The 60,948-nt window shown below is 53.5% G+C and overlaps 1 protein-coding gene and 1 pseudogene across 1 annotated transcript; both read right to left on the bottom strand.

Moving 5' to 3' along the window:
* Positions 1-324: 324 nt before the first annotated feature.
* SETD7 (SET domain containing 7, histone lysine methyltransferase) lies at positions 325-39,519 on the bottom strand. Its single transcript, XM_055144317.1, has 8 exons — positions 39,243-39,519; positions 29,958-30,087; positions 20,804-21,005; positions 17,345-17,534; positions 14,399-14,480; positions 11,869-11,986; positions 9,322-9,479; positions 325-5,326 (listed from the first exon to the last, which is right to left on the bottom strand). Exons 1-8 carry the CDS (start codon positions 39,280-39,282, stop codon positions 5,146-5,148), a joined length of 1,101 nt encoding a protein of 366 aa, XP_055000292.1. The 5' UTR covers positions 39,283-39,519; the 3' UTR covers positions 325-5,145.
* Positions 39,520-42,421: 2,902 nt separating this feature from the next.
* Positions 42,422-42,671, bottom strand: LOC129406602 (cytochrome c oxidase subunit NDUFA4-like; annotated as a pseudogene).
* Between the last annotated feature and the right edge of the window lie 18,277 nt (positions 42,672-60,948).

The following is a 60,948-nucleotide window of genomic DNA, read 5'->3' as shown; positions in this document are numbered from 1 at the left end:
GGCAAACGCCCTACCCGCCGTGGTTTTGCTCCAGCTCCAAGTTTTTCTCTTTTTTGACTTAGGGGGCACACCCAGTGGTGATCAGGACTTACTTCAGGTCTTGTACTCAGAGATCACTCCTGGTTTGGGGGACCATATTGGGTGCTAGGGATCAAACCTGGGTCAGCCAAGGGCAAGGCAAATGTTTAGCCCACTATACTGTTGCTTTGGCCACCCTGTTAATGATATTTTAAAAAAACCTCTTTAAGTTACTTAGTGGGTAGAGGACAAAAGGAAATCCTACCCTCCCGTCCACCCTGAGGCCCAAAAGAAGACAAGGACAAGGTGGTCTATTTTGTTTAATAGTTGCGTTGTTTCTATAGCGCAATTAGAGCAGTCTTTAAATTTACTTTTCATTACAAATATTTGTCAAGTTTTGTTTCAGAAACAGTTTTCCCTACTCTCTTGCACATGCACCCAGACACACTACAAAAAAACTCATTCGTAACACAGTAAGGGCAAACATCATCCATGTAAACATCTTTCATTAATTCCCATAATTTAAAAAACCATAGACTTAGAGATATTGAATAAGGCTCATAGATTTAGTTCAAATTGCACAAAAGACCAATCGGAGATGCTCATTAACTGAGATGGGGTTAACTTTGGGTTGCCAGAAATGCTGAAAGCGTACCCCAGGCTTCCCATCCTTAAAACAGGCTTCACCACCTCATAAATGCATTTCAGGATAGAAATAGGACATAGAAAACCCAGGAGGAAAAACTTTTGAAGTAGGGAGCATAGAACCCTGAACCTAGCTTCTAGGACAAGTGGGCCTCTCCCTGCAAAAGAGGAGATCCGGAGTGATCCCAAAGCAAGTCGACAGCTCCCCATACATTGGCCTGTGCACGTATTGCTAGTATCCACAGTGAACATTTGTCTTAATGTGTATCATGTCATTATAACCAGGATCAAAGCAGAAAAAGAAGCCGTGTTGAGGTGCAGTATAAGGGGGTGGACTGGGAAAGGAAGGGTAGGAAGAGAAGGGAGGCTGATTCTAGGGATCATGAGCTTGGTCTAGCTGAGAAAGCAACTTGGAAGCAGGGGTGTGACATCACACAGGCGGTGTGACATCACAGACAGCGAGCAGCTCTCTCCATGGAAGTCTGTCTCGGGCTGGAAGTTTGGGGGTTTGGGTGTGTAGTGTCCCAGAGTTGAGACGGGAAATGACTGTGCTGAAAATTGGGCCCCTGGCCAGATGCTCTCTGCTCCGTCCTCTCTGCACAGGCGAGGCGGGGAGGGCAGGAGGCAGGGGCTGCTGGCAGAAAGGGGAAATCCTGTGGGGGGCAGGTAGGGGAGTGAACCCCAATTCCACTGAGGCTGGCCTCCCTGACAAGTGTGGCTAGGCAGTCAGGGTGGCAGGGGATGGTGGCCAGCAAGCCCCATGCCAGGGGTCCCGTGGCCACCTCTGGCTTCTGATTCTGCTGCCCTGCAAAGAAAGTGACACTCGCTCCGGGGAACTGCACCCGCATCTCGAATGCACTCACCGGCCTGAGGACCCGGAGCGATGTCCCAGGATGCACCTCCTTGAGCACCTAACTTATACCAGGAGGCACTGGGGGGCCTACGGAACTCTCCACGGGGAGGCAGCAACATGGCGAGGTTGCCGGGAGGGTTACTGGTAGGCTTGGTTTGGATTTGTACAAATCAAAACTTGATCTGCATCATATCTCCATAGACTCTGAGAATTCTCACCCGAAAATGTGTAATTGGTTTAAATAGCACTGGAGTGATTCAACTTCATTTAAATATCTTCCTAACCAGGAAAAGATTTCATACAAACATCTATTTACATACAAACGCATTAAAATTGGTGAAAAGGGTTACAGCCCCCTGTGGTCATATGGCTTAAAATCGGTTCGTTGCTTTGACTATGTACGCGCACACAGCTGGCAAAGCAAAAGTATTAAAATCTTTTTTTAAAAAAAATGACATTGAGGCTCCAAAATCCAGAAGGAAAGATCAAAATCAAAACAGTCTCTTGAGGTACCTCAAGACAATGTCGATTTAATGTTTGGAAAACCTTTGATCTGTGGCTTAAAACTTCACAACTACCAGTCTTGCAACATAGTTTTACTTATATTTTGGAAGCAAAAAAAAAAAAAAAAAACCAAAAACCCAAACAAACCAATAACCCAGGTTGGATTCTAACTCATTACTTACTCCTAAGACAGAAGCTGGAGGCAACTGTTTTCAAACAAAGCCAAACACAGGAAAAAGAGATACCTTCTTGGAAAATCATGTGTGTATTCTGTGGGTGAGTGATTTGCAATTTTATACACGAAAGGGAAATTCCCAACTTGTCACTTCTATCTCATTGAGGAGGTGACCCTGGGTTCTTGGTTAGGGGATCAGTTCCTGCCATTTGGAGAGTAATTCAAAGGAACCAGTGACACTTTCCTCCCCCTGGGTCTTTTCAGGGTGATAAGGAAATAGCTTCTCAAGTGTGAAGAACCCTGGAAGGAGCTCAACTACAGGCAGGCTCAGAGAGGCCCGAAAAGGAATGTTTTTTCCCAGGCCTGTGGTTTTTCCCAGGTCCACTGGGCTGCCTGGCCTGTTCTCTAGTCCCTCCTCCCTTGGCCTCTTAGTCCTTGCAGCTGTTTCTCTGAGTGCATTCAAAGGCATCCAAGGTCCTTTCAAGGATACATTTCTGCAGATGATCCTATTCCTAACTCTAACACAAGGTAGTATTTACTGTAGAAAAGCTGCTAGGGAAGGTTTAGTCATGCAGGGTGGGGCAGAGACAGCTCTGAGTGAATATTCCTGTAACCAAGGCCTTCACCACCACCTGGAAATTTTCATCATCTCCCTTGATCAGGCTGAGGCCTGCTCATATGGTGCTACCTTCCCAGACAAGGAACCTCCCTAATTCACTATAATGAAAATGACCACAGAGGGAGTCCCTGGGAGGGGGCTCCAATGAAGGCCAGGAAGCCATCAAAACAAAGAAATGTTTGGGAATTATCCAGCCCTGTCCAAGGCTCAAGACTGAGGAAGCCTGGTAAAAGTGAAAGGTGGGATCCTTTCAGGGACAGCACAGCAAGATCAAAGGCCCTGAGGGGACTGAATGAAGAGGACCACTAGGGCCAAGTCCCTTTCCTTGACAACATCCTACTAACGACTGTTACCTGCACAGAGAACTCCTAGCCAGTGTAGCTTGGACAGGCCTAGAGAGTCTCCTGGGCAAGTGGCAGCACTCCATTTGCCCGCATCATCTCAAGGTAGGGTGTGTTCTCTGTTTTGTTTTTTGGAGGGCCACACCTCGTGGTGCTCAGGGCTTACTCCTATCTCTGCTCAGGGATCACTCTTGGTGGGCCTTGGAGGACCATATAGGATGCTGGGGTCTGACATGTGCAAGGCAAGCACCCTTGCCTGTTCTATTTATTCTGGCTGCAAGGGAGTGTCCTTTATGCTAGCCCACTCTCTCCCAGCTTGCTCTCTCTGAGAAGCTCATATTCTTTCTTGGATACATTTCATTGACCTCATTCATTTTAAAAATAAACTACTTCACTGTCATCTGAATTCATTTCTTCAAGACATACATAAACTTCTAAGATCCATGGAGAGGCCAGGACTGATTCTTCCTTTTCCTGTGAGAATTACCTGAGCCTGAGAAGATGGCTCCCAAGAACTCGGGTGTAGGGGCCAGCTCCCACACCCCACATCAATCAGTTGGGTCTCATGGACAGCCTCATGTTTCCTCAGTGAGGCTGGCAGGGCTTCAGGAATGCTGCCATATTCAAGCTGGTGCCAATTCCCTTGACCTGACCTCTCAGTACCACAGGTGGTGGGGACACTTACCTGAAGCCTGCACACTCAGAATTCACTCAGAGCTATCTGGTGAGATTTCTATTTCTAGTGAGCTAAACTAAAAACCAGGGGTTTTCTCTTTATTTCTGCAGCGGTGATTACGTGTGGCTAGCAAAATGGCAGGGGAGGCTATTGATTTTGTTGCCTTTCAAATACAGGTGTTAACTTTGAACTGAATGCTTTGAAGCAGGTAAGTGCTTTGAAATTATAATGACCAGGAGTCAGCATTATGGTTCGGTTTGTTCCTAGTGATCAGTATGTCTTTCTCAATAGTAGCAGTGAAAACAAAACAGGACAACTTGTGAATTCTGGGTTAGAATTCAAGTTTGCTCTTTAGCTTTGAATTCAGTGCGTAGTACTGGCAGGCCAGGTGGCTCTATGTTATGTACATTTAATGTGTGCCAAGGAGAAAAAACTCCTACCAAGGGAAATAGAGCGCAAAGTTGCCACAGTTGCTGCTTAGAAAGACTAATTTCCCTCTCTTCTTCCTTAAAGTATATATTACAACGCTTCCATAACTTAATGCAAACAAATTAAATGTATGTCTTCTCACATCTTAAAGCAAAGGTATCTTTGTTTCCATGCGAGAATAAAAATGCTATAATAATGCCCCGGCCCTAGGAGCCAGTTCCCTATATTAGACATGATAATGAAACGATCATCTAGAAAGCCAGCGAGACCCACCCACTAGCACGGAGCCCCAATTCCTTTGGAGGTGCTTGCTTGTAAAAGAGAATCTAAGATACACAACAGGAATGGCGGCAGGAAAGGACCCCAAAAAGTGGGGATTTGTTCACAAGAAAAAAAAAACCCAAAACAAAGCCATTCTATTGCAAGATACAGACCAAAGGTTAAAAGGCAAATGACACTACCTCTAGAGAATGAAAACAGAATTCTCTGTCCTTGACAGGGTGCGTGCGCAAATGTGATCACCCAATCTGCACTGGAGGTGAGAAGAAAATATCGGGAGAAAAATGCTAAAAATGATTCCCCCACCCCACCCCACCCCACCTTGCCTGGGATCATTTGGCATCTCTATGTGTGGTGCTGATTCAGACTTGGCTGGCTGTGGTGGGTGAGGGGTGCGGGGGGCGGTGGGGACCTGGTCGCCAGGCTGGCTAATTTTGAATCTGGTCTGAGTAATGCGATCAAACCTAGTTAGGAGGCGAGAACATCGTGGATAATGCAAAGGGAAAGGTTCAGGGCACGGTCTTGGTGGGGCGGTCCCTGGTTGTCCAGCGCTCATCGGATGAACACGGTGCATAGATCCAAGTTTCGGGCCGGGCATCAGGCCCCTCACTTCTGCTGCGCAGCCTGGAAGGCCTTCAGCTCCACCTGGTACCACTCGGGGGCCTCGGGCCCACTCTTACCGGGGGGACTGTGATCGTAGCCATAGGCCACCGTCAGCTCCTCGTCAGCCTCCACAGCCCGAAGTGTGCGGATGCACTTGATGGGCCCAAAACGGGGGTGCACAAACCTGCATCAGGATGCACAGAGTTTGGTGGGGACAAGTCAAAGACAAAGCAGGAATTGATTCAGGAACCCACCCTACAGCCCTCTCCATACCTGCAGGATAGACTACTTTCCTATGGAAGAGACCCCAAGATCCCTGGGATTCTCCTCACATTCAAGTCTGAAAAGCTTAGAGGCTGGAGAGAGTACAGTGGTAAGGTGGTTTCCTTACACTCACCTGACCTGGGTTTGATCTCTGTAATCTCATATGTTCCTCAGGAGTGGTTCCTGAGTGCAGAACTAGGAGTTACCCCTGAGCTTCGCTGGGTGCAACCCCCAAAACAAAAAAGCCCTAGTCTGGTCTGGCTGTAGAACTGCCGTCATGGGCAGTACCAAGTGACATACAGCCCCAAACAACTGGCCAGCATGTGGACACATCAGTCCATCACCTCAGATCTGTACCCCATTGGGAAGCACCTTCAGAACACTGGGAATTATAGGAAAGAGCCCCAGGCACTCCATACCACAGCATTGCCCGAAGCAAAGTGTCTAGCACCCGCATTGAGGAGGCACTATTCTCACCTCAGGTGATGGGATCCTCTCCAGAATGCAGCCTGTTCTGTTTTACAATCCTTGTAACTATCTCCCCAGTCCCAGGAAAGTAGCCTTGTCTTTGCTTTTGGCATCTAAAACTGCTGACAACTTTATGATCCAACAATTCCACTTCTGGTTATCTACCCCCAGGACATAAAAAATATTCATTCAGAAAGACATAATACACACTGTTATTCACACATTTTAGAAACGAAATCAACCTAGATGTCTGATGATAGATAAGTGGATCATAAAGATGTGGCATATATACGCAATGGAATACTACCCTGCTGTAAGGAACAATGAAATGCAACATGACTAGAATGGGAAGATGCCATCTTCAATGAAGTAAGATAGAAGAAGGACAAGTGGTGATCTTACTGATAAGTGCTGTGTAGTATAACTGGCTGAGGGAATGCAATGTTTGAAAGGGGATACCTAGATCACCCTTAGCCCCAAAGCATAGGGAGGAGTAGGACAGAGAAGGAAAGAAACTGAGGGGGAAGAAGATCTGAAAAGAAATGGGGAGCAGAGGTCAAGGGAATCCAAGTATATCAGTGATACAAAGGAGTGGTAGCACTGTAGCACTGTCATCCCATTGTTCATCTATTTGCTCGAGTGGGCACTAATAACGTCTCCATTGTGAAGTACTGTTTTTGTCATATCAAATACGCCACAGGTAGCTTGCCAGGCTCTGCCATGTGGGTGGGATACTCTCAGTAGCTTGCCAGACTCCGAAAGGGACAGGAATTGAACCTGGGTCGGCCACGTGCAGGGCAAATGCACTACCCTCTGTGCTATTGCTCCAGTACAAAGGAGTGGTATAGCTGAATACCCAAATCACATTGTCAGCAACACTGAAAACGAGATCCAAACCTCAGGAACCAAACTCAAACTGCCTCTCAAGGTGGCAGGCTGGGGCTGGGGTTAGGTGGAAGAGAACATGGGAACCCTGGAGGAGGGAAGAAGACACTAGTGGTGGGACTGGTGCTGAGACACAGTATGTCTAAATCCAACTTGGACTTTGTAAATCATGATGCTTTAAGTAACTTTTTAAAATAACTGCTTTCAGAGAATGTTACAGCATGTACAACTCTGCCAATCATTTCAGAAACAAATGAAGGCCGTGAATTGGGACCTGGATTTTGCATGTAGTTCTAATCTGTATCCTTCCATTTATCCCGGGTGACTAATCAGTCACAGTGGGCTGGAAACCAACCCGAAAGAGGACAGAGACTTGATTTTTCGTGGATGGACCCTTATTTGCCTTCTGCTCTCTTTGGGATTGAGAAAAATCGGATCCTCACAAGGAAAGCACAGAACCAACTTGTTGGGAGAGAACAGCCGTAGCAGCAATTATTCCAGTTGGTTGGTTCTGCATGAAAGGGCCGTGGTTAAGCCAGGTGCAGCTGGGAACGTTGCTCTGGCCGCCTTCACATTGGCTCTGGAAGTCTTGGCGTGCTCTCACCAGTGTCATTTTCATTTCACATGACACATGTCCTTTGCCATTTCCACCCACCCTTTAAACAGAAGCTGGAGCCCCAGTACATGCTCCTGGCTGCCAAGAAGAGCACGTCCCTGCCAGAACAATTTTAAAGCCATCTCAGAGATGCAGAAAGGGACATGCAAATCCTGGCAGTGTTCCTACAGATCAACACTTGAGCTGATCTAGCTTTTGTGAACAAGTGGGAACTGCGGGGAAGAGGCCACTCACAGCACCTGCAGCATTCACAGGATGTGCTGAGGAGGGCAGGGCCGGTGGCATCAGGAACAGTCAGACATGCTAGCCTTTGGAAAGAGCACATTCAGAGGCTCAGGAAACAAGTTTTGGTGGAAGTGCTATGTAGAAAAATGATTGAAACTTGAAGAAAGAAAAGGAGATCACGGGGGCTGGAGACGGGTTAAGGTGCTTGCCTCGTACATGGCTGGCCAGTGTTCCCTCCCTGGCACCACCCCAAGCACTGCCAGGAGTGATCTTTGAGCACACAGCCAGGAATAAGCCATGAGCACAGGCAGGTGTAGCCCAAATCCCTGCCTCCATAATTCCCCCAAGATAAAAAAGAAAGATGATAAAGACCTAGAACTGGATGTAACAAAGAAAGCCATCTGGGCCAGGATGGAAAGAATTTCCTAAACATCAGAGTCCAACTGCCAAATTCACAGCAACTTAAGTCTGTTCAGTCAGCTATCCTTTGTAGACAAGCTCTATCCATAGATGGCTTGGAGGTTCCATGAGCCAGATGGGGAGTTTGAACCCCTGGGTTGGTAGGATTATCTAATCTGGTAAGAATTTTGATGGGATCTGGTTAGTCCATGTACAGTCCATTCATTTGAAGTGATAATCCAGTTATGGAGCTATTTAATTATCTAATTTTAAGCATTTCACCCTAAAATCACCCCAGACTTAAGCAGTCAAAAGCCCCATTTCCCTGTACTCCCACCCCCATTTGAACACCTCTATGGATTCAGCCACACATAGAGGAATTCTCAGACATGGGGTGTAGCCTTGGGTCCCCAGTTCAGTGTCAGCCAGGCGCCTCCATGTTGGAAAAGTCTCGGAGTGCCTGCCACTTTCTCATCACATAATAGGGCCTTGGGTTAATTTGTTTGACTGACTGGTGGTGCAAACCTGGTGACACTCAGGGGCTATTTCTGACCTTGTTCCACTCTTGACGGTGCTCAGGGGGACTATAAGTGATACTGGGGATTCTTTTTTTCCTTTGGGCCGCACCCAGCAGTGCTCAGGGGTTACTCAGGAATAACTCCTATGGGGGACCATATGGAATGCTGGATCGAACTCAGGTCAGCCACATGCAAGGCAAATGCCCTCTCCACTGTACTATTGCTCTAGCCGCTGTGGTGCTGGGGATTGTAACTGGGGTAAACCGTGTTCAACGCAAATGCTACTGTTTCTCCAGACCAGGGCCTCCGATTTCAGAAGCTATTTTCAGCACGGATACTGCATGCCCTGTGCTTAGGTACTACTGCAACCCTTTCATTCATCGTATAGCTTTCCCTGCTGTCCACCGTGCAGAACAGTATCAGTTTTTACTATGATTTCAAAGAATACAAATATTCCCACTGAGACTCTGTCCAGAGTGAAACCATGGAAGAGCCGAAGTCCAACATGAAGGGTGGAAATGCAGCTCAGTGGCAAAGCTCAGGTTGCATACACAAGGCCCTGGGCTTGATCCGGCATCCAAAGAACTCTTAGTGAGATAGGCTGCAGGGAGACACAAGCAGCAGACCTGGCCAGTTTCCCTAGCAGTTGGCCTCATGGAATCACTGTTCTCATCTCACCTGCCTCGATTGGGTGCTGGGGCTGTTTCCGACAGTCTCTGCGAGGCCCCTGGGATCCCAAATGTGGGCAGGACGCCATCCCCTCTCCCTCTCCTCAGTCTCTGGGAGATGGCATGTCCTACTTACATGTCGTAGATGCAGTTGGGCGTGAAGGAGTGATTTGCCTTGTGTCCCAGGGAGGCGCAGTACTCGGTCACATGGTTGAAGGGCTCCGGCACATCAATGACTGTTTCCTCATCCAGTGACAGCGTGTTTCCATTTAGGGCCCAGTCCCTGCTGTCAACCTGCAGAGACAGCAGAGGACCTCAGGGACAGGAGCTCAGCACCATCCAGCCAGAGAGCCTGCAGCAGGTGCCTAGGATGGCAGGGGGTTCTCTGCAGCCCTCTGGGCTACAGTCTGACCCCTCCCTACTCCAGGGGTCAGTGTGGTAGAACCAGGCAGAACAGAATCCACAGATTTTTCCTGCCATTTATTTATTTATTTATTTAATATTTATTTATTGCTTTTTGGGTCACACCCAGCAATGCTCAGGTGTTACTCCTGGCAGTGCTTGGGAGACCATACGGGATGCCGGGGATCGAATTCAGGTTGGCCGCATGCAAGGCAAACGCCCTACCCACCGTACTATCACTCCGGATCCCCTTTATTTTTTGAAGTACGACAGATTTTATTTGGAACTTTTGAAGAAGGGGAGAGACAAAATGTTGAGAATGCACTCAAGAGAACGTAGGCTTCCCAGAGTGAAGAGAACCCCGGTACACATCCTGGCATCGGATATGAAAGTCTTCCCAAGAAGGGAGATGCAGGGGCTGGAGCGACAGCACAGTGGGTAGGGCGTTTCCTTGCACATAGCTGACCTGGGTTCGATTCCCAGCATCCCATATGGTCCCCAAGCACCTCCAGGAGTAATTCCTGAGTGCATGAGCCATGAATAACACCTGTGCATTGCCGGGTGTGACCCAAAAAGAAAAAAAAGGAAAAAAAAGGGAGATACAGCCAACACGTGTTCACCACCACATGGGCACTGGCAGCGCATGCGCTCAGGCCCAACCCAGTGGGCTGTGCTACTCTGCCTCTGTGTTGGAGGGTGCTGGACCATGGAGTGAGGAGGGGGGAGGGGGCGTGCCAGTGGCCAGTGGTTTAACCTAGGCCTCTCACATGCAAAGCCTGTCTTCAGCCGTCTTCTCTCTGGCTCTGATTTTATTTTATTTTAGTTGGGGGGAGAATGTTTGAATCCTATCCGGCTGCACCCAGGGATCACTCCTGACAGCGCTGGGGACCATATGCAACACCAGGGATTGAACTGAGGTCAGCATGCAAAGCAAGAGCTTTGGCCTCCTGGGCATTCTCTCTCTCTCCCTCACTCTCTCTCTCCCCCTCCCTCTCTCTCTCTCCCTCCCTCTCTCCTTCCCTCTCTCTCCTTCCCTCTCTCTCTCCCTTCCTCTCTCTCTCTCCCCCTCCCTCTCTCTCTCTCCCCCTCCCTCTCTCTCTCCCTCCCTCTCTCTCCTTCCCTCTCTCTCTCCCTTCCTCCCTCTCTCTCTCTCTCTCTCTCCCTCTCCCTCCCTCCTGCTCCCTCCCCCACCATTACTCAGATTCTTTTAAAAATACTGATCCCAAGAATTGAATTTCTGTGCCTAAGACCTGAGTCCAGAACCTTGCATGCACAGAGCCTGTCCTCTGCCTCTGGGCTAAATCTCACCCTGATTCTTCCTGACCCGATATGAAGAAAGGGAAAAGGATCTCAAGTCCTTTTCAAAGACACTGACCCAGCAAGGCAGCTGCCATGAATGAAAGTGAGGGTGGGCTCACGTCAGCAAATAGTCCACAGAAGTGCTGACAACCCCCATCAGCTTGGCCCCTCTCTGGCCGGGAGACCCTTCGCTCTTGTCACTAGGACAGGTGAGCCTCTTTGTGATCCCTCGCCTTGACCCTGTTCCACCTGAGCCCACATCCTGCGGGCTCCTCTTCCTCCTACATCAGCAGAGGAAGGCAAAGTGCCAGGAAATGCACACAGCCAGTAGTACCAGGGCCCCCTGCTCCTTCCCTACCCATCCCTTCCCTTGCTGTTAGAAGATCCAGGGGTTACACACTTGGTGTGATGCTGAGGGACCCCAGAAAGCAGCCCTCAGGATCACAGCCACCCTGCAAATGGGTGTGGCAATCAAGACAGGGTCAACCACATACAAGGCCAGTGCTGCGGCTCCAGCTCCCATACTAGCGTTCTAGCTCCATCAAGTAATTATTAACAAAGCTCTGAAGCAAAGCTTGGCACCATCCCTGACCCCCTCCAAGGTGAGGGCGTCTGTAGGTGGCGACTTTGGGGACGTGAGATTGGAGCACTGATGGGCGGGATTGTTGCCCTGAAAGCTCTCTATTCCCTCCTGCCCGGTGCGAGAAGTGAGGGCAGTGCAGGAATCAGCGGCTCTCAGGACCCCTGAGTCGGTCACCCCTGGCATCTTCAACTCGGGGCCTTCAGAACGGGGAGAAATCACTTTCTGTGGTGTGCAAGCCGCCCGGGCGCTCATATTTCTGCTGCCACAGACAGGAGCTTTTGCAAAGACCAGATAGCACTCATTTGATCATTTCTACAGTAAATGGGATAAGGAGACCAGGAAGAGGGTTTGAAATAAAGCTCTTGACCCAGTAAAATTGTCCTCAGGTCCCTCACTCACCTCTTGGTGTGTAATCCGAACTCCATTATAAAAAGACATAACGGTGCTGGGTCCCACTGCCACCTTTGCAAACAGTCCTTCACCAGCGCTGGAAATGAGCGAGTCAGCCACATAGACCCTAGACAGAACAGAGGCAAGTAGTGATTCCTGCAGCCTGATAGGGTGGTTCTCACGCCAGCTGCCAAAAATAGCATCAGGGCTACTCGATCTGAAATATCTGAAATATCACTTCGTAGTCATCCAACCAGGAAGGAGAGATAGAAGGGGAAGAAAGCTAAACCACAGGTGGTGATGATGGAAGTGAACACCAAGGTACTTCTGTCTTTCAAAGATGCTTGGGGCTAGGGATGTGACAGTCATTCCAGCAAAATGATTGTCATCTCTAGTCACTTAAAATTCGCTTTCTAATGAGGAAGAAAATGGTGTTTTTGTATGGCAACAAAGTACTCGGATTATGTTTAGAAAATTTTTAAAGGGTTAGGGTTGGAACAGTAGTACAGCGGGTAGGTCACTTGCCTTAAATGTGGCCTACCCAGGTTCGATTCTTGGTGCCCCATATGTTCCCTGAACCCACCAGGAATGATCCTTGAGTGCAGAGACAGGAGTAAGCCCTGAGTACCAGGAGTCTAACCCCAAAACAAAACCAAAAAATATTTAAAGGGAGATGGAGAGATAGTCCAGGGATTAAGGGACTTGCTTTGCATGTGGTAGACCCCAGTTCAACCTCCTGAATACCACTAGAGGGTCACTCCTGTGTACGGAGTAGGAGTAGCCCCTGAGCCTGCTGGGTGTGGCCCCACATCCCAAAAATACAAAATAAAAGATTTTAGTTAAGGGCCAGAGAGATAGTACAGTGGGTAAGGCATGCAATGGACTTGCTTCCCCAGCACCACCCCATATAATCCTCTGAGCCCACCAGAAGTGATCCCTGAGCACAGAGCCAGGAGTAAACTCTGAGTATAATTGAGTACCCCTCCAAAAAAAAGAAACCCAAAATGAAGTTTTTAGTTAATACCAATTTTTCACTGTCTTCCTGGACAAGAAAACATTTTGCAAAGCGCATTAAGGTTATTCTCAAGTTTATAGAGGCCAGTAAGAGAGAAATACTTTATTTGGAGAGGGGGCTTGGGTTTGGAGGTCGATGCTCAGGACTTCTGGCTCTGTGCTTACAGACCATTCCTGGAGGGCTCCGGAAAACATACACAGTTCTGGGGACCACACCTGGGTTAGCTGCAGGCAAGGCAAGCACCCTACTGCAATATTGCTCCAGCCCAGAAGCTCTTTTAATTAGGGCTGGAGAGATAGCACAGTGGGTAAGAGGCTTGCCTTACACGCAGCAGACCCAGGTTCGATCCCCAACATGCTATATGGTCCCCCACCCCCAGCACTGCCAGTAGTGATTCCTGAACGCAGAGCCAGGAGTTAGCCTTGAACACTACTGAGTGTAGCCCCCAAACAAAAAAAAATCTTTCAATTAAGCTCCAGATAAATCTTTGACTTGAGAATGACAAGTCGTTAATACCATATATTCAGTAAGTGCTTCCTAACAACGATTCCTAGCAGGTCGGCAGACCCTGCCTGTGAGGCAACTCTTCGCGCTGCCCACTTTTGTAAATAAAGTTTTTATTGGAGCATAGCACATCTGTTTCCCCAGAACTGCTTTGGTACTGCAAAGGAAGCCTGAAAAGTTGAAGCAGAAACCTATAAAGCCTAAAATAGTTAGTGTCTCTTTATAAAAGAAATTTGCCAGCCTCTTCTTTGGTTTTTTTTTTTGTATTTTGGGTCATACCAGAAAGATCTGAGAACTTACACCTGGCTCTGTGCTCAGGGATCACTCCTGATGGGGCTCGGGGTCATATGGGCTGCCAACGACCAAACATGTGTCGGGCGTGTGCATGGCAAGCACCTTACCCCGTATTCTCTCTCCCCATGCTTCCGACTCTTGACCTGAGTTCAGTTCCCAGCTTCACATCGTCTCCCAGCACTTCGGTGGTGGCCCTGGAGACCCTTAGCAATGCCAGGGTGAGCTGGTCGATCCTTCGCATCTCAGGGCCTGAGCAGCACCACATACTCGGGCCCTTGGCTGAGAACTGCCCGGGGCTCTTTACTAGCTACCTGTCTATATTCGTTTACATTTAATCTTCTATGTCTACTTAGGTGATATTTTGCACTTAATAGAGATTTTTATTACAATCTTTTATTTATTAGTGCAGATACTCAAGCATTATCTATAATATTTTGTAAAATAAAGTCTATGTTGTCTTTTTAGAATTAAACACACACACATATATATTTGCTTTTTGGGTCACACCCAGCGATGCTCAGGGGTTACTCCTGGCTTTGCACTCAGGAATTACTCCTGGCAGTGCTTGGGGGACCATATGGGATGTTGGGGATCGAACCCGGGTTGGCCACGTGCAAGGCAAACGCCCTACCCGCTGTACTATCGCTCCGGTCCCCTAAATACACTTATATTTTTATAGGTCTATTCAGATTTTCCCTTGGCCCCCCGCCCACCCCACAGAATTACCTCTCCGATTCATAAGGGTCTGGAAGAAGAGCATTGGCAGAGATGCAGGATGAAGTTGACTTGTCAAAGTGGTACACCGCGCCTGAAAAAAAGCCAGCCGGTGTCAGCCAGGTGCAGAGCAAAGGAAGGACTTTCATTTTATTTTTTGTTTTGGTGCTAAGGACCCACCCGGGGCCCTGGCACTGAAGCACCATCCCTGTCCCAGGGAACAGCATCTCAGCCATTCCTCTTTCCAGTGGGACAAAAGCTAATGGTAAGCATTCTGGAATGAAGAAAATCATTCGGGTGATACCTACCAGAATGAAATTCAGTACAAATTAGCCTGAGTCTTATTTGCAGGCCTTAATGAATGGCCATCAGATGTGCTCACATCCCTTCCTGCTTCTGGATTCGCTTTTCTTCCGGGGTCTCTAAGAAGCTTAGATAATTATGACATTTTGAACAAGAAAATGCTTTGTCATGGGATTGTGCACTCGCTTGGGTTGGATCCGATTGCATCATGGTTTCTACACTTTGCCCTTGCTAAAAATGAAACCTTCAGTCTCTCCAGAACGAAGAACAGAAGCACTTTTGAGAAAACACAAACAAAGTCATCTTTCTAGAATGGCGATTCAGAAGCCTCTTAGTCATTTGTTCCAGAAGCAGAGGTGCTCAGTGTCCTAGAACTGAAGCTGCTTTTCTCACAGGATTAGCCTCGCCCTCGGGCACTTGGCTCTGGCTCGCCCACTGTCCCTATACCCGAGCCTGCCGGCTTTCTCCCCTTGGCCCCTGCCCCCAGCACACACACCATTTTTGTCCCAGATGAGTGTTCAGAAGGTGTTTGTTCTGTGCCCAGGAACTCTGCAGCAAAGCACTCATTCCCGCCAGGATGGTCACTTGTGACTCGGGCCAGGAGGTAGGAGGTACCCAACCCTCCTGCCTCGGTTCACAAAGAGGCAGCTTCGGGAAGGACCATTAACATGCCTGGGCTCAGGGACCGTGCCAGTGCCGCCACTGAGGATTTCCATCACCCTCCAGGCCCTCGGGCTGTGGCTCCCTGTTGCAACACGAGGGAGTACATAGAACGGAGTGTGACGTCCAAGTAGGTGGTTCCCTCAGAAAAGCCAAACCCTTCAGACCGGAGTAATAGTACAGCGGGGAGGGCACCCCCCTTGCGTGTGGCCAAGCCGGTTTCCATCCCCGGCACCCTAGACGATGCCCTGAGCCCCCAAAGGAGTGATCTCTGAGCAGAGAGCCAGAAGTAAGTCCTCAGCACTGCCGGGTGTGGACCAAAAACCAGCCCCCTCAAAAGATCTTCACAAACAGGGAGACGGTGAGTTGAGGGCACATGCTAGCACGTCCCTGAGCGTGGTCTGCTGACGGGGCTACTCCAATCACTAGCTTCCAGACTGCACTCAGAGTTACGGGTCTCCCTCGTACTGTCCCTTTCCTGTTCCTGGATCCCATCTGGATTCCCATAATACATTTAGATGGGTTCATTTTTAACTTTGAAAAAACAAACTTCAAAATGGGACATTTAATCTCGGAAGACAGCAGCTCACCACAGAGATGTCTCCACACCCCAATTATTTAAAGTTTTAGACATCCTATATTATTCATAGCAAGCAATACAAAAGAAATTATTTAGCATCTGCCTGTGGGGTGGTTTAGTGGTGGTGGGAAAATATGAAAGAATGGCAGAGGGAAGGGGTAGTGGTGGTGGGATTGGTGTTGAAATATTGAATGTAATCAATACTGTGAACAGTTTTATGAAAATAAAATTGAAAGAGAAATTAAAAATGGGACATTTAAAACAACCCATGTTGAACCCAAATGTAAAAGCATGATTTCCTGGTTTTGGTCACCTGCCCTTTGGTAATTCTCCCTCAGAGCCTGAATAGCTAACTGGTGCTGAGGCTTATTAACACTTAGATCTATTAGCTTTTCTATTTTCCTCTCTGCAGTTTAACATGGATGGAAAATAGATAAATCTTCTGTTTTCAACGGACGATACCAATTCAGGCTGCTTTCTGATGCAGTGCCATTCAAAAGACAAAATTTTGGTCACTGCCCACCCCCCCTCAATATGTTATATTCTTCAGGTTTTCCTTAAGAAATTTACAATTGAAAAAAAAAATGTTAAAGGGAATTCCAGTGAGATTTATGGAGGTGTGAACTGTACTTCCAAAATTTTATAGATTATAAAACTAATGGTAAATCTGAAAAATTTGTTTAAAAAATTCAGGGGAGGGAAAGCACTTCAAAATGTTTAGTGTTCTGAGCTATATTTCTAAGAGGGAATAGGACTCTTTTTTTCCCTTGTTTTTGGGCTACACCCAGTTATGTTCAGGGGTTGCTCCTGGCCCTGCACTCACTCCTGGCGTTTCTCAAGGGCACCATATATGATGCTGGGGATCGATCAAGCCCGGGTCGACCGCGTGCAAGGCAAACATCCTTCCCACTGTTCCACTGTTCTGTGGTTTGGGCGCCAAAGACTGTTTTTTTTTTTTTTTCATACATCTTCACCTGGGTTCATGGACCTTTGGGAAGGGACTTCATTAGGATTCTGGCTGGGGTGGGGAGTGTAGAAGGGGCATGGGGGGGCTGCCACACTATTAACTGTCTTCTCAGAGCTCACACTGGATCAGTTGGACAATCTGAGCCTGCTGGTGAGCTCTCAACTCGGTTATTGTGTTTTGGTGGTGCTGGATGCAGCCCAGGGCCCCCCTAGGTAAGGGGGACACTGCACCTCGGGCCACAGCCCCTGACCCGGCTCTTGAAGAGCTCCAAACTCCAGATCAGATTCTTCCCTCTGCTGCTTTCTCCTCTCCCTCTGCCCCTGGGTCAGAACTGAGTCCCGCTGTGCCCACAGAGGGGCCCCGGAACCAAGACTGGGGAGCTGGGGCCAGCGGGAACCCAGCCTGGCCACAGAGCAGCAGCTGCGGTGGCAAGCCTGCGGCTACTTACTTCCAGGCACCAGTTCAAAGAGGGGCCGTCCTTCCTCCGTGGCCAGGACCGTGGCCAGCTGCCCTTCCATCATCTCACCGTCGATGAACTTGCCATACAGCGCCGTCCTGCCGTCAGGGTAGATGTAGGCGATCTTCTCCCCCGTCATCTCCCCATCTTCGTTCACTTCCCCGACAAGGCTGCCTCCGTCCTGATGGGAGAGACCGGCCCGGAAAATGTTACACACACACACACACACACACACACACACACACACACACACATCTCCATGGCTGCAGGATGGAGAGAAAGACATGAGCCACAGTCCCCTTCCGGACTCGTCGGAGGCAGAGGCATAGGGCAACTCGCCTGATGTAGGAGTCGGGGCGGGCGGCGGGGGTTGGGGGGAACTGTGCATTGTCACCGTGATGAGCCTTTTGGCTCTGACCCAAGACACAGGTACGTGGTGTTCGGAGTATTAGCCACCTCTGTGCGAAGCCTGTGTCCCCGCCTCAGCTGCTTCTCCTGGGCAGGTCCGCAGTCCTGGGCTCCTGAGGAGACCCTGGGCTCAGTTACTGCGTGGTACTAAGGGAGTGGACTGAGCAGAGATGCCTGTAGTTTATTTTTTGTTATTATTTATTTATTTGTTTTGGGTGGGGGGCACACCTGGCAATGCTCAAGGCTTACTCCTGGCTCTGCACTCAGGGATCATTCCCAGGGATTGGGGGTCGATATCACGTGTTGGGGATTGAACTCTAGTCGGCTACATGTAAGGCAAGCACCCTACTGTACTATCACTCCAGTCTGTTTTTTGTTTTGTTTTGGGGCCACACCTGGCTGTGATCAGGGCTTACTCCTGGCTCTGCACTCAGGGATCACTCCTGGTGGCCCTTGAGGATGCGAGAGAATGAACCAGGTTGACTGCATGCAAGGCAGATACCCTTCCTGCCGGACTATCACTCTAGCCCCTGTACTTTTTTTTTTCTTTTTGGGTCACACCCGGCGATGCACAGGGGCTAGTCCTGGCTCATACACTCAGGAATTAACTCCTGGTGGTGCTCACGGACCATGTGGGATGCTGGGAATCGAACCTGGGTCGGCCGCGTGCAAGGCAAACGCCCTACGCACTATGCTATTGCTCCAGCCCCAAAGTCCCTGTATTTTAAGCTTCACTTTCACCACTTCTTCACATAACAATATGATGGTTGGGAGTGGAAAACAGTAATGAAATCATACCTTGGTGGGGAGACTGGGCCAGACCTGGCAGGGCTCCTGGCTTGCTCCTTGTTCTGTGCTCAGTAGATGAGGGCTTGGGAGACCACATGTGGTACCAGGGATTGAATCAGGGCCAGCTACATGCAAGGCAAGCACCTTAACTTCTGTACTATTTGGGGGACTTCAGCTTGCATTTTTTAAATGACAATAGGACTTATGGACACCCCCTTCATCGAACCTGCCATCATCGTCTTTCAGCTCAGAAGGGGAAGGGAAAGGAATCCACCCAAGGGGCTGGAGAGAAAGGACAGTGGGCGGAGGATGTGCCTCGCATGCAGCGGCTCCAGGAGCAGCATTGCTGAGGGACCCCAATGCTGCCGACTCGTGGAAGCATAACAGCAGGTGTGTGAGGTCTACAGCTTGCTGCAGGCTAATTGCTCTTTGGAGAACAAGGAATATAAATTAAAAACAGATCTCAGCATGCCCAGAGAGAGGGGAGGACCAGGAAGGCTTTTCCAGGGACAGAGCACATCAGGGATTGCTTTCTCTCCTCTCGGAGCTCCTAATAGCGCAGGCGGGAGGAATATTCCTGCAGGACTCGCCACAGGCTGTTGGGGAAGAGCTGGAGGGTGGCAGAGCGTTTCCCAAGCCCCGTCCCGAGCACCAGCGCCATTGCTTTCTTGTGAAGGGAATTCTGTCTTTCTCCGTCTCCCATGTTTTCTTTCATATGTTTCTAACTTCTGGCTGGGAGGAGGGGAGTGGACTTATTTGACTCTAATACGCTCTGAATTTGGGGAGTTGTGGACCTTTAATTAAAAACTTGGTAACCCCAGGCTGGAGCAGTAGTACAGCAGATAGGACACCTTGTCTTGCATGCGGGCAACCTGGGTTCGATCCTTGGCATCCCATATCATCCCCAACCACTGCTGGGAGTGATTCCTGAGTGCGGCGTCAGGAGCAGCCCGAGTGTCACCGGGTGTGCCCCACCTCCCCGCCCCACTCCTTGATAGTCCAGGGGCTAGAGAAATAACTGAGTCGGTCCCTTGCTTTGCATCCTGCCGATCCTGCTATGGTCCCACGAGCATCCCCGGGAGTCACCCCTGAGCACAGAAACAGGAGTAAGCCACTGAGTACTACCACAGGACGTGACCGAAGCCTCCCAAATCTTCCTCAGCCCCAAACAAAACCAAAAACCTTTGATATTCCAATGCCAAGGAACAACTCTGAACGGAGCAAACTGTCCCTAGGGCGGGCGTCTCTGTCCTAAACAGGGAACCACTGGTCTTCCGGCCCTGTTCCAGCTCGTACTGGCTGCCACACACACTTCTCTCTGCGGGGGAAGCCTGGTCTCGTCTGCCGAGAATCAGCTGTGGTGGTCTCAGCTCCACTGTGTGGCGGTCCCCGCGGCAGAAGGAGTCATTTACTGGCCAGGGGGAGGCAGGGCTGCCACCCCCAGAAGCCCATCTCTCCCCAGCTGCCAGTTTCCACAAGATTGTTGCTTCTCGCTCCTGGGTGCCAGGATGCCTGAGGTGCCCACGTGCGTCCCAGCCCCCACTGCCGGCCTCCAGGCAGGTCCAGCTTCCCCAGGCTGCGTCTCTCTCCTCGGACAGAGCAAGGAGCAGTAGAAGGTCACCTGGGTTGGGTCTACACCACAGCTCCTGGACCCACCACCACATTAATCTGAGAACTCCCAAGCCTCCCGTCCCCACATGCTCCCCAGCGTCTCTCTCGGCGTTTGGAAAGAACTGTAGTTCTATTTTTAGATTTCAAACTGCAACAGCATCGAGAATTCGGATTCATCCGTTTTAGCCTGTTCCTGAGCTCACTGAGGGATTTTCATTCATCGTAGCCACAAGAAAAGTGGATAATGGGAATCATGGCATCCACATTTTTGTTTGAGGTAAAACACATCGGGGCTCGGGCTACGGAGGAATCGAACTTGGGATCCTGTGCAGAGCCAGGAATCACCCGGGGTTGGCTGTGTGCAAGGCAAGGGTCCGACCCCTCTGCTATCTCTTGGGCCTCCCCAAAGGGGCTATTCTGAAAACGTAATCTATGAACTCTGTCCATGAGAAGCACAGTACACAGCCTTGTCCCACTTAGTTTCAGCCACAGGGAACACTCCTTTCCCAGATCACATGGGGCAGCGTCCCCGAGGCTGTGAGCACACACAGCGGGACTGCTGGCGGCGCCACGCCTTCACTGGAACCAGAGGACGGTGGTCGTTCCCTGGCAGGAGTCGGGCACGGTGGGCGCTCCCCTTACCGGGTAGTAGACCCAGCAGACCCCGTGCCGGATGTTGTCCTTGTACTGGCCCTTGAAGATCCGCCTCCCGTCTGTGTCGTACTCCTGCGCCGGCCCGTTCAGCTCGCCGTCCACATAGGTGCCCTGCAGAACGCCGCCGTCTTCGTATGTGTACACGCCCTGGCCCTGCAGCGCGTCGTCCACGTAATACCCCTCCAGGGTGCTGCAGAGGAGGGGGGGACAGGAGCGGGTCAGACAGGGCCCTGCCTCTGCCCTCTTCAAAGCAAGGACCCTGCCCCACCCGGGTACCAACTCCTGGCGGGGCTCAGGGCATCATCTGTGGTGCCAGGGTTCTAGCTGGGGTGGGCGGTGTGTGAGGGGAATACCCCGCCGCTGTCCTCTGACTCTGGCCCAGCACTGGTGCTCCTGGAAGGTCCCTCTGCTGTGTCTAGAGGGTCTGCTCTAGACTCACTGTCATCATTTACGGGCTCGCCACTAAACACATCTATAACTGCCACCCAGTCCGAAGAGGCCCTTTCCATCTCTAGGTGTGTGCATGTGTATGTGTACGCATACACGAGTACGGGCGTGCACATATGTATAGGTGTACATGTGCATATGCATGTGTATAAGCGCATGTGTGGATATGTGAAGGTGTGTGTGGGGGGGTAATCATGGAGAATGAGGCAGGTAAGGAAGACGGTAGTCCAAAACCCACTCGTCTCAGCAACAACCTGATAAGTCAGGAGCTCAAGTCCCAGAACACCAGGAGGCTCAGGTGGATCTTCTCACACCCCAGAAAACTCCCTAGGAGCTCCCGAACAGGCTGCGAGTGTTTGCCTCTCAGGACAGACGTTGGCCCCAGTTCCCTGTGCGTCGGGAGAGCTGGCAGAAGGGGAGTACGAGTTCAAATTATTTCCACGTTTCAAGCTGCAGGGGGGCTGGAGTAACCGCAGTGGATCGGGTACCTGCCTTGTTCGAAGCCACGCCTGAGTCTGATCCCTGGCACCACTCGGAGCCCCACTAGGAGCGATCCCTGAGCCAGAGCCATGAGTAAGCCCTGAGCACAGCAGGGGTGGCCACAAGAAAACAAAATCAGAGGTGAACTGTTTAGTCAAGGCAGATGGATAATCTGCACATGCGCAGATCTCAGTCGTTCATACATTCATTCATTCATCCAACTCCCAAACAGTTACGAGTGTCTTTTGAGGAACGAGTGCTACGTGAGGTTCACAACGATCAGGAGGACTCGGAGGGCAGATACCATGAACAGAAACTGCTGGGTGGGTAGGGGGCACTTCTGTCCCTCGGGACTGGAGAGGCGGCCTCCAACTCTGCCAGATAAAGTCCTGCCTTGCGCTCGCAGATGGCAGAATAGTCTGTCGTTAGGAAGTGAGATGAGAGTCTAACGCTCGCTCTGATTACCTTGCTATTATTCTTCGTAGTTTCCCGGGGAGAGGGACGGTTGTCTTTCAGTCTTGTTTGTACTATCAATGACAAACAGACTGAGTAAATTTATGAAGAGCACTTTAGCAGAGCCCAGGCTTCATTAATCAGAATTTGAATTCAGGGAGGTCAGAATTAATGAGTCTCTGCTGTTGGTGGTCTCCCACAATGGGGAAAGAGAGAGAGAGAAGGAGAGAGGAGGGAGGGGAGTACGTCGATGAAGAATAACTAATCAACCCACAGAATGATGTAACAGTGCAAGAAACCATCTCACCCTCCGATTTCCGGCTGGCCAGATCAAAGGCAGCATCCGGTTAGGTTTCCCTTTCAGAATCAGAGCAAAGAAACCTCGTCGGGGTAGCGCCCGAGAGCTGTTGATCTGAAATGCCACGTTACCTGGCTGCCCTGCATTTTCATTTGCTCAACCTCAACCCTATTGACTTTGGATTCACAACACCACTCAAAATGTCACAGTGCATGTTTAGATAGGATTATCCCTGCCGGGCTGGCCTGCTAAATCCCTCCCGATTTATGATGGAATCCATAAGGCAGGGGTCCTTTGAACCAGGACGCACTTCTCACTAACCCTCACTAATCCCGCTCCACGGAACATGAAATTAACATGCCGCGACACTCTCCCTGGGAACTGGAGGGATTCGGGCGCACACACGCACTTTTGTAAGACATGGAAGCCAGGCACGGGAGACTTCTGGCATTATTTGAAATTATTTTCTAGCATCTGCGGGAGGAAACAATTTCACTTCCTTGGCAGCTGGTTATAATAACTTGCATGGAATCTGGTGAAGAAAGAAACATCTTCTCAGAAGCGCTGGATTCTCCAGGCAAGAGAAATGATCCACCTAGAGACTGTCACGGAGAAAATCCACCGCAAGTGTCAAGGTCTGGGGCTAAGGGATTCCCTTTCCTTCTCACCTTTTCCTTCTATGGTCCGTCCTGGTCAATCCAGTGTACAGCTACGTCCCTCCTTCCTTTCGGTGGCTTCTAACTGCTGCTTTCAAGCTAAAGCAGCCGAATAGCTGCTACAGAGACCAGATGTGCCCTGAAAATCCTGAAATATTTACTCTCTCCCCCCCTCCAAGTAAGGCTTTTCTGTCTGCTCTCCAACCCTCTGCTCCCGAGCTCTCCCCAGGGACCCCGCCACCTCCCTGGGTCCTACCGCCATGACGCTTTCCTGGCTTCTCTCCCTGACATTACAGGTCCTGGATGACACAGGCAGGGGACAAAATATTATGGTCACGTGTCCTTCCCCTCTCCCTCATTCCAAGCAAAAATCATGGAATCTTAGTATCCTAAAATGACGTGTTTCCATTAAAAAAAAATGAGAATGGCACAACCCAAGTTGCCAGTGAATGGTTCCTATGGAAGACGAGCTAAGAGAAGCAGCTCTCCAGCCCCTGGATCCGCGGGACCAGACTTGGCATTTCTCCCGGGGCAGGCAAACACTGCTAGAAAGGATCTCAGCACCCCCGCGTCCAAACAGCATAGTCACAGTAGCCAAAGCAGGACATCGACCTAAACACCCAGCGACAGATGACTGGAGAAAGAAGAGTGCATGCGACTGTCACTGAGAAGAGAAATCAGGCCTTGGGAACAAAATGAACCCGGGAGTTCTCAGAATAAGGTGATTAGCGCTCAGGGAGACCAGCAGAACCTGAAACAAAATCACCAGATGCTTTTACTCTTGGTGGAATCTGAATCACTAAAGCAAACAAGCCAAACCAACAAATCCCCCAAACAAACAAAACTCTCTTTTGCATTTGGACCATAGCTGGTGATGCTCAGGGGTTACTCCTGACTCTGCACTCAGACGTCACTCCTGGCGGTGCTCAGGGGACCATAGGGGGTGCCAGGTAAATGCCCTACCCTCTGGACTCTTGTTCTGGCGCCTCCTCCTCAGCTTGGAAAGGTGCAGGGTGGGGAGGGATCTTTTTGATGCTGGGAGGGGTGACAATTATGCACACAGGTGATTACAAAGGGAAAGAAAAGAAAGTACCGTAGGGAAAAGAAAGCTCTCTTGCCGAAGCTGGATGGAAAGAGTCTGAATGTGTTTGCAGGAGCCATTGTGGCCTGGCAGAGTGCCTCCCCTCTACACACACACACTACACACACACACACACACACACACACACACAATGCATCCTGACCTCTGACCTCTGTAGCCACGCTCCCTCCAGGTGGTCCCTTCGCCTGTGACTTGTGTTTGACCTTCCTGACTAGCCTGTTCCGGTCACATCTGCCTCCTCCAACCCGTCAACTTGGCCTCCCTTCCAGGGCTGTTTTGTCAAAGGATGAGTGGGATGGGAGCAGGAAGGCTCTGAATGAGGAAGGGAGATGCCACCCGGGCCCCTGGGTGCTCTGGTCTCTGGGAGCGCCGCCTGCAATGCCAAGTGTCATACACTCGCTACGCGGGACTTTGCCACTGTAAACTGCAGCGGGAGTCGGCTGTTACAGGGATTTCGTGGGCTTCGGGGAGGTCACGTGCTGAGGCAGTCTGGTCAAGAGCGGGCCCACTCCTGTCATTAAACACGCATGCTCCTGAAGAACCCATCGCTCTTATGATCATCATTAAATGCGCACGCTCGGGAATATGCCGCCATGCTTCCCCTGCATCTTCGAAGCCAGGAGGAGCAGCTGGAGTGGAGAGTCGGGGAGATGTTCAAAACTGCTTTGAATGAATGAAAAGGAGAGAGCACAAGAAGGAAAGTGCCTCCCATACAAGGAGGCTGGGGGAAGGGGGGATGGGCGTTAGGGGATGGTGGGAGGGAAACGGGACATTGGTGGGAAATGTACACGGGTGGAGGGATCAGTGCTGGATCACTGTATGACTGAAACCTAATTATGAACAGCTTTGTAATGGTCTATCTCACGGATATTCAATTTAAAAAAAAAAGTAATGTGGAGTTCATGCCCAATTCAATCAGCTCAATCAGTGGTTGAATAAATAGCAGTACTCCTACATCAAAAAAACAAAACTGCTTTTAATGGACCTCTGAAAAACAAGGAAGATTCTTCTCTGTCTGGAATAATTTGCCAGTGATCTACTGGGTGGGGAAAGGTTGGGATAGAGGAGGTATTAAATGAGGAAAGTAAAATGTATTCTTGGAGAAACAAAAGAGCAAAAACAAACCCAGCACCACCCAGGTACGGAAATTCCCAGGCTCTGACCTGATTTGGCATTTCCCATTGAAGATGTTTTTCCCTGTTTCTGTCCTTAGGCTTCTCCTACCTCTTACTGTTGTTTTAACAAAAGAGGAATCACACAAGACACACACCCTTGTCTTGTATTTTCTTCAAGTCCCTGCGAACATCTCGGCAGCTTCCTGGGCGCATTAGGGATCTACAAAAACGGTCTTCCACATTATGATTTGCCTAGTACCAGACACTGAATCCAATAATGGGAAGAGGCAGAGGAAATTGACATCAATTTTAATTAAGTCTCTTTCTCTGCACATACACCTGGGCCATATTTATCTGTTTTATCAAAGCTTTTGTTCCGAGTTAAATTTCCAGTAATGAAATAAATGAGGAAATCTACTGTACAAAGAAATGAAGAATTTCTTATAATTGCTTACACAGACAAACACGTCTGCATTATATCCCATTACTGTAATTTAGATTATCTGCAGCAACTGAAAACACAAAAGGAAATGGTCTTGTCTTCCCTTATGGCCTCACATTTACAGTGCTTTGGATTTTATACCCTACGAGGTCAAGAGGCTAATTCACAATGAATCCGTCCTACCTAACGTCCCAAGTCTATGCCAGTTAAATTGTGATTCCACATTAAAGCATGGTTTTAGGAATTATTTTATGTGGCTATACAGTCTCTCTTAAAATACTTTAAACCGGGGCCAGAGAGATAGTACATAAGTTAAGGCATTTGCCTTGCATGTGACCGAGTCTGATTCAATCTCTTACGTCACATATGTAACGTATGTGAGCACCACCAGGAATAACACCTGAACACACGTGTAGCCCCAAGCCCCAAGATGACAGTACAACATTGGAAGAGCAATCAGTGGCACTGAGATGCTGAAAATAAACCCTAAGACACTATTATTAGCCAAATAATAATCGCGACTACACTAATAATAAAGGACAACAGTAATCAGAAACCACACCTGACCCTCAGAGCCTCCGCTACAGGTCAGGCAAAGCAAGATAAACCCGGTACGTCCTAACTACTATGATGAATAACTCACTGGAAATAGTGGAATGGGGATGGCCAGGTACTGGGGACTGAGGACAATGGGGAGCTGTTGGTGAAACAGAATAAACGTCAGTAATGAGATGACTAAGACTGGGGGTTCTAATGAAGAAGGATCTGTCGTGAGGGACTTTTAAGGAGCAGCTATGCATCATGGACTTGAAAGCCATTGAGCAGATATAAAATGCGCACACACACACACACACACACACACACACACACGGAAACTTTGGGAAGCAATGGCGGCATTAACTGACCCTACGTGGGAATCCTTTCACAATACTCTTATTCCTTACACTTACCTATGTTGTGTATTAATGATACTACTAATGCCAAGGATAAAAGGCAGAACCAGAACTCCAGAAGCCCGCCCACCCCATCCTTTCTCGTCACCCCCTATAGCGTGTCTCCACACCACAAATTCTACATGGGTCTTCTCACTTGCTCCTTCCAGCTACTTGGAGAAGCAGGTATAATTGTTCTAGAAGCAAGGGAATACACACTCCAGGAGGCCAACTCGCTGGAACAGGACTTTTGTGAGCGGATTCCTGAACAAAACCTTCCGTCCTACAACGCTGTTAAAGCTTCTACAAGGAGGTGATGGACCCAGGACATCTCTGACCTTTTCACAGCGATGGTTAGGGAGGACTTCAGCAACACAGCGCCTGAAAACAAGGCAGTCAGCGCAGGCCTTTTTCCTTGCTTCCTGTCAGAGGATGGCAGGAGATACCCGGGAGAGGGAGGGACTGACCCTGCTTGACTGTCAGCTCTGGCTCTGGCTCACTGGGTCACCCGGGGGCTCTATTCCCTTATTTAACCTCTCTGTGCCTGACTGCTCCCAGGGAGAATAGAAACCTAAGCCCTGCTTCGCAGATGGTTCCAAAGGCCATGGCCAGCACTGAACGCAGGAAGATCATCTGGGGACTCGTATCTTTTCTGCCACTTTCTTCTTCTTTTTTTTTTTTTTGTGAAGTAAATAGATTTTATTTAGAGGTTTCTGAGGGAAGGAGGAAGGGATAAGTGGGAGAGAGAATAGTGAAAATAACGGGCTCAAGAGAGAACGCGGGCTTCTCCAAGGGTGGAGGAAGCCCCTACACATAACCGAGCTTTAGACACAAAAGTATGAAAGCATAAAAGTACACATCTCAAGGGGGGAGATGCGGGCGACACATGTGCTTGGCCACGTGGGCGCAAGCAGCACATGGGCTCAGGCAGCATATGCGCCTCTGCCCCTTTCTTCTTGAAGGTCTCATTTGACTCAGATAGATCTTGGGGGGCTCAGTCTGGAAAGCAGGAGGCTCTCAGGGAGTGGGCCTGGCTGGGAGGTCGAAGCATAGGGCTGTGGAGATCCAGACCAAGTGGTGACCAAGGAGCTTTAATAGGAGCCAGAAACAAGAAATGCTTCCCATTGCCCGGGAAGACACAGCTTCTCTCAGGGCCTTCATGGACAGCCGAACTTAGGCCATCTGGTCGACCATCAATTATTGACAAAGTCGAGTCACAAGTCAACCTCAGAAAATGACTGGAGCCCAGGAGAAGAGAGGCCTGGAGTGCTGTGGAATTGAATCGACACGTGAGGGAGAAGCACCGACTGTGTAGAAATATAAAACAAGGGGGGCTGGAGCATAGCACAGCGGGTAGGGCGTTTGCCTTGCATGCGGCTGACCCGGGTTCGATCCCTGGCATCCCATATGGTCCCCCAAGCAGCGCCAGGAGTGATTCCTGAGTGCAAAGCCAGGAGTAACCCCTGAGCATAGCTGGGTGTGACCCAAAAAGCAAAAAAAAAAAGAAAAGAAATATAAAACAAGGGAGCAAGGGCGAGGACAATGGTTAGGGCCAGGCAGGAACCCAACTACCAACTAGCACCACACAGTCCCCCAAGCATTACTAGGTGCAGCCCTGGAGGCCCTCAGCACCATGGGGTGATTCAGCCACAGCTCTACAGCGACCCAGCCCCAAGCGCCACAGGGTGATCCAGTCCCAGCACTGCGGAGCAACCAGCCCCGGCACCACAGAGTGACCCAGCCCCAGCACCGCAGAGTGACCCAGCCCCAATACTGCAGGGTGACCCAGCCACAACACTGTAGAGTGGCCCAGCCCTAGCACTGCAGGGTGACCCAGCCACAGCACTGTAGAGTGACTCAATCACAGTACCGCAGGGTGACCCAGCCACAGCACTGCAAGGTCTAAAGCAGCCGCATATTCTTGGGGTGTTGCAGGAACCAATAGTCCAGCTGGTCAAGAATCACTGGGGAGAGTGGGTTTGCTCTCCTGAGCATGCTAAAGAACCACTGCTCCCCCCAAAAAAAGAACTGCCCCCCCCGCAAGACCCAATAAAACAGAAAGAGAATGGACAAACTCTTCTCTAACTGCTAAGCAGGCTAAAAGCACACCCCAGAACCAACCGCTGAAGTACCCATCCTGTCCCAGGGAGGGGCTCAGGAAGTCCCACTGAACTGCCTTTGCAAACCTAGATCTGGGTTGAAAGAACAATCCCTGGAAAATATTTCCTAAGTACAAACACCCAGGCCAGGAGATTGATGTAAAAGTCTCAGCAGGAGCATCGAGTCTCTTCTACACTGCATTCCCAGCTCAGCGCCCTCCTCGGCAGACCCGGTCTCTGTTTCAGGCCTGGGTCGAGGTTTACATCTGCAATCTAGTCTCAGGACTCAGTCCTTTCCTCGAAGCAAAGGGAAACCTGGAAGAATTGCTAAGAGACCGTCTCTCCTCGACAGGACACTCACCGACGGCGTAAGCAGTTCACCGCCAAGCACCTATTCCCAGAAATGTGGTCATCCGGGTCTTGTCTCTGGGAAGGTGTCCGGATGCAGGACAAATGCTCGGACATGTTTCATGACACGATGGATAACTACCCGGACCCTGAACCCCAAGGACCGAGATCCCAGCTGGGAAAAGTACCAGTGATGACTCCCACCAGTCACCTCGACCATCAGTGACTCGCACCATCCTCTGAAGTGGCCCCCCGAAATTGTCTGCATGTGTGATTTCATGAAGACTTGGATGAGTACGTGCAATCTGTAGGACAGGGTGACAACCACCGGTCCATGCAAGACGGAGTCCCCCCCACCAAACTCAGGTTGGGCTTTAGGCACCTTCCCATCTCCAAGGGGGTGACCCCAAAGTATAGTATAGGTATATGGGGGTAACTCATCTTTTCCGTAAGTTACACAAGCTCTGATTTGAAGTATCTTTTTTGTTGCTGTTTTTGGACCACACCCAGCAGTGCTCAGGGCTTACTCCTGCCTCTGTGCTCAGGAATCACTTCTGGCAGGACTTAGGGGACCATACAGAGTGCTGGGGATCAAACCTGGGTCAGCTGCGTGTAAGGCAAAAGCCTTAACCCCGTGTGCTGTTTCCCAGCCCATATCCTGAAATCACTCATTCCAGTCACTCATCAGGCCTCTGGCAGGCAGAGGCGACCATTCCTTCAGTCACTTCTTCCCTCTCCAGAGCCAGCCCAGACGTGCGCGCCGCGGCTACCTGCCGTCAAAGAAGAAGAACTTCCCCCGGCCATTCTTCTCTCCGTGGACAAAGTTGCCCTCGAACCTGTCGGTGGAGGAGTAGGTGACGGTGCAGAACCCGTGCGGGAGGCCGTCGTCGTCCAGCTGCCCTGGAGGAAGGCAGCCACAGTCAGCGCCTCTTCCACCGTGCCGCCCCTCGCGCCGCAGCCCTGCCGCGCTGGGGGCCACTCGCGAGCACTCCCTGCACCCGCAGAGCCCGTGACCCGCCGCGCAGGGCTTGGGAGGCCCCCAGGCTGTGCCTTTTCCTGGGGACAGAGCACGTGCGTCGGACCCCGCAGGCACACGCAGGCGCGCCTCCAGCCAGGGGGCCCCTCACTCGTGCACCTCGGGGCATCTTTGCGCCCGGACTCTAGGGCTCAGCAGACACCGGGACTGCCCTGCCGGCTGCAAGGCCCCTGCCCAGGCGCAAGCTTGGAGAGGAGGGCGGCGCCTCTGCGCTCACACAGGAATCGCTCCAAAGAGGAGGCGGTTGGCACGTCCTGCTTTACCCACAGCTCTGGGCTCGCAATGCCACCTGAGAACAGAGCGCCTCTCTCACTGCTGTGCACGACGCCGAGGTTTGACCTGCAGCCAGGCGTGGCCACGTGGCCACGTTTACACTGGGATCTTTTTCTTTCCTTTTCTTTTTTTGCTCTTTGGGTCACACCTGGAGATGCTCAGGGGTTACTCCTGGCTCTGCATCAGGAATTACCCCGAGCAGTACTCAGGGGACCATATGGGATGCTGGGAATCGAACCCGGGTCAGCCGCGGACAAGGCAAACACTCTACCCGCTGTGCTATCGCTCCAGCCCCCACCGTGATCTTTAAATCGCGGCATTGGTCAGGCTCTCAGGCTGGGGCTTCCTGGGGTTTGTGCTTAAGACTCAGCTTTTCACTGTTTCACAAAACCCTGGAGGCGCCTCGGGGCGTCTCCCCGGTGCTCTGATGACTTGATTCTGCAGAGGTGGCAGGAATGAAGGCAGCAGTGAATGACTGGCCTACCTGGCTAGCAGGGCGGGCCACAAGTGCAAACGGGGCAGAAATATTAAACAGTGCAGTGCAGGCCCCGTCTGCCCTGCCCGTAGGCGGCGTGTCTGGGAAGTGATCGTGGACCAGCCCTCCAGGAAGGGTTTAAACTCCCAAACTGATTTCCCCTAATGTGATCAAAGAATTTCATTACTTGGAAGAGTTGGCAAGTAAGCACTGTTCTAAAGAACAAAATCTCTGGACTTGTGTTATTGATTGTATCAACACAAAACACCAGGGACCAACCCCACTATTTTTCCCTTGCAGCTGATCCTGGAGAGAACACGCATGAAGCCCGATGGCTTAAATAAATCACAATCCACGTGTGGACTTTGTAACACAATTTTTCCCCCACAAGGGCAGGAAATGAATCGTTAGGAGGGGGCTGTATTCCTTTCTGCTGACACAGTACAAAGATCCTTGTCTGTGGGCGTGAGAGGGATAAGCAGTGGAGCCCGTGGGGTTTGTTGTTGTTTTGTTTTTTTGTGTCACACCTAGTGGTGCGTGTGGGCTCCTCCTGCCTCTGTGCTGAGGGGTGGCCCGAGTTATGGCCAGGGGTATGCAGTGGTGGGGGTGGGGCCAGGCCTCGAGTGCAAAGCTGCCCCCCGTCCATGAGCCCTCTCTCCAGCCACAGCCCAGTCGAGTCTGACGGCAGAGGCTGTTCCCTCTTACTGGGAAGAAGAGAGGTGTCTCTGGTTACCACCAAAGGCCAGAGACCTGCCGCCCTGGGGTCATGACCCTGCATAGGGTTGCAGAACTGAGGTCCTGGGCGTCCTGGACTTTCTTCTTACTCAGAAACCAACTGCGCATGACACCCCATCCCATGACACCTGAGTCACTGGAATAATCTGGCTCATTATTTACTTATTTGTTTGCATTTTGGGTCACACCCGGCAATGCTCAGGGGTTACTCCTGGCAGTGCTCGGGGGATCATAGAGGATGCTGGAGATTGACCGGGTGTGTTGTGTACAAGGCAAACACCCTACCCACTGTACCATGGCTCCAGCGTCAACCTGACCCCTTATTTTCTACATATCTGCTGATATCTGCCTCACTGAAATCAAATCTACTTTTCTTTCCATAAAAAAAAATAAAACCACTAACATATATCTAAGAGCTTTCAATTATGGAATGTTATTGGGATGGAATTAAATTTAGTTCTTAGCATTCTTAGGAACTTCCCATTCTACTTTAGACTTTGGAATAAATCCCAGAATACTCCTTTTGGATTTCAGTTGGATTATTTACCCATTTGTTGAGAAAGTTTTCCCTATAGCAAACAGTTCACCTATTTTCTTTCTTAAAAAAAACTTAGCTACCATAACTTATAATACTGTGATAGGGTTTCATGATACAATGTTCCAGTACCACATCCCACCGGAGTGTCCATTTCCCACCACCCTTGTCTCTGGGGCCCCCATCCCTCCACCCTGGTGAGCTCAGTTCTACTGTTCGGAGTCACTTGCTATTCCCGTACTCTGTGTCTTTCTGTCCCATCTGAGAGAAACCCTGGTCTGTCCCTCCCCGCTGCCCACTTCAACAGGATACCCTTCACTTCCATCCACAGCAGCAGACGGCATCATTCTTTGTTGTCTTATAGCCAAGTAGTCGTCCACTGTCATAGTTTCTTTATCCAGTCATCTTTCTAGATTTGGGCTCTTGTCAACTTGGTGTGATGAACACAGGAGCACACACATCTTTTCTGAATAGTTTTTGATGTTCACCTAGTTTAGCCTTTGAATGGCTCATGTCCACTAAAATCAGGATTCTGGCTTGAGATGAAATATTCTGGCAGAGGAGGCCTGCGGGAAAGTTCAGGTGACTTTGTCTCTGAGCACAGAGCCCGGCCTGTCTCTGAGGAAGAGCAGTCACACCTCCCGGGCCCATGGCTCTCAGAGAACACTGAGGGAACATTCTTGTCCTAACAGAGGTGAAAGCAAAAATTTCAGCCCTTCCAAGAAGGGTACTGAGGTGCCTGCCATTCTCAAGGTGCTCTGCTTGCTTGTTTCTAGAAAGTTCTGGAAGGTTCCACCATCAGACCCACAGAACCCCCTATTGGTTTGTTGTGCTTTTTTCTCTCCCTGCAAGAGAGGCATGATGGGATTGAGCAGCAGAAGCCACTGTTCAGAGATGGAAAAGAAATGGGGGGAGGGGGTTCGAGCCCCGAGACTCCCCCAGTCTTGAGTAAGCGGGGAGTCGCTTCCTAGCAGGAGGGCGTGCTGATGCACGCGGATACCAGGAGACCTTCAGTGAAGGCCGCTCTGTCCTTATGTCTCCTCTCCAACATCAGCGTCGGACAGCGGGACTGGGCTTGTTTTTGTTTTTGTTTTTTTTGCTTTTTGGGTCACACCCGGTGATGCACAGGGATTACTCCTGGTTCTACACTCAGGAATTACTCCTGGCGGTGCTCAGGGGAACATATGGGATGCTGGGATTCGAACCCGGGTCGGCTGCGTGCAAGGCAAACGCCCTCCCCACTGTGCTATCTCTCCAGCCCCGGGACTGGGCTTGTTTAAACGCCAGCAGGAGAGCGGAAGCATGTCCCGCTAGCGACCCTCAGCAACAGAGGTGGACGCGGATAGAGGAGAGAGCGCTGCAGAGCAGCCCTTGCCCGACTCCGGGAGCGGCATTTTCTGTCCTTAACAGCGAGGTGCCAGGGCTGCAGTGTGTATTAAGTCACAGCTGAGTGTGCGCCACTAATGGGACATGCTGGGGTCGTGTTCGTCTAAAACTCAAACCTGTCCTCCAAATCCCTGTGGATGAGTCAGTCGACCTCTCTGAGTGACCTTCTTCCCCTCTCTCCATCCTTCGCGCCTCTGGCCAAGGGCCCCCAGCTGACCAGCCTTTCTTCCCTGCTGACGCGGGAAGGCGGTACCTGTACGGGTGCGCCCAGTCTCAGGCAGACAAGTGCGGGTGGGGGGTACCCTGGTCAGCGCATGGCCGCCAATTCCTCTCTCCTCCCAGCGTTACCTAACGCCAAGCCGGACACAAGTCCTCTGATTGAGGTCAGTTTGGAAAATGTGCCAAGTCAGCCACCAGCCAGCCTCCCGGGCCCATTCCGGGGGGACAGAGGCTGCACGCAGGGCCCGGCCGGCGTGTGGCGGGGCTGGGTGCAGCACAGCCTTAAACACTGATGCCGGCGAGAGGAGGGGGAGGCCCCTCAGGCCTGCTCTCCCCTTTGTCTAAGAAGCACGTTCTGCCACCCAGGTAGAAAGTCATACTTCCGCCCTGCGTCTGGTGAGCGCTGAGCTTGTGTTCTGCTTAGTGATGGCACATCCTGGCAAGGGAAATTCCCTCCGGATCACACACCCGGCTGCTGACTGCCCCCGGCTTACTCACAGGAGATCTGAGAGTGGGGTGTGCGCGCGTGTTGCCCCGCTGCTGGCGCTGTCAAACAGCACGGCTTTTTAAAAAGTAGTAATTAGGAAAGGCGTGCTCCCTGCGTTGAGCGCCCAGAGTGTGACCGGGTGCTGCGGCAGCGACACTGCGTGCCGGACACACAAATCCCCTCCGGAGCGGGATGAGGCTGCAGTGGCACCGCGTGACGGATACACCAAATCCACTCTGGAGTGCGATACTTTGCAAGAGCTCGCCCATTAGCTGTGAAGGTTGTAATCGGAGCTAGCGGCTGGCTTCCAGCAAGCTGCAGGGAGCATGTCTTCTTGCAGACAGACATATGGGAATTTATTCTTAATATTTTCCAGGGGCTCAGGCTGCAACCCCGAGACGCTCCTTTGCCTGCAGACGCCTGAGAACAAGGATTTGAACAGTTTGTTCTTTCTGAGCATCTTCCTCAGGTGTCCAGACATTTGATTCCCCACCCCCACCCCCTTATCAGGGTACATCTTGACAGTAGTGTAGAACCTTCTAGATGGTGACCTCATCTGCCCCCCATCACTTTTCTTTCTTTCTTTTTTTTTTCTTTTTGGGTCACACCAGGTGACGCACAGGGGTTACTCCTGGCCTTGCACTCAGGAATTATCCCTGGAGGTGCTCAGAGGACCATATGGGATGCTGGGAATCGAACCCCAGTCGGCCACATGCAAAGCAAATGCCCTCCCGCTGTGCTATCGCTCCAGCCCCTCCCCGTCACCTTTCATCTTCCCACTCAGCTGAGATCCTGTCATTCCTGGCCCCACAGCTGGCCTCCATGGTGTCCAGGACTGAGTGAGGTCCCTCTGTCTGGCCGACCCTCCACTCTGGAGCCTCCCAGGCCCTGGCGGGGAGGGAAGGTGGGGGCAAACTCTGGGGCACATCTCTGCAGAGCCCAGGAGAGCCTCTCTGGTGGGACTCACAACCAGCCCACCTCTTCTGGGTGAGCCCACCACCCCCAACGATTCTTCAAACCGGAAGTGATTCCTGATGCTTCAGTGGGCATGGTGCCTCTGTTAGGCTTGGTGTGTTTATTGGAAAAGCTACGAGAACCCCCCCACCCCGTATTCACCTGTGTTCTACAAGCAGACCAATATATTTGTGTGTGTCTGTCTTTTTAAACATCTCCCATACCCATCAACATTCACATTACAGTGAATGTTACCTAAACTACAACAACACTAATTTTTCTTTCTTAAAGAAGCCACAGGGGGCTGGAGCAATAGCACAGCGGGTAGGGCGTTTGCCTTGCACGCAGCCGACCGGAGTTCGATTCCCAGCATCCATATGGTCCCCTGAGCACTGCCAGGAGCAATTCCTGAGCGCAGAGCCAGGAGTAACCCCTGTGCATCGCCAGGAGTGACCCAAAAAGAAAAAAAAAAAGAAGCCACAGAAGCAGCTGAGATGGCCCACATCACTTCACAGACTTTCCCAGCCCGCAGCCCCCCCCAGGGGCTGCATCTCTGGAGTCAGAATGTTCCCAAGAAGTTTAGTAGTTCCACCCTGCTGGACACCCAGATGGTATGCTCAGGCGTGACCACACATTTGCACACCAGGTAGGCCAGCTTCTCCCCCGAGTGCCTTTCTAAGGCGGGAGCCACAGGCTGGGTGGAAGTTTCTCCCCTAAATACGTCTCTGAGAGTCACTCAGGTCTTCCCCAGCCTCTGGAGTCTCCCTCGAACCCCAACAAGGCGGAGTCTGTTCTGACTTAATACACAGCTATGGCTTCCAAACTCGCTCTTCCTGTATTGCAAGCACGTACTTCAGAGGTCTGACCAAGTGATGCCAGATAATTACGGAGCACACAGGGTGGGGTGGGGAACTTGGGTCTGTTCTTAGCCTCTCCAGGCCTTGCTTTCCACCCTGTAAAATGCAGATGCATCCCACCCTCTGCCCAGGGCTGAATGCAGCCTGCAGGCCCCAGGGGGCTAGGGAGGGGGCAGGCAGGGAGCTGATGAGCCGTAACTGGGAGGCAGGGAGTATTTCCCTACCCGAGAGTCTGCTGAAGCTGGGTGAGCGAAGGTCAGAGGGGCGGTAGGTGAGAAACACTGACTTAGTAACACCTGTATGGAGAATGTACAAAGCGGTGCATCCTCCATAGAGGTTCCTGCTGCACACGAGGCAACTGTGGGCTTATATCTTGTGCTACGGGATGTGGAGCATCAAGGAGGTGGGGGGGCGGGTGCCATCTGACGAGCAGGGGCTGACCCCCTCGGTCAAAACCTTGCCCCTGGACGCTGACCCTGCTGTAAGAGAGCTGTCTTTGGCTAAGTGTTTCTGAAACATCCCTACGCAGGGATGACTGCTCTTCAAGTCACTGTAATAGTTTCTCCCAGCAGGGCCGGATCGGCTTTAGTCTCACACTCCAAGGAGACAGGCCTTGGAAAACGCCTTCTCTGGGCAACTTGGGAACAGTCTATCTGAACACTTGGGGGGTGACCAAAAATTCCAGAGGACCAAAGCAGCGGGTCCAGTCAGCCTCACTGTATGCCAGGGCATCTGCCTGTCTTAGAGGTCAGACCATCCCAGGAGCACTAGACAGTTAAGCAAGGCCAGAGACCCCCAGGGGTGCAGTTCAGTGTAGACACAACCCCGGTGGTCTTCTGCACACTTACGGGGGAGACAGGTCTAAGGACTCGGGTGGATTCTGTTACTCTAATTGCTGATTGTTCAGTCCAGCCGAGTGACCAGCACGTGGCCCAAGCTGCCCTCTGATGCCCAGGGTTCAAGCCAACCGTGCCAGCAGTAAACTGACAATGGCTGCTGACCTTTGGGAACTCCGGCTTCTGGGGTCCGGGGACCCCATGTGCTGCCTGGATGCAAACCAGGGTTGTGGCAGTTGGGGCTGCGAGCAAAGCAAGGGCCTTGCCTCCCCAACTCTCCCTGGCTCCACGCTCAAGTACCCAGTGGGACGCTCAGGTATAGTCACCCACCAAACAGGACAGTCCTTGTGTGTATGAAGAGCTTCCTGTGCTCCAGTGATAGCACCTGGATGGAAGTGGAGGGTCTCCGGCTGAGTGGCAGGTGGGCAGGGGCAGAGACAGAATGGCCTCTCGTATGTGGGGTATAAAGGAACAGCAAGCGAGGAACGAACAGCTAAAGGCTTGGGCGAACTGGGGGGCTCACGGGGGGGCTGGGGGGGCTGGGAATAAGCATGGTTCCTGGGGCAATGGTGGAGGGAACAGGGCACTGTCGTGGCGGGTGTGGCACTGGGACAGCGCATGCATGTAACTGTCATTAACAGTATTATAAAGCAGGTACCCCAATAATAATAATAATAATAATAATACCTTCTTGCGTCTAACCATGGAATTTTCCCTGCTTTTATCCATGGAGCGATCTCAGGAACATCAAACTAAATACAGAGTTTTAGTATCTAAAGTTCTGCAAGGAGCCTTGGACCAGAACCACTGAGGGCCGAGGGGGGGCTTCGCCTGGGGCGCAAGGGCTGGCGCTGCATCCTGGCAAGTACCGGTGAACTTGGGAGCGGGGCCGCTGCCCCAGCCGGGAAGCGCAGCATCTCCCAGACGCCTTTCCCAGAGCTCCAGCCGCAGCCGACTGAAAGGCAGCTCAGAGCCCCGCGCAGGCAGTGCCTTGGGGCCCCAGAACAGCCGCAGCTGGCTTATTTATCGGGCAGAGAACCTTTCTGTGAGTTCTCCACGCTGGGAAGAGGAAACAAGAGCCCAACAGACACTCTTTAAAAGCCGGGTAGCCAGACGCCAAGTTCCAGTAGTTCCAGGAGCCACCCCGGCTTCCTTCCGAGGATGTGCACTGCAAAGGCATCGCGTTTTCTGCGGCCATGAAACATCTTCCCTCCTCCCTCCCGAGCCCTAAGCGGGGTGTGCTGGGGGGAAACAGCGCTGCTTCCTCCCCCTGCTCCAGCCCGAGAGCCGGCCGGGAGATACAGAGTAGCCCCGCGCGACCCCGACGGCTCAGCCCCGGCTCCGCGGGCCCCCCGGCTTGGGAACTATTCTGGAATAATACCCCCCAGCACCGCAGAACATCACGGCCGGGGCTGTGTGGGGCAGAATCCAATACTCCGGAAAAGAGTATTTTCCAGAGTTCACGGTTACAAAATCACAACATCTCATGATGCAAACAACGAGATTGTATAACGTCGCCACCTCGCTCTTCCCAACTAAGGGGAAGGATTGGGAAAAAAAAAAAGGTGGAGAAAGTCAGCAAAACAAAGTGGCGAGAAAAGTCGGGGGAGGGGCGCCCGCACCGAGGGGCGGAAAAACACGACACCCCGGCGGCGGTACCTCCCGCAGCCCGCCGCAGGGGCCGCCGAAAGTTCCGTGTCCGCCCGCGCTCCCCGCCGCAGGCAGGGCCCGCAGTCCGCCGCGCCGCGCGTTCGAGCCCCGGCCGGGGACGGGGACGGGCGCCGGGGCCCGCGGTGACTTCATCCTCTCCGAGCGCGGCGGCGGCCGCCAGGGGGCCGCGCGGCCACGTGCCCGCCCCGAGCCCGAGCGCGGCGCCCCGGGAGGCAGCCGGCCGCGCCGCGGTCACCCCGGGTCACGGAGGGCCGGGCCGCGCGGCCCGCGAGAGGGCCCGGGGGCCCCGATCTGCGCGCGGGGGGGTTTCTGCGGCGATCGCGGGGCTCCGGGGGGGCTGTCCTCCCGCGCAACCCCCCGTTCCCGGCCGGAAGGGGCGCAGGCCGGAGCGCGCCGCAGGTCGGGCCCGTGGGAGGGGGACAGGGGACGGGGGACAGCGGCGCCCCCCGGCCGCGGCCCGAGCCCGGAGCGGGGCCCCCGCGCGCGCAGGGGCGCGGGCGGCCGGGGGCCCGGCGGGGCGCAGCCCCACACTCCTTCCGCGTTCCGCGCCGCGGCGCCGCCTCCCCTCGCGCCCCCCGAGCCGGCCGGTACCTTCCACCGCCTCCTCCACCATCTCGTCGTCGCTGTCCATGGCGACGCCGACCCGGCCGCTCCGGCCGCGCTGCTCCCGTCCCCGCGGGCGCTGCCGGCGGCGGCGCGGGCGCTGGGGCTGCTCGCGGCGACTTCGGAGGAGGAGGAGGAAGAGGAGGAGCGCTCGGCGGCTCGCGCGGCCTCCCCCCTGCAGCCGGCTCGGGCCCGCGGCCTGCCCGCCGCTGCGGCGGTCCCCGCGCCCCCGCGCCCCGCGCCCCGCGCCGCCCGGGCTCCCGCCTGCCGCGGCCCCCGGCAACTTTGTGCCGATCCCCCCGCGCCGTGCCCGAGCAGCTGATCCGCTGACATCACCCCGCGCCGGTGCGCTCCCTCCCGCGCTGATTGACACGTCCCCGTCCCTTCCCAGAAGTGAGGCGCGGCGCGGCGCCGGGGGGCCGCCCGCGCGCCCCCGCCCCGCAGCCCCCCGCGCCCCCCGCCCCGCCGGTGCCTCGGGCCTCCGGTGCCCCTCGGTGCGCTCCGAGCGCGCCACCCGCTCGCGGGGCACTCGGGGCCGGGGGCGCGCGCGCTCGAGGGCAGGTGCGGGGGTCCCCGAGTCCCCAACCCCTCGGGGTGGCCGGGATCGACTTGGGGGCCCCTCGGAGCGGCGTGCCAGCGCCCCCGGAGACCACCTCCAGGCAGCCGGGGACCCGGGCGAGCGTCGCCGTGCCGGCGCCTCGACTTCCTCTAGCCCGCGCCCCCGCGTCACCCCGATTGCCACCCGGGGCGGCACGCGCGGGAGCGGGTGTCCCTGCTTCAGCGCCGCCACCAGGCTTTCCGTCCCGGGGTGGGCTCCGCGATGCCCTCCCCCCGCACCCCTCTCCCCGCCCTTTGGGGTGACCCAGGCTGGATCGGGCCGGGGAGCAGGCGCCCGCTCCGGGGAAAGGAGGGGCCGGCGCGGGGAGCGCGCGAGCAGGGACCCCGCGTCGCCGCCGCCTCGTCTGCCCCCACCCCCCATGCCGTGGGTGGCGCGTCCCCAGCTGTCTCCCAGTCTCGCCGAGCGCCAGCCGCGCCGGGTTCCTGGCTCTTGGAGCGCGGCAAGTCCCCAGCGCCCGCTTGCCGCCGGCCACCGAGGGGCACCGCGGGCGGCCACTTGCAGGGGGCGTTGGCAGGAGTCCCGGGGCCGGGAGGGGACCGTGATGGGTCTCTGTGTAGACTTTGGGGTTGCTAGGGGCTTCGGTGCCCAGGAACCTCACAGCTTTCCACTCGGTGCTGAAATGCTGGTACTTGCATCCAGAGCGGGGCGTTTCTTCAAATTCCAGCACTTCCGCTGAGAAAAGAGTTCTCTGCTTGGGACATGCGCTCTGCCCCGCTGCCAGGCTTCCAGCCCCTTGGCACTGTTCGGAGGACCCGGAAGGCGGGGGCCTGAGCTTGGGGAGGCCATGCCAGCCAGCTCCAGTCCCTGGCCTGGGCTTCCAGTCCACTCAGAGACCCGCCAGCTCAGGGACACACTCAGAGGGCCCCTGGGTCACACTACCCTCTCTGAGGTCTCCAGTTTCTGTGTAACCTCCTGGAACCGCCCCCTCCCCCCCATAAGACCCCAGGCCCCACTGTGACCCGGCAGTGTGCCTATAGTGACTGGCAAACTGTCCCCTGGGTGCGGCTCTTATCTCTGTTTTGCAGAAGCCCTCCCAGCCGCCCAGTCAGGCATGCTTCCACCGTGTCCTTTTTCGCGCTGCGTCTCCCTCCATCCATCGGACCTTCCACACGCACGCACCTGTGCTTCTGCACCAACTCCCCACTTCCCTTCAGGGCCCACAAGGCTGCAAAAGTCAGGGGATGAAAAGGACTGATTCCCCGCTGAGAGGGACAAGGCGGGGGGCAGGGGAACCTGCCCTCCAGGGCTGCAGTGTGGGAGAAACAAGCTCCCAGAGGAGACTTCCAGCCCCTGGGTCCTTCCCCACCGGGAGGCCGGAGGGGGTGTCCACCTGATGCTGGGAAGTTTCCCAGCCTGTGCCGCACTGCACCCGCTGGAAACCCCTGGAAAGCCTGCATGCAGCCCTGTTGCCCAGTAGTGCGTCTGGACCTCCAAGGGGAAGCCACTAGAATGTTCCTCAGAAAGGGAGAGTAGGTTGAACACTCCCACAGCTCCTCCATCGGGGTGGCACCCCAGGCGGCAGCTGAAAAGCATCTGGACCCCCGTCCCCAGGTCTGGCCATCCATTCCTTGATCCATCGATCTATCGATCCATCTATCCATCCACCCACCCATCCGTGCAGCACCCACCTATCTGTCCACCACCCCGCCCGTCCATCCATTCCATTCACTCATCCATTCGTCCACCCATCTCCCCATCTCATGAACCCATCCATCCTTTCCAATCCACTCACACATCCATCCATCCCATCCATCCATCCACCCACCCACACAGCCATCCATTTATCCAATTTATCCATCCCATCCATTCACCCATTCCAGCCAGCCACCTCTCTGGCCATCAGTCCATCTGTCAGCCCCACCCCTCACTTGCTGACTGTGGGCCTCAAGCTGTGGTGGCCACGCTCCTTGCTGCCCTCCTTGTCCTCCTCCTCTTCTCCTCCTCTTCTCCTTTTCTTTTTCTTTTTCTTCTTCTTCTTCTTCTTCTTCTTCTTCTTCTTCTTCTTCTTCTTCTTCTTCTTCTTCTTCTTCTTCTTCTTCTTCTTCTTCTTCTTCTTCTTCTTCTTCTTCTTCTTCTTCTTCTTCTTCCTCCTCCTCCTCCTCCTCCTCCTCCTCCTCCTTCTCCTCCTCCTTCTTCTCCTCCTCCTCCTATACACTTTTGAATGTTTAGCATTGGTTTCTTAGCTTTAAATTGTGACACATACTACGTTTCATATATTTATTAATCATTGTAAACCCCAACATAATACATCAACACGTCTTCATGCATTTAAAGGGCAAGTATTTCCTATTTCATGGAAAATTGTGCAATGGCTTCTGGAAGACCTTCATTTTTTTTTTCTTTTTGGGTCACACCTGGTGATGCACAGGGGTTACTCCTGGCTCTGCACTCAGGAATCACTCCTGGCAGTGCTCAGGGGACCATATGGGATGCTGGGAATCGAATTTGGGTCGGCTGCGTGCAAGGCAAAGGCCCTCCCCGCCGTGCTATCGCTCCAGCCCTGTGGAAGACCTTCATTTTAAGCAGCTTTACAAGTGAAACATTTTGTTTAGAAGTCTGGACCCTCTTTCTTCAGTTTGCTGTAATCTACATTCACTGTGAAAAACTCGTATGGATCATTTGGACCCAGTTTGGTCATTTGGGCTCTGGGTTATTCTTTCTGTCCCAGCTGACATCTGGATTGAACGAGGCCAGGCGGGTGACACACAGCGCTGTGCCAGTACCTCCAGCTCCAATAAAGACGAAAAGGGGAATCCCGCTCAGATGCTTCATGCCTGGCCGAAAGGCACGCGCAGCATGGTTGCGGCGGAGGCCTCAGACCGGGACGGAGAAGGGCAGACGCCGCAAGGCCTGGGCTCAGTAGGCTCTGCCAGTCCTACTCTTCTTTTTTTTTTGGGGGGGGGGGTTGTCACACCCAGCAATGCACAGGGGTTACTCCTGGCTTTGCACTCAGGAGTTACTCCTGGCAGTGCTCAGGGGACCATATGGGATGCTGGGAATCAAACCTGGGTCGGCCGCGTGCAAGGCAAATGCCCTACCCGCTGTGCTATCATTCCAGCCCCAGTCCCACTCTTCTTGAGGGCCCCAGATGCCAACTTGGGGTGTGGCTCAGAGCCAGGACTCAGTTTCCCGGGCATCCTGGGCTGTGATTTCTGAGCGGAATTTTGCTTTCAGTCCCTCCGTGATGGGCCTTTCACACAGCTGACTCCTCGAGGTGTCTGAAGGGGTTTTAAATTGTTCCGCCCTGCTCACCTTCCAGCCCCTCGTCCACGGCCGTCCCTGCCTTGCCCATACTTTTGCTGGCCAGAAAGTTTATTGCATCAACCCACTTTCCCCTGGCTTCCTGCCACGCTCCTTGGTTGCTCTCTGCCCCCACCACTGTGGTCATGGGCGCAGCCATCAGTACTGCTCCAGACCACAGCTGTACCCTGGGGGCCTCCCCCGGCCTGCCCGGCTTGCCCCGTGCTGCCTGAGGAGGACAGGGTGGCACCCCGGCATCTGGGCCGGGCTCCACTCAGTGCTCTCGGTTCTCCCCGTGCACGCCGAGATGCAGCCTGCTCTTCGCACACCACCTGCAGACCTAAGTTCGTCCTCCTCAGCAGCAGGCAGTAGAGACACAGTGATTTTATTCCTTCCCCCTTCCACGCCTTTCCCCAGTCCCGGCTGGTGCCGACTTACAGAACTGATGGCACTTTTGCAATCACCAGATTTTCAGAGGCGCCTCGGACTTGCACACCTCCCTCCACCCAGGGGAAGCAGTGGTGTCAGTTCCCCGCTGGACACTCCGGGGACAACCACAGTGTCTCCTGGCCGTGGAACGGACATAGGAGCACTGTGCCGGCTGCACTGAGCCCGCAGCCCTGGGTGGTGAGTTACTGGTACTGTCAGTGGGGAGAGGAGGCAGGCAAGGCAAGGCAAGCCTAAGGAATCACTGCCTGGCTCTTAAGGAAACGTATTTCTCACCAGCGCTACCCATTTGACGGTATTTTCACTGCACTTGTTTGCCTTCCCCCCAAACGAGCGATGTCACCAGCCCATTTTGCCACCCCAATCTTAGTCCCCCCCCCCCAAGCCTGTCAGCAAGAAGGTGGAGCTGCAAAAATCCAAGTTCATGGCGACACAGACTCCGTTCTCCTCCTTCCTACTCCCCCTTTTGGAGTAAAAGCTAAGTAGAGCACCACGGACCCCAGGGACATGCCCAGAAAGAGGAGAACGCCCCCATAGAGGTCGTGCTAACCCACTGAATAGGGTTCCGAGTGGCTGTCGGGGTGGGCTGGCAGGCCTGGTGTGGCTCTGTCCTCAGAGGAGAGACTGGGCCTGGCTGCATGGTGACTCACAGGGCTAACTGCGTTGGTAACAACTGCAGAGACTGGGGGGGGGGGGGTGGAGCGCGCAGGCCGTGGGGGAGGGGGCATGAAAGGGAAGCATTCACAGCGCATCAAGGGCACCCAGCGAAGGTCTGGAGCCAGGATGGAGCTGGAGAAAATTCCTCCTGCTGGAAATAGGAGTGGCGTGGTGCAGAGGACGAGGGGACTCTGGGTGACCTGATTTGATGGCAGCCACAGGAAGCGCAGGGCAGCCTGCCCTGACCCCCGGGAAGTGGGGGAGATAATGGAGAAGGCATCGCCGTTGCCATGGCGTTCAAATTCCTCGCACCACATGAAGCTGCTTTTCTCTCTCTGCCTCGATTCCGGGTGCTTGCAACATGTTCATGTCACCGCACTCTATCTGCTAAACTAAAATTAGACTGTCAGGGCGGGGGAGGGGCGGCACCGCCCGGCTCTGCCCGGCTGGGTCCACTGTCTACAGCAGGCCTCTGCGCCCGGCCTGCTCCTCTCTGCCTTGGTGCTCGGGAGCAAAACCCGAGTCAGGCCTGGGCCTGGCGAAGCTGCCGAGCCACAGAAATTGAAAAAAAAAAAAATGTATAGGAAACCTTTTTCTTTTTTTCTTAAAAGAAAAATAGTTTTTATTGAATCACTGTGAGTTAGACCCTTTGAAACCTTTCTCACAGAGGCAGTTGTTTTAGAAATTAGTCCCCCAAAAATCAATGGGATGTAGACATTTGAATACTACAACTACAATCAAAAACAAGTGTTTTCCCAAGCGTTATTTTGTTACCTCGTGTATAGATAGATACAGATGTAGTGTTCCTGGGCCATCGCTGGGATTCTTGCTTCTCACACTTGGTCGTAGCAAATGTTCCAGGACAGCCCGAGGACCGTTTCCGGACGCTGCCATGCTCAGAGCGGTTGCAGGCAGCTGTCTCATTCTGTCCCTCGAGGCTGAGACCCCAACCTTGCCCCGCAGACTCAGTATCCGGGCTCCAGAGTGGCCTGGAGCCCACGCTCTTGGAGAAGCGCCTGTGTCTGCTTCACAGCCCCCGGCAGGGCCTGCTGTTACTTGTTCATTTGCCTGTTATTTCTCAGCGGGGGCCATACCCAGCAGTGCTCAGGAGCTACTGCGTGTGTCTCCGGGAACTGAACCCAGGCCTCCCCCATGCAGAGCCCACCCGGACCCCTTGGAACCATCTCCCTGGCCTGGAAATAGGGGTTTTCTTTCACCTGTGTGTCTGTGTGTGCCGTGATGCAGCCCGGGGCATCACACATGCAGGACAAGAGTGCTGCTCGGGGCCCAGGCATGGGGTCCTGAAGGGGACGCGGCTGTGCTGGGATGGGGCCACTCAGGGTTTCGGGGTGCCCAGCTCCAGGTGCTCTCCCCCTCCGCCCTTCGCTCCGATGGGAGGTGTCGCCTCACAGGAACTCCCAGGGCAGATGGGTCTTTTCGGGTCCAATCAGGATTCTGGCTGCAAATCCAGTAGCCAGAAATGGGCCATGCGCCTGGCCTCGGTTCCGTGGACACAGGGGCTGAGCGCTTGAGACCCCCAATGTGGAAGTGACACCCTGGCCCCTTCACCCGCCTTCCCAGGAGGGACTTCCCAGGAGGGACCCACCTCATAGCCTACAGGGCCCTCCCCGCTCTTTGAGGAAGATGTGAGCGACGTTCTGGAACCTTCTGGCTATGCCTCAAGTGCCCAGCTCAAGTGCGGTTGCTGTGCAGAGGTGCACCCAGGCAGTCAGTGCTGGAGGGGACACTCGAACCCGAGCCCCATCCCCGAGCTCGCAGTGGGCAGCAGGCCAACTCCTTCTTGGTCCTTTTCCCTCTGGCCAAGCCCTCCCCCCGGGGAGAGGGGCGCCTCACAGCGGGCTCTCCCCCCGCCAGGCCCCCCGCCGGGAAAAATGCTCACGGGGAAAGCAGGGGCCCTGCGTGGCTTCTCTCCTCGAAGAGCTCGTTTCCGGCCACGGGTCTGTGTGTCCAGTGGGCAGAGAGCAGCCAGGCCCACCAGGAGGGCGGGAGCCTCCGCACAGTGGGGACGGACGGCCCTTGCCCGCATGGGGCTGCGCCAGGGCCCACCCCTGGCACCCGCAGGGTCCCCCAAGCTTGCAGGGCAGCGGTGTGGGGATGTGGCTGCAGCCCCGGGGGCTTCTGGAAGTAACGGGGCTTGGGGTGGGGGAGGCTGCCCGCCCCCACTCTGAGAAGACCCCAGAGTTTTCAGCCTGAAACTCAGTGTGGCTGGGCTCTTGGTCGGCTTGGCGTCTCTGCAGAGATTAGTCGGGAGGCAGAAGAGTTGGGCTGCGGGGGCGCTGGCAAGGGGGCTCTGGCAAGGGGTCCCGACCCGCCCCGCTCCTGAGGGAGCCCCCGAGTTTTCATTAGAAGGAGGCTGTAGCTGTGATTAGCAGCTGGGCTTCCGGCTCCCGGAGATCAGCCGTGACTGTGGGAAACTGGGCCGATGACTCTTGCTCCGTCATCCTGTATTTATCACTTTTGGGGAAAAGTGCTCAGTGGAGCACCGGCTCAGTCTCGCCAAAAGGCTCAGGTGGACTTTTTCCGGGTTTCTAGAGCAGACCTTTGCCAGTGCTTTCTCCCTTGGGCCCGGTGAATCTCAGGAGAACTTACTGTGACCCCCCCAAGGAGGGGCTGCTGGATTCAAGGGTGTCTGCAGGAATGACTTCAGGGGACATGTCTCGGAAGTCAGAGGCAGGCCTGGAGGTGAGGCGGGCAGCGTCACCTGGTCCTGTGAGACTTCCTCCCCCTGTCCTTGACCCCCAGGCCACTGACCCCTCTTAGAGCCACACAAACCTCCCTGTTCTCGAGGGAACAAGTGCCCAGTTTGGTTTTGCCAGATTCGCTTCAGAATTAGAGCACATGTATTTTCCATTCAGAGGGTATTCGATTTGGTCTTTTTCACCCGCTGATCTCTCTGATGTTGACATGCGCACTGCCACGCCAGAGCCTGAGCACAGAGCCCGGAGAAAGCGCTGAGCACCGCCGAGACGCAAAATAAATGACAGCAGAAGACTTCAGTTGGGAGCAGATTTCTAAATTTCTTTCCCAGGCTTTGTTTTCTTTCTGTGTAATATAGAAAATAATTCTATGGTCACTGTGATAGGTCTTGAAAAATTCTCTTTTCATTTCATCGCCGTGATTTCCAAAGCCGCCGCTGCTGTGGCCTGAGGGGCCGCCCTTGCTCTCTGGCCGCCCCTTTCTCACATGTCTGAGCTTCCCCAGCAACTCGGAGCAGTGCGAGATGCTTCGGTGCGGTCCGGCTAGCTTGGCTGTGCCCGGAGGAGGCTCAGCTTTCAGCCCCCCCGTACCTGTCGGCCAGCGCTCCTGAGGCATCAGAACCCCCAGAAGCCTGCCGGGGCTCTGCCTTGCTGCGGTCAGGTCTGCCCAGCGCCCTGCAGGGTCTAACCCCGTCCACTGCCGCAAGCAGCTGCCTCCGGCTGAGATGATTCTTCTGTTCCCAGAATACAGGCCAGTTCCGGCAGGCAGGGCCCCGCCTGGCTGTCCCTGTCAGCTTTCCCCGGAATTCTCTGTCCTGTGTTTTCTCGGAACCAGGTTTGGACTTGGTGTAAAAGGCTTCCTGGGCCACCCAGCTATAGCAGCTGCCCTTCTGTCTAATGTCCCCTGGGTAATTTGCATCCTCCGTCCAACTCTCCTTGTTTATTCATTTATGTGTGTGTGTGTGTGTGTGTGTGTGTGGTAAACAGGATGTAGTTTATGCAAATCTTCATTTTTAAGACTCTGTACCTGAAACTTATATCATGTTATAACCCGATGTTATTTCAGTGAGAAATTAAATTATATTAAATTATATTCATTTGATTTATGATTTCCTAAAATTCTGGGGGAAATTTTGTGATTTCTCTTTTGATCAGCACCTTAATTGTAACTGTCTGGTATTATTAGTTAGTTATCATCTAGCCAATTTTCTAAGCGAAAGGACATGCCATTTAGTAGGCAATCTACATTGCATTTTTTCCAGTTTTTTTTTAAATTTTATTAAATCACCTTGAGATAAACAGTTACAAAGGTTTTTGCCTGCACCTTGTTGGATATCATTGGTTTGTCCTTTCCCCCTTGCCACTAGGAGCTTAGGTTTATCAGTCACACCCATCAAAGTGCTCCCGAGTCACTCCCATTCCTTTGTTTATCTATAACCACTTCTACCAGTTTATCTGCTCTTCCTCTAATCAAACTCTGTTAATTGGTAAGGTCAGAACTTCCTAGGACACTGAATATTATAACATTGCCTTTCTCTCCTCTTTATGCCTTTTGAATAATTTACTTTAAAGCTGTGTCTCTTTTGTATAGACACAAGAAGACAATATTATGTTTTTATAACTTAAGACTTAATTGGCCTCGATATTCCCTCCTGGGCATCTGCTTTCTCCACTTAAGCCTCAGTTGCCCTCAGTTCCTAGCACCCCAAAGTAGGGTCCCCGACGTGGGACGGGAAGGATCCAGGGCAAGCGGTGAGTTATGTGCTACCCTGGCATCGAGATGGGCCTGGCCAAAGTGCCTAATTCTTAACTATAAGTTAAGAGCTTGATCATAGACAAATGCTGTCATGATCCAATAGTAATTATGAGACTGGGACCCTGCCAGGCATAGGAAAGACTGATCTGGCCTGAGCACTGTAGTCTGAGATTGAGATGGCCCCAGGAGAGCAATTCTATAAGCTTTAATGCATCTCTTATTGTGTCCATACAAAATAATTAATATTATGTATTCTTATATGTTTGCTGGCTGAGGAGAAGAGAAACACATTCATGGGACTCTGCCCTTGGGTGGATCCTCCTGCTGAAAGAGAGATTCTGTCCTAGTGAAGGCATTCCCCTAAGGGATAGAACTATACCCCCTATGGATTGTAACCACACCTTTGGATAAGCCCCAGGCGGCTGGGGGACGGGGAGATTTAAGGTAGCTGTATGAGGGGGCAGGGGGAGAGTTCCAGAGGAGAGTGTATAGAGGGAAGATTGGAATAAACTGCAAGTGAGACCAACCATCTTGGCTCCGTTCCTTCCTTCGCCTGCCACATCTTCGCCTTCAGCCTCCCCGGGGTGGGGGAAGCGGCTGGAGGCTACCGAACTCGGGTGGCGGGAGAGACAGCTGCTGCCCTAGGCCCTGTGCCTGTCTCGGTGCGGTGAGGCATCCCTTTCCTCGCCCGCGCCTTTTCTTTTTATTTTTATACACACCTGGCAATGCTTTGGTGTTGCTCTTGTCTCTGCACTCAGAAATGACTCCTGGCAGAGCTCAGGGACCATATGTGACGTCAGGATGGAACCTAGATCTGTCCCATGCATGGCGAGTGCCCTACCCACTGTACTCTCTCTCTCCAACCCCTTATTTGTTCATTGTGTCCATTCTGATCCCTGGGAAAGTGAAAGAGAGAGGCACCTCTCTATACACTATCCAAGTGGCTTTTGTAGAAACTACCTGATTGGTCTTTATCTGGCGTTCTGATGTATGTGACATTCAATAATCAGAGCGATCAGAGTTTCAAAACCTCATTTACTTAGGGTGTAACCAATCAGAGTGTAGTTTCCAAACATCTTTTACATAGGGGTTAACCAATCAGACAAGAGAAGCAGGGTGGGATAATTCAAGCATAAAAACACAGGTCCCAAAGTTTTTGAAAGGGTGTTTCTGGGTCTCAGTCCTGAGCCTGGTGGCTGCGCTCTAACACTTCAGAATCGTAACTAAGAGCCACGGCACTGGGTCCTCTGGGGGTCCACGTGCTATTCTTTTTTTTTTTAATCTCTTAGAGGTTATTTAATTTGATTGTATACTAATAGAATCAGTTCAAGTTTCCCTTTCTTTTTTAAATTAAATTTTATTTTAACTTTTATAAACTTGTTCACAATAATTCATTACATTTAACATTTCAACACCAATCCCACCACCCTTGCACCTTCCCACCTCCATGTTTTGAATGTTTCCACCCCAAATCCCAAACCATGCCCCCAAAGCAGAACTGAAATAATTAGTTTTGTATTGCTTGTTACGAATAGTTCGCTAAAAATGGTTCAAAAAGGTTTCCTTGTGTAAGAGATTCCCCCTCCCCTCCCTGAGACTGGTTGCCTTCTGCTTTGAACCCCATCAAACGTGGTGTGCTGCTGTTGGCACCTCAGTGGTGTAGAGTATTCACGGCCACACACTCCCGTAATTCTAGAATTGAAAATACGGTTCTACAGCGGACTCACCCCTGGCAAGGCTTGTCTGAGCCCGGGAAGAGCAGCCAAGAGCATGGCAGCGACTGGGTTCCGGAGGGTTTTGGCTGCCGGGGCTCTGTTGGGGCCAAGAGGGCCCTGGTCTGCCCCCTCTCCTGGTTGCCCCTGATGAGACAGTCTGGTGCGGGTCTGCGGCATGTCCTGCATGTGCCTCTTCCTCGCCAAGTACCTGGGTGTCCACTCACCCTGTAACGTTTCCTGCTGCCTGGCGTGGTTGGCCTGCTTTCCCGGCGCAGGCTGAAGCGTCTTCCTCGTGCTGATTATGTGCTTGATGCTTTTCGTTTGTTTTGGTTCGGGTGGTCCCCTGGAGGAGTGCCGGGCTTCCCACATGCCCTCCTGCGGAGTTACGTCACGGAGCCTGTTGGATGACTTAACTCACAGGTTCATGGTCTTTGTCAGGCGGTGAACAGTTTAATTGCCACCCACTGCCTTCTAGAGGGCTGGTGTTTTCCTAAAGAGGAAGAGGGCGATTCTGTCACTGTATTTCTACACCCTCGCACCCAAGTTAGAAAAAGAATGATTTAAAAGAAAAAAAAAGTCAAGACATTCTATTTCTCAGAATCCCCCCACGTGGCGGGATTCATAGCTTTGCGTTCTAGACCGAGGTGGAAAGCTGGCGTCCCACGGCTGAGTTTTGATTATGGGTTTGAAAAGAGAACCTTTGTAGGCTGGGACCCACAGCCCCGGGCCTGACAGGCGGCCCAGGCCACGAAGGACACGTTCCCGAGTCTCTTTGTATGTTGTTAGTTTCCCACACCGAAGTGAGGTGCTTTTTTCCCTGTGAATAATGCTGCTGGCTAGCCCTGGCGGGGGCAAATGCTGAAACTCTAGGAAGCAAAAGGGGAAAATGAGCAAGAAATACGGCGTTAAGCGCTTGTCCCGACTAGGAGGCATGAGGATTAGTCACCTCCGAAGACAGAGCACGGAGCTGGGATTTGGGTGTGGAGGATCTCAGAGCCAGCAAGGGCGAGGCCGGCTGTCAGAGCCACACTCCAGCCCATCCCTGGGGGTACTGAGCTGTGGGGGAGGGGCCTCAGGGTGGCCATGGAACATTCCGGAATGACAGGAGACAGAGCACGGAGGGCAGCGGCCAGCATTCCACGCATTCAGCTCCAGAGGCTCAAAGGACATGGGAGAATTCTTGCATGAAGCCGAGATCAGAGGCTGGGCTGCAATTCACCGCCAGCGTGGGGCGTTTGCGCAGCGGGAGGCTGGGGGTCTCCCGGGCCCACCATTGTGCTACTTGGGGGCTGAGCTTTTTTGTTTTGTTTTGTTTTGTTTTTGGGTCACACCCAGCGATGCACAGGGGTTACTCCTGGCTCTGCGCTCAGGAATTACCCCTGGCGGTGCTCAGGGGACCATATGGGATGCTGGGAATTGAACCCGGGTCTGCCGAGTACAAGGCAAACGCCCTACCCGCTGTGCTATTGCTCCAGCCCCCTGGGGGGGCTGAGCTTTTGCCTCCTGAGCATGAGACCCTAGCGGGGACCGACCCCTTATCACAGGGGAGCTCTTAAGGGATTTCCCGTGGTCTTGCCGCTTTACATGCGTGTGTGCGTGCGTGTGTGTGTGTGTGTGTGTGTGTGTGTATGTGCGCGCGCAGCCAGGGATGGAACCCGGCCAAGCCACAGCCCCGCCCCTCGCCAGTGTCACTAGAGTAGCGATGTAGGAAGAGACCCATTCTCTGGATTTTCCCCTCACGTTGGGAGCGCATGTTGAGGGCCCCCCGCTGGGAGCGGAGCAGGAGCAGGTGTGCTTAGGCGCGTGTGTCCCACAGGCTGCCACCGAGGCCAGACGGGCCAAGGACACACCAGGCGAGCGACTTCGCAGTGGCCTCCTCGCCCCGCCGCGGCGGGAGGTCTGCGCGCTCCGAGCTCCAGACGGGCGTCCTGGTGAGGGTGTCCTGGTGAGGGCGTCCCGGTGAGGGTGTCCCGGTGAGGGTGTCCCGGTGATGGAGACAGGAATGTGGAAATGAACCCAAGATTGTCACTCAAGGCTGTTCCATGAGACTGAGAACAGCAATATTTCCTAATGAAGAGAACACAGGTTTTTTTTTTGTTTGTTTGTTTGTTTGTTTGTTTGTTTTTTGCTTTTTTGGGTCACACCTGGCGATGCACAGGGGTTACTCCTGGCTCTGCACTCAGGAATTACCCCTGGTGGTGCTCAGGGGACCATATGGGATGCTGGGATTTGAACCCGGGTTGACCATGTGCAAGGCAAACGCCCTACCCGCTGTGCTATCTCTCCAGCCGCCTAGAGAACACAGTTTTTAATTTTAAAAAAATTTTTTTAATTGGTGCGGGAAGGCACCCCTGCTGGGGCTCGGGCCTTCCTCCTGGCTGCGCTCAGGGATCACTCCTGGACATGCTCAAGGAACCACATGTGATGCCGGGGGTTGAACTGAGGCCAGTGCTGCCCCTCCCCCAACCCCATACTGTCTCTCCAGCCTGATGCACAGTGTTTGTGTGCGGTGTGGTAGAGACCCGTGTGCATCCAAGCCAACAGGTTCAGAATTTCAGACATGGGGCTGGAGCGATAGCACAGCGGGGAGGGTGTTTGCCTTGCATGTGGCCGACCCGGGTTCGATTCCCAGCATCCCATATGGTCCCCTGAGCACTACTAGGAGTGATTCCTGAGTGCATGAGCCAGGAGTAACCCCTGTGCATCGCCAGGTGTGAGCCCCCCCCCAAAAAAAAAAAAAGAATTTCAGACGTTTCATCTCTACCCTACATCTCTACATCTGTCTCTGTGATCTCTTCACTGGCGTTAGTCCAGGGGGAGCCAAGGGGAGATGTGGGTCACACGTGCACAGCTCTCCACAGTGAGGCGTCACATGTGAGCCACATGTGTCTACTTCTGCAGGGACAGTGCCCCGAGGAAAGATACGTCTCGCTGGCCTGTCTGAGGCTGAGGCCGGTCCCGGTTCCCCGGAAACCGCGTCACTGCCACCGTGTGAACCCCCCTGCGCACCACCCCACAGACCAAGGGGAAGGGAGGGGGGAGGAGGGTCAGTGCCGGAGTCCTTCCCACAGCGCTGTCCTCTACACGGGTGTCTTCTGCCCCAGGCGGCTCTGTCCCCTACGGGGAGCCGGACTGCTTGCCGCTCCGGCCCAGTCACCCTCTGTCCAGCAGCCGCGACGGCGCCGCTTAGCCTGGCTGCCGGAAGCAGACTGTGGGCAGCTGAGGGTCGCGTTGGAAATCGTTTTAGGTCCTGCTTAGCGGCGGCCGCGGTGCTGACACTGCAGTTCCGCGTGGAGTGGGGGATTGAGGCGCCACCAACGCCGGCCACGGTGGCTGAGGAGCTGCCGTCTTCTCTCCCTTGTGGTTCGGTTCTTCCGAGGCCCATTCTCCTGCCTCGGCTGCAGCTAGGTACGGCCGGGTGTGGGTCAGGTGACCCAGGAGCAAGCTCCAGCCCCGGGCCGTGTTAGGGCCTGAACTCGAGCCACGACTCCTGAGGGGTCGGAGGGCTCCCAAGCACTGCCCAGGGCCCCGGGGCCAGTCCTGGCGCCATTCAGCCCGGACCCCACTAGTGCCGGGCCTCCTGGGGGTGCCGGGGTCGCAGGAGCCAGGACCAGGACTCGAGGCTTCTCCCCAGCAAGGGCTGCCCTTCGCCGACTCCTTGGACCCTTGAACAAAGTGGGGTGTTTGGGTTGTTGCTGTTGTTTGTTTTAGGTTGTTTGTCCCATGCAAGGCAAGTGCCTCACCTCCTTAGTATCTCTCTGGCGGCCTGGCCTGAAGAAAGCTTCCCCCCACTTTTTTTTGAGGGGTTACTACACCTGGGGGTGCTCAGGGATCACTCCCGGCAGCTCAGGGATCACTCCCGGCAGCTCAGGGGACCATGAGGGGTTCTGAGGGTCAAACCTGGGCCAGCCCAGGTCCTTGCCCCTCCAAGAAAAGTTCTTAACCACATTTAGCCATAGCAGGATCTTCTATTAAATGGGGCCAGAGAGATAGTGCAGCGGGTAGGGCGCTTGCCTTGCATGTGGCGGTTGGTGGCTGATTCATCCCGCGTACGGCCTCCCGTCCCCTCGAGAGCCGTCCTCGAGTGCAGAGTCAGGAGTGAGCCCTGAGTTCCACCAGCTGTGATCGCCAACGAAGCCAAAATAAAATAAAAATGCAAAGGAGCCTATTGTAATACCCTTCCCTGGGTTAGTGAGAGAAGCCATTGAAACCCATCCACTGCTCAGTTCTCAAAGCAAATTCACAGGTGCAGTCGACTCTGGGGAGCACAGCGCCCTCTCTAGATAATGGGGGTCACTGCACTCCTTGCTGCACTGAGAGTGGGGGTTGATGATTGTGCAGTGTCCCTGGGTTCCCTGAAATCTACCTGACTGAGTGGCTTAAGGGACAGAACTGTGTCGTCCGTTCTGGAGGCTGGAGGCCTGGTGCCCGCGCATGGCTGGCCCTGCTCCCCCTGCCCTGGGGAGGGGGCACCTTCCTGACATCGTCATGGCTCCGCGCTGCGTTGTGTCCGCCTGTCTTCACCTGGTCTTCCCAGGGCCAGCGCCTGGCGCGAGTGTGTCCAGAAGCCCCTGTGCAGCAGACCCAGTCACGCCAGCCTCAGGCACCCAGTCCACGAGCCCGGGCTCAGCCCAGTCGCTGCTTACATCGAGGGCCTGGCACCTGCGCTTCCGCTAAATTGTTTGAGGGGCCTGAAGGGAACCCGCTTCAGCCATGGGGACGCCCTTTCGGGCATCCGCCAGACCAGCGCCTCAGGGGTTCCTACCTCACGTTCCAGAGATGTCTCAGCAGGGACGGTGCAGCGAAGGACGCCCAGTCAGCGGGGGCTGGCCTGAGAGTGAGGCATTGAGCTTCGGAGTCCTCCCTCCCTCCTCTCTCTCCTCCCTCCCTCCTTCCCCGGGGAGCAGGAAGGAGCGGACAAGGCAGCCTGTCCCACTAGGTGCTGCTGGGGAGGAAGGGGTGGGCCGGGATGCGGCCAGGGGACTTGGGACTTTGTGCTCTTTGGTGGGAAACGATGAGGGAACCGCAGGGCAGGGGCAGGGCCGCTCAGGGTGCCCCGAGAGGGCAGAGCTGCCCCCTGAGACCACTTAGCTCTCCAGGGCTGTGGCCCAGGGCCCGGCTGGTGCCGCCAAAAACACCTCCAACTCCTGAGGTGATGGACTTCCAGTTCATTTTTGGTAGTCAAGCATTCAGAAACCTTTGACTGTTTTTTCTTTTTTTTTGACCCTCTACCCCGTATGGGTTTGTGGACCCCTTAAACTCACCCCTGTTGATGAAGCTGGGCAGCAGACAGGTCTGGGAACTGCGGGAGACCGGGGGATCAGAGGGCAATGGGCTTTGGCTGACCGAGAGGGCCACCGGGGCATGGACGGGCCCGGGTGCTGCTGTGCCCGCGCTGAGCCAGCCCACGTGCTTCTCCGCGAGCTCTGAACCCCTCCCCGCACCGGGCGCGCCTCGAACCCCTTCCCGCACTGGGCGCGCCTGGCGAGGGCCGGTTGCTCCTCGTCCTCTGCGGGTCGGGGGCTGCAGCGGACACCTGGGCAGGCAGCTCCGGTTTCCCCGGATGGACCAGGGGGCTTCTCCCCGGGAGTGGGGGGGCCGGGCTGGGGCTCCCTTCCTTCCCAACCTCTTCCCTAGCCCCTGCACTGCGCACCCACACCCCAAGAGCAAGGACAGAGGCTCGTAGGCACCCTCCACCCCTGGGCGCCAGCTCCTGCCTCTGCCAGGCGGAATCCAGATCGCACTGCTGGCCTCGGAAGGGCGAAACTGAGGCATGACAGGCGGCAGAAGTCAGGAAAATCAGGTGTGCCCCAGGTTCAGTCACAGGAACTGAAGCAGATTCAGTTTCCCAGCCATGAAACTGTGTAACCGACCAGCCTGAACCCACCTGGGAAAGCTCCTGGGCCCAACAAGGGGGCTCAGTCAATCACTAGGCCCCAGAAATGAGTGGCATACGGACCACCAACTGCTGGTGGAAATGATTGTTTACCTGTTGCCTGACCACTGTTACCCTAGGCACTTGCCAAATTGTTTGGTAACTACGTGAGATTTCTTTCTAAAACAATAACTGCATGTACTGCTTATGTAATCGAACCCTGCGGAAACTGCTTGCCCTTGAAGGTCCGGGTCGCTATCAAGAGACCACTCTGGGGGTGAGATAGTTGACCCCAACATACTGGAATAAAACTCCTATTGCTTTTGCATTATCGAGTTAGTGTCTGTCCGTGTCGCTGCTTGGGACCCCGAAGTCCCGGGCTTAACAGCCCGAATTTAAAGCTGAAGTTCCATGTCCAGCGAAGGGGAGGTTTGAAGTCAGTGGGGAATTCTTGAGGGAGACTAGGAGGAAGTTTGGGTCTTCCTTTGACCCGTGGTCTCTAACCCCACTTGGCCGCTGGGATGAATTCCCTCTTAGCTTTCCTCCTAAAAAACAAAAGTGGACGGCTGGAGAGACACCACAGGGCTTAAGGCACTTGCCTCGCACCCCTGTTCGGTCCTCAGCACCGCAGTACAGGGTGCCCTGAGCACTGCCGGGAGGGACCTCTGAGCGCAGAGCCAGGGGTAGGTCCGAGCACAAAAACAAAGCCAACTCGAAGTGGGGCGGTGAGTGCGTCCTTCCCCCTCCACTGACGGAGAAATCATTCATTGTGAGGCCTTCTGCGCGAGCCCCAGAAGGTGGTGGAAATTTCCCGAGTGTCGACACCCTTGTTCTCTGGCATTGGTATTCCACGGCAGCTGGCCCCGAGCCGGGCGGGGACGGCCGGAACTCCCGCAGCTGCTGAGCAAGTGCTATTTATGGTGTGGGGGGTGTCGGGAGGGGGGCTACAAAGAATGGAATTTTTTTCCCCTCTGGAAGCAAGCAACAGGAAGTAGACTGATAGCGGCCACGGCCACGCTGGGACAGAGGCCCATTGTGCCTGCCAGACCCGTGTGTGAGCACCAGAGCCGCCCCGAGGGCTCGGTAAACATGGGTGGCTGGCTCTGCACCCCGTTTCTTGTCCTCTGGGTGGGGGAGCTCAAGAACGCACAGTTTAGAAAATGAATTTTTTTTTTCTAAAAACAGAGCTTCTAGGGGCCAGAACGGTAGTACAGCAGGGAGGGCGTTTGCTTTGCACGCAGCCAACCCAGCTTTGATCCCTGACACTCCATATGGTTCCCAAGCACCACCAGGAGTGATCCCCGAGTGCAGAGCCAGGAGTAACCCCTGAACACCACTGGCTGTAGCCCAAATACCACCCCTCTCCCCCCCGAAATAGAGTTTCTATTCTTCTCTAAGTGCACAGTGGGATGGAGTAGAGAGTAGAATGTTCCAGATACACCCTGTTCCCCGCAGCCTGTTGACAGCCTCCTTCATAATCAACATCTGCACCAGTCACCCTCCCCCCCACCACCCCTGAGTCACACCCACCCACAGTTCCAAGTTTACACTGGGCCTCTCTCCCCGTCATGCCTGTCCTGTGGGTTCTGACAAACGTACTGCAGTGACGTTGAGTTGGTTCCAATCCCCCTGACCTCCCTCAGCGCTCGTCCTGTTTCTCCTCCCATCTGAGCCCCTGGCAAGCCCTCGTGCGGTCACAGCCTCCTGAGTGAGGGCTTCTTCCTAGAGGGCAGCGCGTGGGGGCCACACAGCACAGCGCCTTCCTTGCTCACGTGCGTGCAAGTGGCTTCTCACGCCTGGAGGGTCATTTCTTTGTGCCCTACCACATTATTTTGCATTCAGGTTTTTGTTGTCGTTGTTTGTTTTTGTTTGTTAGTTTTGGGGCCACACCCAGTGATGCTCAGGACTTAACTTCTGCTCTGCAATAGGGAATTATGGCTGGCGGTGCTCAGGGGACCCTCTGGGCTGCCCGGGATGAAGCCCAGGTCAGCCGCGAGCGAGGCGAGCGCCCTCCCTCTGCGCTATCTCCCTGGCCCCTGCGTTCGCTGTATCTTTGGGAGGCCCATCCATCCAGCAAATATTTCTCCTTGCTCCTCGAACATAACATTTACGCTGCGTATTAGAGCATCTTTGTTGTTGTTGTCGGTGTCACCGTCATCCAAAAAACACAGAGACAACTAAACAAAGAGGGTTTCTTGGTAGGGAAATGACTGGAATGGGGCGGGCGTCTACTCAGACCCCCCTGGAAGAGTGCGGGTCTGGCTTCCTGCCGGGTGGAGTGCGGGTGACACAACAGGTGTGAATACTTAGGAGTTTTTCGGGGGAAAGTTCCTTCTGACGGGAGGTGGGTGTGTGCAGCTGAGGAGCGTGTGTAGCTGTGTCGGCGCCCTGGCATGGCGCGGGGAGAACTCTGAGGACCGTCCTGAGGAGGTTTTGGAAGGGGAGTGAGGGGGAAGGAGGACAGCTCCACTGGGCAGTCTCCACTGGCCAGTACTGGCCAGCCTGGGCCTTGGGGTCCATGTCCGAACAAAGATGTCCGTCATTCTGTCTTGATCCAAGCCAAGCCAAAGGGGTTGAGGAAGATGGCGGCTTCTGGCAGAGGCGTTTCCCCCGCCAGCTCTGCCGTCTGTTTGCCAACTCTGCTCCTTTTAACCCAATCTGTCCTCAATTTGGGGAGGGCCATTAAGAAGGCACAAGGTTGCAAAAACATTTGGTTTGGTTTATCACATCATTTCTTTACATTTGTTTATTTAGTACATTAATATTGGGCCATTGGTGGGATTACATGGCGCCGGGGGCAGTCCCTGGGTGTGACCGCCTAGCTACTGGAAAATGGGGAATCTGGGCGGAAGAGGCCCAGTCCCAATCCCGGCAGGCTTCGAGGTCTCAGCCCCGGGTCCCACACACCTGGGTTCCTCTGCCGGTACCTTCATGCGTGAGGCTCGTCCGAACGTGTGGAGAGGGGCCTTGAGCATGTCTGTGGCTAAGCTCGGGGCGGGGAGGAAAGCAGGAGCCCATCCCCTCCGAGGGGCCCCAGGGAAGACAGCCAGGCGTGCAGGCAAGAGACTCTGCGTCACTCTCTTCCAGGAGCTTGGTTTTAAGTCTCTGGGTGTTGGCTGTTGGTGGGATTACACGGTGCCGGGGGCAGTCTCTGTCTTCCCCAGGGAAAAAAAAACAGTAACAATGCTGGGTCTCATTCCCCTGACCCTGAAAGAGCCTCCAATACAGCATCCTTGGGAAGGACGAGTAGAGAGAGGCTTCTGAAATCTCAGGGTTACTGAGACTGCTCGAGAAATTTGAGATCAATGGGATAATGATGATGATGATGATGATGAAGAAGAATATTGGGCTATTTTTCTTATTTTGGATGTTCTTTTTTGCTTTTGTTTTCTTGTTTTGTTTTGGGGCCACAGCCAGCCATGCTCAGAATTTACTCCTGGATCTGTGCTCAGGGGTCAATCGTGGTGAGGCTTGCGAGACCATGTGTGGTACTAGGGATAGAACCCGGCTTGGCCTCATGTAAGGTGCATGTGAGGTGAACAGCCTGCCCACTGTGCTCTTTCTCCTTCCCCTCTAGTCTTACATTGTTATGTTCTTAAGTTCTAGAACTTTCCACAAGCCACAGAATGTTCAAATTCTTGGACTTTTCAAGACTATTTGATTCCTTTTTTTTTGTTTTGTTTTGTTTTTGGGTCACACCCGGCAATGCACAGGGGTTACTCCTGGCTCTTCACTCAGGAATCACCCCTGGCGGTGCTCAGGGGACCATACGGGATGCTGGGATTAGAACCCGGGTCAGCCGCGTGCAAGGCAAACGCCCTACCCGCTGTGCTATCGCTCCAGCCCCAAGAGACTATTTGATTCCTATTCCTTCCTTCCTTCCTTCCTTCCTTCCTTCCTTCCTTCCTTCCTTCCTTCCTTCCTTCCTTCCTTCCTTCCTTCCTTCCTTCCTTCCTTCCTTCCTTCTTCTTCCTTCCTTCCTTCCTTCCTTCCTTTCTTCCTTCCTTCCTTCCTTCCCTTTCTTTCCTTTCTTTCTTTCCTTCTTTCTTTTCTTTCTTTCTTTCTTTCTTTCTTTCTTTCTTTCTTTCTTTCTTTCTTTCTTTCTTTCTTTCTTTCTTTCTTTCTTTCTTTCTTTCTTTCTTTCTTTTTTCTTTTTGGGTACACCCAGCGATGCTCAGGGGTTTCTCCTGGCTCGTGCACTCAGGAATTACTCCTGGCTGTGCTCAGGGGACCATATGGGATGGTGGGCTTGAACCTGGATCTTCCGTGTGCAAGGCAAATGCCCTTCCCGCTGTACTATCACTCCAGCCCCTGATTCCTATTTCCTTTTCTTCCTTCCACCCACCCAGCTTTCACTTTAGCTCTTCCTAGGGAAGGAGCATTTCATTGCAGTTTGTGGCTCTCATTGAGCAGTTTAATTCCCCCATGACCGTGTCTTTGCACAAGAAGTCCATGTCCTTTGAAAGAATGGCCTCGGGCTCTCTGCGGTTGCTCTCTGAGGGTCGCTTCACTGTGACGGCGGGTGGTGGGCTGTCACCCAGGCGGCAGGAGCCAGGAAAGATGCAGTTAGCTGACCTGCCACACCCTCAGCTGGTGCTCAGGTGGCCCGGCCTCCATTTTCACACTGAAGCACAGTGAGGCGTGAACCCCAAGTTAGGCGTGAACCCC

This window comes from Sorex araneus, chromosome 7, assembly GCF_027595985.1.
Source record: "Sorex araneus isolate mSorAra2 chromosome 7, mSorAra2.pri, whole genome shotgun sequence".
NCBI classification, from domain to species: Eukaryota; Metazoa; Chordata; class Mammalia; order Eulipotyphla; family Soricidae; genus Sorex; species Sorex araneus.
Note: the sequence above shows the minus strand (reverse complement) of the source record. Positions and strands in the feature narration are given on the sequence as shown.

Coding starts and splice junctions, on each gene's coding strand:
- SETD7 (XM_055144317.1), bottom strand. CDS start 39,282: ATGGACAGCGACGACGAGATGGTGGAGGAGGCGGTGGAAG. Junction 30,088..39,242: donor GGTGGAGGAGGCGGTGGAAG/GTACCGGCCGGC, acceptor GCCTTCCTCCAG/GGCAGCTGGACGACGACGGC. Junction 9,480..11,868: donor TTCGGATTACACACCAAGAG/GTGAGTGAGGGA, acceptor CTGTCTCTGCAG/GTTGACAGCAGGGACTGGGC.